Source organism: Filicampus tigris, chromosome 13, assembly GCF_054856515.1.
Source record: "Filicampus tigris isolate MCC_2025a chromosome 13, RoL_Ftig_1.0, whole genome shotgun sequence".
Classification (NCBI taxonomy): domain Eukaryota; kingdom Metazoa; phylum Chordata; class Actinopteri; order Syngnathiformes; family Syngnathidae; genus Filicampus; species Filicampus tigris.
The window spans coordinates 16154167-16226255 of NC_141229.1; the positions used below are offsets into that span (position 1 = coordinate 16154167).

Consider the following 72089-nt stretch of genomic DNA (forward strand, 5'->3'; position numbering starts at 1 on the left):
GTCCAGTTCTTAGTAATGTTACTATTGTGCCAAGTTTTGTAACGTGAAGTGTATTTTTTTATTTAACTCCTTGAAAATTCTTTTATAACCTTAATCTGACTAATACCTTTGAACAATGACAGCCCTCTGATGCTGCGGAAGCAGACACGATTTGTGCTACAGATTCGAGTGACTGCAAAAATGTCAGAAAAAGACTACCAGAACAGCTGCTATTTATTTGGGGTCCATAAAATGCACTTTAAAAGGTGTCAGGTGTGTTCTGACTATCTATCTATCTATCTATCTATCTATCTATCTATCTATCTATCTATCTATCTATCTATCTATCTATCTATCTATCTATCTATCTATCTATCTATCTATCTATCTATCTATCTATCTATCTATCTGTCTATGTGCATCCGAGGCAAAAGGTATAGAAGCTGACAAGCGGACGGGGCTAATTGTTGAGGAAGAAAGCAATACAAGGCAAACACCAGGCGAGCTATTATGACACCTTTGGGGGGTGTCAAAGCTAAATCACGACAATGATTTTATTGTGGGGAGCCTGGAATTCGTGCATGATAATAACAGCGTTGCCTGGTGTTGCAGGAGTGACCATCAATCAATAGTGAATACATGGCTGATGCGGTTTTGTGCAGTGCCACTTTGTTGATGAAAGCGTGAGATTATCCTCCCTGCCATCGCTGTGTTCAAGGGTGCCGCGAAGACCCGAAGAATACAAATAAATAAATTGGCCTCATACCACGTTTGAAATTCCACATTAAGGCCAAGTAGTTAGTTAGAAATGGAATGTATTCATGAGGTTCACACCAATGAGAAAGAAGCTTTGCACTCAGCCGCTCTGAGAATACTCTTGTGTTGTTTGAGATTCACCACAAGTGCTCTGGGTGCTAAATGCAAGACCTCCTGAAAAGGGATGGGTAAGATAGGCCCTGTCGGTCAAGCTATTATCAATTCCCGGCCTTAAGCTCGCTTGATGACCATACTTCAGATGTTGTTAATGGCTGTGTGAGGACACCGGTGGCACGGCTTTCTGAAATCAATCAGTTCAAGTTTTAATGTATCGACCACTCGAGAGGAAAGTCGGAGAGCTTCTCAAGGAAATGGGCACGGGTTTCACGCTTGGTACACTTTTTTAAAAAGTTTCATTAAACCTGAGGGCTCACTTGTTTGCTGGAAACTCGCACGCTGATGGCCGGGGCTATCCGTTTGAAAGCTTTAGCCATTTTTCTCCCCAAATGCGTGCGCTTGGAGAGGTTTAGCGGGAGATGGCACAGCCCTCACTGTTAAGGTTTGAATGAATGGCTGTTTTGAGTCCTTCAAGAGCAATGAGCCAAAGTAGAGGAGATGAGCTGTTGTCCAAGAAATGCTTCACATCAGTTAAGTATTTGCATATCTTACATGACAACATGCACGCTGTGAATGCAAAGTGCTCTGGAGTATGAAGGTCTTAACATTTTCGAACCGACGTTACGAGCTCGAGAGATGTAAAAGGATAGAATGAGCTGTTTGAAAGCGGTGTGAACTGTAGCACTGAGTTGGTTCAGTGGGCACTCAGGAAATGTCAGCTATTGCCATTAAATGATTATATTTATGCTTTTTTTTTTTATACTTGACATGCTGATCTTTTAACTCAAATTCCTCTTTTTGAGTGCAAGGCATGCAGTCTCAAGACGAATGTATGACCTCAAGGCAACATCTTTACATGCTTTGAGTTGGAATTACAAGCTATATGACTATATATGGACAGTAACGGTTGAGGTACAGCTGTTCATCCATTAATGAACCAGAAAGGCACTCTGCAGGCTTCTGCCAAAATGAAAATATTGTGATCGGCAAAAAAAAGAATAGAGAAACAGTCTACAATTTTCCCGTTTTTTATTTCATTCCAATAATTGACTGCATATCACTAGAAAAAATGTGCTTGAAAATCAATATAAAAGTTCTAAAATGTCGAGTGCATTTGATCACTCACAATTAGTACCACCCGAAGAACATCATCTTCACAGTCAAGCAAGGTGGAAAATGTTTGGGGTGTATTTTTTTTTTTTTCCATAACGGTTACAGGTCAACCTCCATGCATTGAAGTACCAATTTATGGAGGCATAGACTGTAAAATTTCCAATGAAAACCTCCTTTGTTCAGCAAGAACACTGAAGACGGGTTATGGATGGGACTTCATTCAGTGTCAATGACAATGAGGGCAAAAAAGGAGCGGCTCGAGAAGAAGCGTAATAAGGACACAGCGTAGCCGCGTCAGTCTGCAGACATCAACTTAAGCGAAAACCTGTGGAGGCAGATGACGCTTTTAAGTTTCTGATCCGCAGCCAAGAAAGTTTCTGTTAAAAGGAGTGCCCCGAAATTACTGCGGAGCATTTTGTAAACATGGTGACCAATTGCAAGAAACGACTCTTTGCTGTGCTTGCCAACAAGGGTTTCTTTAACCTCTGTTTTGCTTCATATTCTAAAAAAAACAAAAGCGCAATATTCCGTAACTTTTATAGTGTGTGCTTTTTATGTGTTTTGGACTGCTTTTCAAATTATTACCATAAATGGTTAACAATGGCACAAATTGAATGTTGACTTCTTTGCAAATGAGCAAATTTACCGGTATAAATCTATCAGCCACAGATTAAATCATTATCTTCCCCACAGAGTATAAAACGATGCAACATCAAATAAATAATAATGAAGTCACAAACTTTCTAATAAGATGCAATTAATTACAAGTTTGACAAGACCAGGGCTCACCACCCTTTTTTGAAACCGAGAGCTACTTCTTGTGCACTGAGTGGTGTGAAGTGCTACCAATTTGATACACACTTCCGAAATAATACATTTGCTCAAATTATCTTTAATGCGTCAGTATTATATGTTATTAATAATGAATCATAATCATTTATGTGCAGACACTGATCATGTTAATGATTTCTCACAATAATTAGGGAACAGATACATTAATCCATATGAACACTTTATTTCGATAAATGTCTCTCAGCGTTAACATTTTCAAATGATCATGATCACAATGTCCCGTCACCGGTGAGCTACTTTTAGAACTGGCTTGCTGGCTACTCATGTGGTCCTTGGGGGATATTTAGCGACTGCGAGCAAAGCACCACGTTGGTGACCCCAGGACTAGACCATTTATCTTTGACTTGGATCTTTTCCTGCTCCATTACGGCTGTGCCGCAGTTTACAGCACATAGCAGCAAGTCCATAAAGGAACTAGGGTAGTTACTAGGGTAACTAGGATGATGCATTTCCAGTATTAAGGCCAAAACGATCCACAGCTAAAATACGATTTATTTCAGATATGCAAGGCAATACAATCAATTTCAATTGAGATGAGTTACGATTTGACAGAATTATGTATTTTTTTGTTTTGTTTACACTTGCAATAACAAGCGATAAAACAATTCAGTCATTAATGGATCAAAGTATTAGCCCTTTTTTATACACCGGTAATAAGCCAGAGGGTCTAGTACACACCATGGTTTGGTTTTCCTGATTCATAACACGAGATGCAGCGTTTCCCAATCGCGTTTCTCATACAATTCTCACAACGCATCAACACATATTGGTTATATTGTTTAGTCCGCTCCCTATTGGGTGGGTTTGGTGTAGAAGCACTTAAGAGCCTTGACCTCAACCCCATCAAACACCATTGGGATTGACTACAATCAAGAGTGTGAGCCAGGCACTCTCTCAGTGACCTCTGCCCTGAAAACAGTTCTTCTGGAGCACTGGACAAAAAATTCACAGAAGAGTGGAAGCAGTTATTGCTGCAAATGCGAAGCGACTCCATAACTGATGTGTTCAATTCCTGTTTACATTTTGTCCATATAGTCAGTCACTCAATCACGACTTGACTATTATTTCATTAGTATTCTATGACTTCTATGACTCTCTGTATTGATACAAATCAATAACTTCAGGTAAGGTCAGATGTTCAATATCCAAAGACCCTGAAGAAAGTCAATCATTAATACAGACAGACTGAGACTGTATGTGAAGTTCGAGACATACTGTAACTAAGGAAAGAAGGAAACTGGGCACGTTTCTCATATAAAAGCTGCAAATTAACTGCGAGACAGCGACTATCCACGTAGCGGTGAGGCAACGTTCTTGTTTAATAGCTATGGAAGGGGCATTAAAATCAATCAAGAAGGTAACCTCGCAGGGTCATCTTCAACACAGTGGACAATAGCCATCTCCCAAGGTGAAAGTAGAGGAGCAGTATCAAATCACAGCTGCGACCTCCTCAACAATCTCAATTGGAGAGGTTTTTAAAACAGGTGGAGAAGCAAATCATGTGGTAAATAAGAGATGGAAGTGAAGAGAGGCACGTCTACAATGGAGACGCAGCGGCGGTCTCTCAAGGTAGCCGGAAGATGTCAACGTGCCGACTTGAATTCATTTGACAGCGAGTCTATGAAAAGAGAACTTCAGAAATACAGGTTGCAACAGTTAGCTTGCTTTAGTCACCCAAGATTTCTTCCGTCTTTTAAAACAATACATCCTAGCAGGATGTCAAGGACGGGTAATTGCAAGATGGGCAGAGCTTGTCCTTGTCTTCTCTTCGACGAGCATCTTCAGGCAACGATTTGAAAGCTTGACTAAGATATCGACTTTAACCTTCAGCACAGGTCCAAAGTAAAGTATGGCAAGAAATTATATGATACATTTGAATAGCACTACATGGACTATTCTAAAAAGAAAAGAAGAGAAACATAACATTTTACTGAAAAATACAGGCTGCATTTAAAACCCTAGAATAATACGACCATACAAACAAGCTTATTTTGTTTCAACATTCCTTTGTAGTCGCTAGTGGTTGCAATTTTAACATCTGTGCTCTTCAAAGCCGCAAAAACCACCAACATAAATATCAAAAAGATATATTTGGTGTTAAAAATAGGGACAAATAGTAAAAATAATAACATACCTGCCCAGTTTGAAAACAGCATAGACCGGAGTGTTTTTGTTTTGTTTTCGTGCTGGTCTCATCAGCTACTAACGGGCCAACTTGCAAGACCAACACGAACACACTACACCACAGGACAGTCCGATTTTTTAATGTTTTTTTTTCTTTTTTAGCAGGGTAGTCTAACTAATGAGATAAAATTACTATCGCTGAAGAATAGAACAACGAGTGATCCATTTCAGCAGAGAATATTTTACCTGTGACAAAGTGATGCGAGCAAATTCGAACATAGTCGGAGTTTGGTAGGTTGGCTCTGTTTATTGCAGCCAGCTACAGTGGTCTTCGTCTTTCTCTTTTTTTCCAGGCGTGAAATCCCTGATTTGTGATCACTTTCAGGAGTCTGTAAAAATGTTTTTTTCACCCCTTGATTTGTACAGCCAACAACAACGGACATAGTACACATGGCAAACGTCCTTCTTGCTTCGCTGAACAGTAACAAATGAAGCGGTAGCGGAGCATGACATTCAAAATGGACGCAGGGCAGTGCATTCTGGGTAATCCTGAGACCTGGTCTATAAGGCAAATTTGAACTGAAGCAACATCAACAGAACATACATGCTGAGGTGTTCTCTAAGGTAAATTTGTTGCCGTTGCTAACATTGTTGTAGCATTAAACTGTGAAGAAGTGAAAATAATTATGTGCATATTACGCAGTGGTAAATGACAGCAGTTTAACATCTTAGCATTGGATCTGTTGACACTACCAAGCTGTTTTTTTTAAACATTTATTTAGTCGAAAACTCATTTTTAAGATGCCATAAGATTGTCATTTCAACATTTTTCATTGAAACAAAGTTTAATAATGACACCGTTGTGTTAAATGAGTGTCTTGCGTGTTGAACTACATTTTTGTTTAGGTGTGTTATACTTTCTGTATAAAAATTGAAATGAAGGAAAACATTGACAAAAATAATTACTAATATAGTCGACTAAAATTGCCCTTTAATTTCGTCGACTAACATTGGACTAAAACTAGAATACAACCAGATGACTCATTTATGACTAAAATTTAAATTAATTTTTGTCAAAAGACTATAACAAAAGCTAAATTAAAATATCTTGTCAAAATTAACACTGTGCCCAAGGCCTTCAACTTTTGGATCTTAAAAACAGATCTTCATACACTACTTGGAAATTCCTTTAATGAAAAAGTGCTATTTAATATCATCATTCAGGCAAGCAATTAGGTCTTGGACTATACATTAAACACTTTGACAGACGTGACAACAATGGACTTGTCACTGACCGCAAAGTTTGTGTGTGTTTTGGACCTCAAACCCTAAAAAGTGATGGCCTCTAATTGCCTTGATTTGTTTGAAGAGAAAAGTTTAACAACTAACATTATTGTTGACAGAGTGTGTTATTCTTCAAAAAATGTTTGTTTGCATTTGCAAGATCAGACTGATGGCCAAGATTTCCTATCAATATATGTGTTAGGATAGTTGCTTATGTCTGCGCGTTCCAGAAAAGTCCCCATTTGGGCGCGGCGAGCAACCCATGAGGATATGAACCAAAACCACACAATGGAGCAAAACACGAGGGCTTAGGGGTGTGAAACATTCACCTTGAACCAGGCTGCTCCTTGCAGACACAAGGATTACCCATCTGCACATTTCTGAAGCCTTTTGATTAAGAATGCATTCAAATTGAAAGACGACAAGGGGAATACACAATTTAGTAATTTCAATGGCTTCCTGCAGATGGGTTGCCGACATATTTAGATAATCAACGTGGAGATATTTTCTTTATACTAGGCCCACGTTGGCAATTAACATGTTTTGTGCTGAGGTGAAAACTTTTTTCCAGGCAGTGACGATGGATGAGAATACATTAGAGGAGGTCATGAAAATAGGCTTCTATTCTTTGCGTTAAAAGGGAGCTTTTATAAGGTGATAGCAGCGGAGGCGTAAAACCCTCAAGGGCAAAAAAATAAAGACTCATCTTTAATTGGCACCCATTTTGGATTTGATAAATAACACTCCAAATGTCCTATGCACATTTCAATTGATTGTATGGAAAGTGCTCTTAAACTACAACTACGTGGCAGAAAAGAAGCCACAATGCTGTCGGAAAAGAACACCGAAGCAAGCTGAAGTTTTACACATTTCATACTTTGCATTATTATTTGGTGAATTCCTGATGGTAGTAATGAGGTGATTGCCTTAAAGCTGTAATTGTAACACAATAACACTGCCATTGTTGGAAATCTGTTTATCCTATTTGACAGTGCTGGACTTGAATGTACCATAAAATGAAGTTTTCCAAACACTGTGTGCAGTAAACGTTTGAGAGTGTGACGGCTGGGCTTCCCTTCCGCAACCGCTCTCTGTCGCCACCTAATGGTGGAAGTATGTGCCAATTCTGAGGGAAAAGGGTGTACAAACACATCCTCCCTCTTTCAGATAATTATGTCTTTTATCTAAGAGACACATACGGCTACTTTAACGTCGGACATCCAGCCGTCCTAATGGCCCATTATTCAAATAAAAGGGGGAAACACTGTGGGGTTGGTGACCTCCTCCGTACGGCGGGGCCCTCCATCCAGGCACACCTGCTGAGACAAGGTAACGTTTATCGGTGACACCTTCACAGGACCGAAACAAAATGGCAGGCGGGGTCAGCAGTAAGGAGCACGGCAGGCCTGGCATATTGCAAACATATCCATTTGCCGCAGCCCGACTCTTGTGGTTGCCAGGCTACTGCCTAATATATGGTGACTGAGTGTGCGTCAGGAAAACAGAAGTAAGATGTTGACTTTGAGATAAGCACCTCTTCAAATTAAACAGCGCCATCGCATTGCATTCAAAATAACATTTCCAAAGGTCAACTTTAAATGGCCCCCATTTGGCGTTCAAAAAAAAAGTGTTCTTCAACTCACTGGATCCTCAAATTTGCATACCAGTTACTTTCGTTAGCGGCATTTCATTATTTATGTTTTAATTACATGGAATGGAGGGGATAATATCACAGCGCAGGAGTTTTGTAGTGTGTGTGCCCTTGTCATCCGAACACTCGGATGTCTCCTTATTAAAGTACACAAAAAGATAATTATGTCCTGCTCTGACTAAACATTGCCATGGTGGCGCACTAGAGAATCATCGCTGAATTGGACACAGGAGTGGGAGCTCTTATGATGAATGTGCTTGCGCTCTCACACGCACACGCGAGCGGTGGACGCATGTCAACTCGCTCTCTCCCATGCTCATCTCCAGTGTCGGAGGTCAGCAAAATTGTTTTGCTGACACTGATTGCCGCATCAAGCAGACTTCACCGTCATTTCCACTGCTGAGTGAGTCCACGGGAAGGCGCACCCTCTGTTGAAAAACACAACAGAATACGCGCATCATTTGATAAGCGGACGGGTAGGTGGACGGATGGAAGGGTATTTTGACAAATGAGGGATTTAATGACAAGGTACAGAAGGTAGCATTTTGCCCAATCATCGCTAACGCTGATTCTTGATGAAAGGGGCCTGACTCACAGTCTCCCAAAGTTCTTTCATATGAAACTCCTCCAACTAAGCCTTTTGATTCGGACACGGGGCTATGGGCGTGCTCACAACACCAACGGCTGTTTCACAATTGTTGCTACTAAGTACACAAACATCCAAAATGTATAGCTTTGTGCTAGCGTTAAGACACCGGGAGAGACCAAATGTGTGATTAGTGTCTTGACAGAGAGTGTTCTGGCTCCTGTTACATGTATGTTTGTCGTGTTATCCATCAATAATTTACACGTTGTCGCTATTGGCAGTACCTGGTGAGCTCAGTGATGGGAGAAAAAAAGAGAGCTGTTAGTTTCTCCCACGAAGCAGCACCATCACCTGGCAAGGCCAAACAGGCTGAATAGAGGTGCTGATGTCATTGGAGAGATGGTATTGATTGACCAGAGGCCACCAAAGGCCAACGCAATTAAGGGAAAGAAAACATACAGCATTAAAGACTGTGTAAATAAAGAGACACTGCAGTAGGGCCACACAAAGGCCAGTCTTGGGCCATTCAGATGCCCCTTGTTCACCGCTGCCTGAGGTCTTGTACGAGAACCGAGGTTCTGGGTGGGAGGCCTGAGCGCGGAGGGTTTAACGCGGCTAAATAACAACAAGGGAAATACAATGCACATTGTTTGCGCATGTTTTATGTCCTCATTCACGTTGTCAGAATTGAAATTGAAATTGAAAAAAAAAAAAGGTCTTTAAGCAGAGAGTGTTCCATCCCACCTCCAACTTCACCAGGTTACACTCTAAAAACAGTTGGGTTAAAAAGAACACAATTTAGGGTCAAAAATAGGCTGATCCACTACTTGGGTCAATTTGACCCACTTTCTTGCATTGTTTTGTACAAAACAGCCCAATTTTTGATGTTGTCAGCAAGAAGGTGCTCTAGATCGCCAACAGACAGGTAATAGGAAATGCTGCTTGTGAAAATAAACAACAAAACAGCGTTCATACCATAATGTATCATTTTGATTTGATCAAAATGTCTATCGTCAATGCACGTTAGCCTTCCCAAGATGGACAGAAACGATGTTCATGGGGTTATTCTTTCGATTGTTTTTGTTCTTTCATATCCTATTAATGGTGGGTGGCAGAGGGATGAGGTCATAGTGTGTTGCTAGGCTGTAAATGGGAGGTCGAAGCTCAGCCCTCTCTGTGTCCGGAACTATCCAGCAATCACGGATGAGCTCCATCTCGAGGATCGGTTGAGAGAAACAACCTGTGTTTTTAGAAGCCTCTCATGGTTTTGCTTAGCCATCCGTGCTACTCTCTTCCCACCTCTCCCAGTAACTGACTTGCAGGAGATTCCTTGAACAAAAAAGAAATCAATGGAATGTATGTGATTTAGTTTGCTAAACCACAGTTTTGCACACATACCATGGATGGTTTAGAATGGTGTTTCAATGGGCAAAATTGAGACAATGGAAGCAGGGTTTTCTTCTTTCTTTTTTCTTTTTTTTTAACTTCTTGACTGAGATGTTGGGAAAACATTCATCAAATGGATGGAGCGTAATGGGCAAGAGAGAGGCAATAGCTTCAAATGTTTTCTATCTTTTCTATTTTTAGATAAATGACAATATTGGGATGGGGCGGATGGAATTAATTTAAAATATTGATGAATTTGCATTGCTTTATTATATTTTTGGATGGTTAATTACTCAGTAGGTCACATTAACATATGGATATTGTTGGAAAGAAACAAACACAACAAGAGGTTTAAGGACAACAAAGTGATGGGATGGATTGAATGCTAGACTGTCAGATGGATGACAGGATGGAGGCAGAAGAATGGCTCACACAGGAAAACATGGAGGCAACTGCTGCAGATGGCCTTCTTCCATTTTGGTTTTGTTTATATAATATTGGTGAGATAGATAAATGGGCAGATTGTGGACAGGCGATTAGCTCCATGAATGCTTTCAAAAATATTACTCTGGAAATAAATCATCCTCAAAATGCGAGCTCAACATACAGTATTTTAAATTGAAATTGCACACATGATGTCACAATGAGTATGTGTAGCAACAATAGCTTATCATGCAATGTCAAAAGAGAGTTTACCTTTTCACTCAAGCAATATTATCACTGTGAAAAAAAAAAAAGCACAGAAACCTTAGCATATAATAAACTCACTCGCCTTACCAGTGAACCAGGTATGAATAGCAATGGTGGTAAATGTATTAGCATGGTCCTAAGTGGTACTTTAAGCAATATGCCTTCATAAATGTGAGGTCTATGTCAATCTGTGTTAAAGGACGTGCTCATATAGAACAACAGCCTGTTCAAGTCCCTTTTTGATGCAGCTCTCCTAAACAGACATCGGGGTCACTTATTCTAATGAGCATCGTCGCACCATCCTCTGACCCTTCTGTATCTACATTAAAGCAAAAACAATAGTCTCGGTTTCATGTGTGCCCCAGGCATCAACATGAACCTCAAATAATTCACCTCCCTCCCCATGCACTCGTGACCGTTGAAAGAAGGCCATATTATCTCTCCTCATTTACATTTCCTCATCAGCGATGCACTTTTATCATTGTAATTTGAGCTTGAAAACTAGGATGGATGCAGGGTTGGCTGAGGATGCTGACCTTGCACTCCAGGCACATCTCCCTGAAGTACAAAGAGGATGTGTGCAGTTCTCAAGTGCTCCCTATACAGTATGTCCGTCTTAGAAGCCACCAGAGGATCGAGGCAGCCATTGTTTTTCAGTCACTGCAAATACACAATTGTGATTAAAAACACTGCATGTACAACACGGGGGGAAAGTCATTTTATTGTTTTATCAATGCTGTAATGATCATACATAATACATAGGCTACTTTTCATGCTGTAGAATGAAAACAATCCACACCAACATAAAAGTGTGACCTCCCCTTACACCGCTCTTTTAATTGTTGCGTATATAGTTGCATGCGCACGATAGCATGCAGTCACATAAAACACAGAGACAGGATTTCCCAAACTTTGGATCAGTACCCAATACAGTTCCCAAATCTGTTTTAATTGGTTTGTAAATTGTCATTATAAAAGACAGTGGTCATTTATTAAGCAATAAATAAATACAAATTAAAATAAATACATGATTATAAATTCATTTTCAAGGCAGACTTTTCATGAAAAAGTGGACATATAGTGAGAATAGGTTATCCAACAACACAGCTGGGTGGATTATTTCACCCAAGAAAATGATTTATTTAGCACTTCCAGGGCAGGACAACTACGCTGAAAAAAAGATGGTTGAATTTACTCGATTTTATTTTGTCAGGTGGTTGCAAAATATAAAATAACCTGGATCAAGATCATTTTTTAAGTAGAAGTTTAGTTTGAATTCAGATGATTATATTTTGTGCAACCACTTGACGAAATAAAAGTGATTAAATTCGACACACCCTTTTTTTTCAGTTTAGCTAGCTCCGACTACACAGTTCGGTAACTAGCTAGCTTTAGAACAACTTGTAATAATTGTATCCATCCTGAATACGTGAAATGCCTCTCTCTCTCTGAAAGGTTTTTGCATCGTTAGTCTGCATTTTTGAACATTATTTTGTAACGCTGCAATGTGATAGTGTTGGTTTTAAAAGGTGGATTGGATCTGAAATGCACACCTGACCAATCATTTGTCAATTGTCTTTTATCAGTCGTGCATTTTTTATTTGAAGATGTAATGTCAATATCTTGGAGGTACCATATTTCTAATTTCGGTCTTGAATCGAAAACGGTAGACTTGTGCATCTAGCACGGTGTGAATCCTCATTTAACACAGAATGATGATCGCCCTTGGTTTGACCAGTGGTCAGTCTGAGGTTTAGTCCAAAATTAGCTCAGATTGGCAGGTATAGAAAATAGGAGGATGAAAATGTTGAAAATGGTGAAATGGAAATTGAATGCATTGACAGCAGGTATAACAAGGTTTCAATTTAAAGAAAAGTGTAGCATTTCAATTGTGGCTCGGCATGCAGAGATATCAGGCAACTGCAATAAATATATTTTTAATTTGTGCTCTTTTATTAACCAGCAAAATCACTTGAAAATGAATAGCACATTATCAAGTCTTCTAGTGGCTCTTACTATTCTTTATCACGAGTTTGTATCACTGTGCAATTCATCTCCAGCAATTCTTCACACTAAATATGTTTTATATGAGGCTTCATTTATCATGGCCTGTCAGCTCTTAGCCGTATCATTATTCAGTCTAGAGTTATAAATTGGAATCATTAAACGTTTTTTCATATAATCTGATGCAATAACTGCTCACCCTTTATTGGCTTGTGAAAAGAAAATAGTAAATACAATTGTCTGTCAAGATCTTTGGAGATAGCCGTCTCTCTCGGGCTGGAATGAAATTAGGCCGGGCGCCGAGACGGCATCAATGTCAGCACATTTGTTCGACTTTCATGGTGGAGGGGACCGGGTGGAGCGGATGAAGGATGGGAAGAAAAGGGAGCCGACACTGCTGAACCCCATGAGCAATGTGGCCCTTGCTGTCAAAGACGTTTTTTTTTTTTTTATAGTGTCACATTAATCAGAGGTGTCTTTTCAACTTCTTGGTGCAGCTCTGTGCAGATGTGTAATGGTGATATCCCTGCTCAGCTAAACTCAGCTAAATACACTGGCTGTAGGAGTTATTACAGGACAAACAACAAAGTTTCTTTTCATTTGCAAAACTACAATCCCATTGAACGCTTAATTAGATACGTCCACACTAAGAAAGAGACACAATACAAGATCTGCATGAACTAGACCTTTATAAATATAGAGACTTAAAGATTTATTGCTCTGTTTTTTTGTCCTTGGTGTAGAACTATGCTGTATCATACTGACAAACGTTTCCAATATTTGAACCGTCTCGTGTTGCAAAAAAAAAAAAAAAAAAAAGGAAATCAACAACAGACAGGAAGAAACCTTTCCCTATTGGCTATATGATGCAAACTGCAACAATAACACACATACCTTTAAAGAAAACCTCTCTGGGCTGTGTTAAACTGGTGATTAAAAAAAAGTTCTCGTGTAAAATCTCACAAGCAGGTGCAGGTATATCTATTGTTGTGACTAGTCACTAGTGATTTGCACCGCTTACATTAATGGCCATTGAAAAAAGCTTGAAACTGAGAAATGTCACAATGAATAAACTAAAAATGAACCGATCAAAATCAGATATTGATTAATTTTGTGGTCCAATGGAATAAACATTAAAGAAGAAAAGAAAATAAATATGGCTGGACCAATAACTTTAAACGTATAGAAAATGACTAGCAATAAAGCAGTAACACGTATTTTAGTAAATACTAATAATTTGGTAGTCAGGAATTAGCTTGTACAAACCAAATGACAATACAAACTGTGTAAAGAATTGAAAACTGCCTAAGTTACCACATAATGACAATAATAGTAATATTAATAAACGATTAGAAAATGCCTACAGAGTTCAGTCAACATATTCCCAACAGCCTGATCGCTGTGAGGGCCACGATGTGTCACTGGTATAGACTGACACCTACTGGCCTTTTTCAGAAGCCATATAGAGCAGAATAAATGTAATTTTAAAATGCAGTATAACCCCATGAGGACATTTAGTTCTGCGAGCCTATACTGCCATCTGCTGGATAACTTTGTGTGTTTTGCACACACTCGTCACTGCTTTATTGCAGAGTATTTGAGTAATTGTTTCATTCGTTACCATGCTCAATCTAATTTCATCCAATACAATACAAGAGTTCTACCAAAAAACAGCTTGTAACTAAAACAATGTTGCAAAAGTTACATCGACAATGTCATCGAGTTTTGATAAATTTATTGTTGTGCTAGTATTTTGCACTGCATCATACCGAAGTGTGTTTCTGATATTTTGGCCCAACAACAATGTAACCAAAATATTAGAGGCTCCCAAAATGCAGTGAAGTTCTACATCACTGCAAAGTACTCAGCTGTACAACCATCAAAACAAAGACAAAATAATATTTTGAATAGCAACACTCTGACAGCGTTAAATAAAACCAATTGTTACTGTGTTTTATCTGTAAAGGCTAATATGAAGACTCATATTAGTTACATTTATATTATTTTTCTTCCCTCTCACGATGACTCTTCATCACTGCTTTTTAGGTGAAAAATAAAATTGTGTCTCCCATATCAAGCCTGTTGGTGGTGTGTTTGTACCAGACATTGAGAAGCATTAGTGACATTGCGTGTCCTTAAAATAATTATCCTTTATGTCAACATCACAGTTTGCTTAGTGCTATGCCTTGTTTTTTCCTTCAGTGTTTGAGTGTAATTTTTGTAGTGCAAAACACCACGCTGCTGCATCACGTTGTGCCCAAAACAATTAAGTTGAATTATTGCCTTTTCCCTATCAGGAACAATAGGACTTGTCCCTTGTTTGCATCATACTTTTGATCCACTTCTATTGTACTTTGAAGTGGTGTAGAACTGCACCACATTAGAGTTGTTTCTAATATGATTCCTTCTCACACAGGAAAACAAATGAAAAAAAATTAATAAAGATACAAACCATTATACCATAATCCAAAAAATAAACATACAAACAAATGTTCATCAAATCTGAGCATTGATCTTTGTAAAGACATTCTTTTTAAATTCCTTGATTCACAAAACATTCTTTGGAAGTACTGCACATCCTCATCATATTCGTGGTTTGGATTTCCCAAATTTGCAGATTCCCTGAATTTTTGGGGGAACCGAGCTGCTGTTAATTCACCAATGTTGGATCTCAGGCCAAAGCAATGTCTAATCTAAAAATATTGCTTTGGCACCAAGATACAGCAATATGGTGCCAAAACAAGTTTATATTAGCAATATTTGACTATGTTGCGGTGATAGGGAAAAGCTTCATTTCTTCAGGCCACAGCTTTAGCTAATAATAAAAGTGCGTTGCTGCCATCTTCTGGCATCTATAGAAAAATTCCAATAATTGGGGGAGTAAATCAATTACTTGTGAATTTTCACTGTTCAGAGGGCTCAGACCGTATTTCACTGGATCTAATACTGTGTGTGCAAAAAGACTATGCTCCATAAGTATTGAACAGTAAGGCCATGGCCTTTATTTTTTCTGTGGAACGAAAACTTTGGATTTGACATAACAATAGAGGAATATGAGACAAAAGATCAACATTTCAGCTTTTATTTAGAAAGGTTTACATTTGAATCTGATACACATCTTAAAAGACCACAATGTTTTGAATCAAAAACTAAATTCTGGAGAAGTATTGGAATGGATGGGACATTTATGTACCGGTAATTTAGAGGTGTAATCAATTGCCGCATCATTATTTAAAGGTGTAACCAACATGGAAACTACACCCAAAAACATATTTTTTTCCCTAAAACTTTAAGTTGGAAAATCTTCAATATATAAAGGGTTTATGGCAACAATGTAAGTTAGCTCAACAAAGCAAGCAAGTTGTTTGCTACTAATCAATTTGTCGAGTTGTTTTAACTTTTATCTTTAAGATAGGGTTGAGTACATTTTTATTTCTTTTCGTGGCTTTGAAATTTGGAGTTCATCCAACTTCTTTTTTTATTTTTAATACAGTGCTGAGTACTTTCTATCGGTGTAAAAAACATTTAATTATGATGAGAGAAGAGGGAACAATAGTCAGACCCTGTGCTCAATCATTGACTATAGACAATACGTTACACTGAAAAAAAAAATAGTAAGTTGGATTTCATATTCATGTTGGTCAAACATGATTTTAATGCATGCAGCCAATGCCCATACTTTTTTAAAAATGTAAATCCAAATGACTATTTTTTAGAATAAGGAAAAAAGCAGCACTTGATGACACAATCGTTATGAGAGCTGGAAAAAAAATAACCCTAAAACCACTTTGAAATCAACATCAATATCGAAAAGACAGGAGTGAAAGTATCACTTACTGGCAGACACTTCATGAATTCATGTACAGATCTTACACTAGCAAATCATTGATTAGCAGCAAGAATTAGAAAGTCAGGCTGGAATTTGCACACAAAAAAACAAACAAAAAAAAACACAGAGGTGAGCATAAGAATCGCTGTAACAATATTTTATGTACAAATGAGAGGCTGAAAAGATTCCACTGGGAAAGCCTTTAAAGTCAATCTTATCTTAAGTCAATAATAGTATCTTCTGCTCACCTAAAATGGTGATCATGTTTTGTTAAAATATTGTGTATTATAGCAAAAGTAATTAAGTGGAAATGAAAGCTGAAATGTTGGTCTCATCCCATATTTGTTTTTTTAAAATCAGAAATAAAGGTGGTTGTCCTCACTGACCTATGACTTTTGGAGAGTGGTGTATGCACAAAAAGTTTAAATTGTATGGCAGTTAAACTGATATGCTGAAAGAAATCGACATGGCCGGCAATTGATATATTGGCATTTTTAAAATGTGTGAAAACATTTGTGAGAAGGAAGGACTCTCATGCGCCCAAGTAAGATTTAATTCTGATGTTCCTTTTTTTTTATGAGAGGAATGGTCTAGTCCAAGTTTATCATTTGCCAAATGACCCCCAGTATACAGGTTATGAATATTTATTTACCAAAGGCCCATATTTCCACCTGCATACTTACCATGTTTACATGTAAATGTCTGCAAAAGAGAGTTCGCTCAGGTACCCACCTTGTTCGGATAGTCAGGCTGCAGAGTGCACTCATGCTCCCTCCTGTTGTCTTCGCACTAACATAAAGAGTATTTCAAAATTGGCTTGTCGATGTAGATGTCAAGAGGCTGGGAAGTACTAAAACTTGAAAAAAAAAATAATGCTTACACTCTTAAAACTGCTTGGTCAACAATAACTGAAATTTGGTAAAAAAAAAAAAAAGTTTCAATACTAATAAACAAACAAGTTACTAAATATACATTTATATATACTGTAGAAAATAAATGTATTTGCAACTTGTATGGAAGAACTTCATTTGAGGATCTGAGCATGAGCTGCAAAGGTGACTAATATTTGTGTGTAATCCAAGGAAAGAGATAAAAAAACATTTGATTTCTACTTTATGAGTACCTATTTAAATGTTATACTACACCACATGCTGTCGTTATGATCACTGTATGTAACGTTCTGTATGAGTTTTTATGGTTTATACAAAAACAATAAAACTAATCAATATAAATGACACATCGCACTCATTCAAAACAAATCCCTAAACCAAATCAGGCATATGTAGGACTAAAGTGAATACATCATTTATGTCAGCAAATGTTGTGAAAATCATCCAGTCATTGTCTAAACCGGTGGCTGAGGTAACTAATCCTCGGCTCATTTCTTAATGATGATGGCATGACTAACAAACGACGTGTTCTCAATCACCCGTGACCTCTCGCCTTGTCAGGCAGGCTGATTCTGCAGACTTGTCATCACTTTGCACCATCTTGTTGATGCTATCACGGTGTCAGCATTCTCGCTGCTGAGAACTTGATATGACCCACAGTGCTAAAAGGTGAAGAACAAAAAATGATCCACATCCAGAAGATAAATGCGAAATTCTCACAAAAAGTGACATGTCACCATTTTTAGATCACAGTATGGAGCCTTCTCCTCATTTCAATCAAACATGATATTCAATTTAAAAACCTGTCCAAACATTTTTTGGGGTTATCGTCTCCAATCTCTAAGCCAGCTGGATGTGTGAGTACAGAAAAGAAAACTATTAACAGTAGCCCATCAAACCTGTCCTCCAGGACTTGCTGGTACTTGTTTGGGTTCAAGTTCAGTAAAGGAGAAAGAGACTAGAGCAGCTTAGTATGAGTCATCTCAAGGCAAACAGACCGTCATACATCCACTCTTAACTTTAACTCACACTTTTTAGCAATGGAATGCTGATAAAGTCTTGCTTTCTTTCATCTACCTCAATATTTCCAGTTAGACATTTTACATCAAGAGTCACCGAACGTTTTTAGAGTGAGAGTTACTTCTTGGATAGGCCTACTGATTAATGCGTAGAGGCTAACAAACTTCAAAAATAACAAATTTGCACTGTCAATGTGAAGACACCGATCATGCTAATGATTTCTCGTGTGTGTATCAACAATGATTTAACATGCTAGGGACCAGATAAATATCAACATGTAACACTTTCTTTGCCTAAATCTCTGCAAGTGTTTACATTTTCAAATGGTCATTTCTACAACATTCCTAGGAAATCACAATGTACCATCACAGGTGAGCTATTTTTACAACAGGCCTGCGGGCTACCCATGTGGTCCTTGGGCAGCATGTTGGGTGACCTCTGGTTTACACAGTGCTGCTGAAAGAATACAAGCACAGACATCAGTCCTTATGCTAACACTCAGCATGCTACTGCAGTGACAATGCAGCTAATTGATAAGCATTATTCAAATCATAACCATCAGATAATACCCTCATAGGTCATATTTAATCTTTTTGCTCCAAAAATAAATATACATTTCACACAAATAAAACGTTAGGATGAGACACTTTGCATTCCTAACTATTGAAATCCTTAAACTGGTAACACAACAATTGAATATTACCTCTGAAGAAGTATTCACAACTCTTTTCTAAATGTTTCCTGGCCTGGCTAAAGTTACAAAGACATTTGGCAAATGACACACCGTGGCTTGGTTGTCATAGACACCACAATAACATGAACTCCAAACACACAGAGAGCTCAGTTATGCTGAAAGAAAAAAGAACAACAATATGTGCCAATTTGTAACTCCGACATGTTGAGGGGCTTTTAATGTGAAATGCATACTTGATGAATCCTGTCATATTTTCTGTAAATCATTGCAGGTCATGTATTGTTCATATGACAACCCACTTAACTGGTTTTGGACACATGCTGTTGGACACAAAGGTGAGCTCCTTCTGGGGTTGTAGAATCTTGCATTCATTAAAAAAAAAAAAAAAAAAAAATCATCCGATTTTTTTTGTAAAGTCAATGAAACCAATTCAATAGGAACATCCATTACTCCCAATGTTAATTTTGACATATGTGCATCCTTGTTTTACTGTGCAGGTTTCAAATACCGGTATGTCTCATTTGTCAATTGTTCTTTGACATGAACACAATCTTTTCATAAAGGTAAAGGTGAAAAAAATTTAAAAAATGACCATGCCTGTAGGAATCTTTCCTTGAAATATTTCCAAATGAACCCATTTCAAGCTATTCAAAATAAGACATCATGAAGGGCAAAACAGTACCAAAGGAAGGGGCCCATATTTGGATTGCACTAGTTTTATAACTTGTCGATAATCAAAATTTTGACAAGCTTATCCTGAACATCGACATTTTCTCAATCATATTCCTTTGAATTTAGAATATTGTGGTGTGTAGTGATTATCTTGAGTGCTTATTTTATAGCTCCCTCTCAATTTTCTTATCAGTTGAGGTTTCAATCGTGTCATTGTCTAGGGCAGGAGGTCTAGGCTATGATTTTGTGACTTGTATTTCTATACTCACTTATGGCTAGTGGCATGGCATCACTTTGGGATTTCCAAGTAACTCACATCAACACCCATGTAGAATAATCCATGATATGGATTAGTGGCGGGCAGCTGGCGGCCCACGATTAATATTTATATTAATAATAGTAATAATAATAAAGATATTAGTTTATGACCATTGGATGTTTTGAATCTGATTGGATGGCCATGTCATCTGGGGTCCTTCAAGGGTCAGTCCTTGAACCCCTTTTGTTCAGCCTGTATATGTTACTTTTGGGTCAAATTCTTCAGAACGGCAATGTTGGCTATTATTGTTATGCAGATGACTCACAGCTACATCTACCAATGTCCCCAAATGATAGCAATTCAATAAAGATTTGTGTCACTGTCTAAAACAAATTAATAACTGGATAAACTAACATTTTCTTCAATTACACCAAAACAAAACTGAGATAATTATTTTTGGCAACAAACAAAATAGGACTGCTTTTAGTAAACATTTGGGGCCTTATTTTTGTGCCCAGTACAAGTCTAGCCCAAAATGCAGTCTAACTGTGCGCGTGGATGGATTTTCTTTATTTTGGAATTTTTGTAGTCAGGTACAGTTAGGAATAGGCTTTTGCACAGTTGTGGGAGTGAACACAGCAGACTGTATTCCCGGCCACTGTAAGTGGCTCCTTTCATTCCCTTTAAATTCAGTGCAGGTGAGGCACACAGTCTACATGCAGGAGATCGACATGCGCAAAGTACATTTATAAAGTGCTTCAAGAAGATCTCCACTCGCAGATGATGTAAAGTTGGCTGCTGTAAAGTGCACACTTGGGGACCGCTTTCCACCCATGATTGTGCATCCGTGTGTGATGAAAATGTGTGTGACTAATATAAAGATGTGACCGTTTTTACGCCTAGTGCATGTGCCCCTGTCTACAGAAATAGAGCCCCTGGAGTCACAATCTTTAAAAACCAAAGACCAAGTCCCAAACCTTGGTGTGTTGATAGGTTCGGTTCTGACTTTCAGCAGTCATATCAAATCAATCACTGAAACAGCTGAAAATCTGAAAAACATATCCAGACTGCAGGACTGCATGCTCCAAGCAGACCAGGAGAAGCCTATCCATGCTTTTATCTCCAGTAGAAATTATTATTGTAATGGTGTGGACTGGACTCTTTCAAAAGAGCATCAAACAGCTGCAGCTCATTCAGAACCCTGCAGCTCGGGTTCTGACCACAACAAAGAGATCAGATGATGTTACTCCAATCCTAAAGTCTTTACACTGGCTCCCAGTAAGCTGTAGACTTCAAAGTTCCACTATAGTTCTATTAATCACTGAATGGTTTAGGTCCATTAAAGAAATGCTAATTGAATATAAACCCAGTAGAGCTCTTTGGTCTGCAGACTTAATTAATCAATTAGTGGAGCCCAGAGTTCAAAGCAAACATGGTGAAGCAGCATTTAGCTGCAATGCTGCACACAAATAGAATACGCTGCAAACAGAAGTGAAGTCAGCAAGTGTAAATGCTATTAAATCCAGGTTAAAAATTACTGTAGCCACCCCCCTCCCCAGCCCACATATCTATGATTAAAGGTATTTTAATCATTTTTTAATTCACATTTTCGAAATCTTTGTCTTGCGCTGTACCTTGTTTTAATAATATTTTAAGGATTTTAGTTAGCTACGTTGTATTTCTTCACTTTGCTTTCAAATGTATTTTACTCTTTTGTTTGTAATCTACAAATAAAACAGAAAATGTTGAACTTTTAAATTATGTGATTGGACTTACTTTGAGTATGAAATGTTCTGCAGTATAAAAGGAAAGCTGCTTTTCCTTGCCCTGAGGTTGTTATGACGGATGGCGCACTCGCCACACAGAGGGGACTCATCAGGGAGGGATGAACTCAACTGCCCTATACTGCACTGTGTTATACAGGCGAGTGATTAGGCCTATTGATTTTGGGATTTTGAATGACATGCAGGACAACCATAGTATAATATTAAATAATATTGAGATTTTTAAGTGAGGTAATTTTTGTGAATATGTAAAATGAGCACAAAATGAGCCCTTGCACTTAATGTTGGTTTGCTGTGAGAGTCTCTCCTTGACATTTTATAACACTCCCAGCCTTGAAGGAAGTTGACGGGACCCATATTTACCTGTAGACTTTATATGGGCCTTCAGGGAAATCAGTCAATGGCATTGAGATGTCTTAGTTTGTTTGTTCGGAAAAATAACATCATCACACTGGTTTATCTTCAATTATGATCGCAACGCTCACAAAGGACATGGGCTTTCGATCTTACCAGTAAATTATATTATCGTGTGTGTTTTTGGCACCTTTCAGTTGAAAAGAGGAATTGCTATGTAGTTTTTGGCACGTGTTCATGACCCTCATCTGCCAGTCTACTGTGAACGTCTTTCTTGGCAATACTGTACAGACAGGCAGTCGCATTCACTCCTTGGCCACTAGAGGGCATTTACCACCTAATTTTAATTTTATAAATCAGGTTACTGAGTTTGATCAGAATGCTACAGCAGGTAGAATTTATACAACCAGTGGGAGTTAAGAATGATTGACGAAAGAAGAAGAAGATGAAAGAAGAACTCCATCTCTTTGAGACAATATCTGTTTTTTATAAACATTAATGTGCTTTCAGGTCAAATCAAATCAAAATACATTTCACATGAAATTGCTAAATGGAAAATAATAATGCAAAAAGAAATCCATATCTACAATTTCTACAATAATAACAATTATTACAAAAAAATTCAAAATGAAATTCATACCTACAATTTCTACAACAGATTACACTTGTCAACAGCTGTCACCGATTTAAAAAATGGTGTTGAGATATTTTTTGTTTTTAAATTTGACCTGTAAAAGCCAGCTCGATATGGATATTATCATGCATTGTAATTCATGGATATGGTGTTTTAGGAAAAAAAAAAATTTTGCTGACCCTAACCCTTAGTTCATAAATATTACTAAATATATTACTATATTACATATTAAATTATTATTATAGTCATATTCTAATTCTTATGAAAACTTGATGTCATGGAGAAAAAACGAGGGCAGATTAGAAATCAAGAGTCTACAAAGGTTTACTTAGATATTTTTCTAATCACGGACCTTGCACAATAAGTGCGGGAAAACACTCAATTCTAGAGTCATTAATTTTTCATCTCATTGTGTGTTAAAGCTTTCTGTTTGACCTTATCATACTTCCCCTCTTCTCGTTTTTGCGATGACACACAATGTATTGTATTTCACCGAGCTTCTTCCTTGTGCATTGATTTAAATAATCTATAGTTGCTGTAAAAACAATAGACAACGGATGTGAATTAACACTACACGGGTGATGGCTGCACGAACCAAGGAAGCCGTCACCCTAGGGAGGGGTCTCACCTGCCTGGGAAAACGGGGGCGCACTGAGGGGCTTTTTCTTGGCCTGCAAGTCCGGGCTTGGTTGCAGACCTGTCTGTCCCAACTCAGTGCAAACATGTCAGACATTTCACCACCAGGATGAGTGAGCTCAGCTCCCCCTATAGTAGAGTGAACTGATCTTTACCTCGCACTGACTGTCAGCTTGAAATGTGCCCAACATATCAAATGTATTCAAGCTGCTTCATTAACTGTTAAAAGGCATGAACTTATTCTTGCTACATGCCGGCATGCTGATGAGAGAAATGAGGGATTCCTGAAATATGTGCTAACCGTAAAATAAATAGTGATTTTTCATGAGCTGAAAGGCAATGTGTCCACATTTGACCAAAAAATAACCATGCGGGTTGAGGTTCTGACATCAGTCAGCTGCACATGTTCACTTAAAGGTCCATTTACAGGTGTGGCCCTGTTGAATGTGGACTTCAGAACAACATTACAATTCACAGAGGACAGACACACAGAGTTAATTAAACCATCAGCAGCAGGACAAACAAGTGTCCATTATGCAGACGCTAGACTCGGGTTATGCAGCTTTCAGCAGAATACCTCCATGACAGGTGACCGCAGGCGGCAATACATAGTGTATGTGATTCAGGACGTCCTGAAAGCATGGCTATTGCGGGAATATACACAGGACACCCAAAACAAACCCACTTCTTGGCCTAACTAGCAAGCACACAAGGGTAGAAATAAGGGAGCGTATTTATGACCATGTGGTTCAGTGAGGTCAGAGTACAAGGCCAGATCTCTGTGGGCCACCAGGAGAGAAGACATGATGACTATTATTTAGCTGTCAGACTTCGGAAATACATTACAAGGACAAACGTACTGGGACACCTGGCTGCTTACATCCATACTGGAAGCAGAAATGACAAGGGAAAAAAATCGGGAGCTGGTCTCAGATGAGTGTGAGGATTTTTGTCCCGTCATACAGATGCACAATCTCTGTTTCGGGTCAGCTCAATGGTGTTTGGTGGGTCAAGTTTGTCCACACCAACCACACCCAAATGCTCTCTTGGACGTTGCTTTGTGTCTTGTGGCACTGTCAACTTGATACAGAAAAGGGTCCTCGCCTTATTCCCGCCAAGTTGGAGGCAAAGAATTGTCAAAAATGTCTCATCATACTGCAAAAAGAGGATTCTATGGAAATTTGTGGAAGGGCTCTTGTCCAAAAACCTGATCACTTGATTCTTGGGTGACCTCCACTGACACCGATTCCAAGATCAATTTTGACAAATACTGCATGACTTGAAAAAGTAAAATGTCTAAAACTGACTATCAGACAGCAGGATTGAGTTCATTCAGTTTTCATGAAAAAAACAAAACAAATGATGTTTGGCAACCAACATGAGGTCTGCACGCACACACGCAGACACACGCAGACACACAGTTCTCCTGTGTTGTGACATTCATTTTCTTTCCTAGATTTCTTCTGTGAGGAGGTCTCACTGAATGATAGGCCTGGTTTTGGGAAGAAGACACACGGTTTTCATAAGGCTATTAATCTTAAAAGGAGCAGCTGTCAGAGCAAATACATTACCCCTATTCCTGACATAAAGAAGGCTTGTCCAAGTCCTTGATTTTGGGTTTGGCGGAAAACAATATCACACTGCCTCTGATAGAAGGCCTTGAATAGCCTTTTCCAGACTTCTCCATAATGGATCCAGCATTCTTACGCTTAAAGGCGCAGCATTACATTAGACTTGCAACAATTCATGACACACGATTTGGCTTTTCAGTTTAAAGAGGATAAGTGAAGGCAAGACTGCTATTAGACATGTCAAAGCTGCATGGGAGTAGCGAAACAAACTGGAGGTGGAGTAAGATTTCACCTGAAGGACGGCACGGTGCGCCAATAAGGAAAAAAGGTACTGAGCCGAAACCCAGAAGATAATGTTAAACATCAGAGCAAGACCTGAAATGAAGATTGTGTACAAGGCTTGTGTCAACAACCATGTGTGACCCACAGTTTTTCAGTTTTTTTGTGGCGGATATCCAAGCAGAGCAAGCATGAATCTGCGGCAGCTGGAGATGAAGTCTGAAGTGCTCCCAAACTAATTATGTTCCTCCGTTAATTGACAACAGACTAGCACAGCAAAGTCGCACAAACTGCAGAGGTTTTCAAACGTGCACGCGAGCATCACAAGCTTTTGACTTCAACCAACTGACGACAACATTGCATGAATGGCCACAGACGGCAAAAACTCGATGTTGACAGCAGGGGTAACGCAAGGGCCTGTTCTCGTGAGAATGAAATAAGATGACAACCAAAATGTAACGCATTTTGCAAGGAACAGAAAGCAGGCAAAATTTAGAGTTATTGGAAAAATATTTGTTAGATTTGTTTACAATCTTACGAATGCATGGTTGTAGATGACCACAACATTTCCCACTGTGCAACCACAATTTTTTTTTCCTCCTGATTGTTGTTCAAAAAAACAATCTGGTTTCAATCACAAAATCAAAAACGGTCGACAAAGATTAGATTGTTATCTGGTTCAGGTAAAACAACCTACGGTGCAATAACTGTTTGTGCTTCTCATTTGAGTAAGTCTTAAAGAGGAAGACAACACAAAACATTTCTTTACAAGAATATGTTCTATGCAAACCCACTACTTGAAACATCCATCCATCCATTATTGATACCGCTTATCCTCACAAGGGTCTACTTGAAACATTCTGATAAATATTGCATTTGTGGAATAAGAGTTAATCCACCCGTTTTTAGCCATCTCAGGGGTCGGCCATTTTGTAACTAAATTACATCACAGTTGCTCAAGGCTCAGGTAACGACCAATCACAGCTCACCTGTTTTCTGAAGTTGAGCCATGATTGGTCGTTACCTGAGCCCTGAGCAACTTTGATGTCATCTTCAGTCGACAGAAGTGACAAAATGGACACCCCCTGAGATCACTTAAAAAGGATCAATTTTGCTGCTTAACTCATATTCACATATCGAAATGCCATGTTAAAACTAGTGAAGGCGCATAGAACATATTATTGCATTATTCTGCTTTAAGCGAACCCTAAATTGAACAAATGTGGGAGACAAAACTAGTCCAATTTGTGGAACTGAAATTGAATTGAAATTCTGATGAGAACATGAGATGGATTGTTAACTGTAGTTTTAAAATCAAGTTTGGGCATTTTTCCTTTGCCATGTTTGGACAAGAGGCTTGAGCTGCAAAAAAAAAAAAAAAAAAAGACGAATGCCATTATCTTGATCTACCATGGAGCTGCTCGCCACACCCTGAAACCACCCTGCTTAATTTAATTGTCAAGTCCACTTTAAATACAACCATGTTTTACTAAATAAATACCTGAAAGGACTTCAATGTATGGGAGCCTGTTAGCTGTCATTACACAGACAGTTGGATTACTGACGACAATATTAATAAATAAAAAGTGGACTGAAATAGCACAGGGTAGCTTGTGGAGTCTAAATTAAAAATAACCACATAATAGAAACGGAACGGGAATCATTTTTAACTCATCTGAATCTAGATAGTTTGGCTTGGATACACTGGTATGTGTAAATCTAAATAATTTTAGCAAAGCCTTGAAAGTCAATTGGCCAAGAAATGGAACAATTCAGAATTTGACCAAAAGTTGGTTGAAGAATATGCCTCAAAAGTCACACAAAAATCCAGTGATCGATCAAATTTTGAAGTTGAAAAAAATAACTAAAAAGTAAAGCAAATAAATTAAAGTATGTGCTGAATACTGACAAAACACACGTGCAACATCATGTCTTGAACACTTGAACACTACCTTTCTTACACTGAAAAAGGATCCAACAAACACTTCACTCAACTATGAATGATTGGTAAGTTATAACAGACCCTAAACCACACCATTATAATATAATATATTAGAACTCTTAATTAAACACCATTGACACGGTAAGTATTCTCTAGTAAGGAATCATATTTGCATTGTCCAATATTTCCTTATAACGGAATTTCCTTAACGTGGGAAACGACTATGGTACATGTCCATGTTAACAAAATACATGTGTAACAAGTTAGCAACACAAGCAATATAATAATAATAAAAATTTTGTAATGATACGTTTTTTTTTCCGAGTGAGGGAATTCCCGTTTGATCCGATGATGGCGGAGCGGTCAAAGTTTTTCCGTAGTATAGAGTGGGGACTGCTTGTGTTTGCGCTACTGCGGGCTTCGCTATCGAAATTCCGGAATCAATCGTTAATGTAATATAGTAGAAGACTATATGCATTAATGCATATGTTTTTTTTCCGGGTCAGGGAATTTCCTTTTGACAGAGGTCCTTACTTTCTTATGATCAGCATTGCTATTTTCAAATCATGACTCTCTCATGAAAAGCACATTCATATTAATAACATTAAATATAGGAGGCCTACAAGAGATTTGTGCAATAAATATGAAATGAATTATGAATTATGAAAGTAATACAGCTTGTTCATTTAAAAACAATGGATTTTTTTAAGCACATACATCTTTGTTAGTATTTTAGCAATAGTCATAGCCGTACTCATGTTGTGATTGAAAAGGAAAAGTCCGTTTTTAACTATTTTAGACAAAATTCTTTATTTATTCTTCTGTCTCTTGGCTGCTATCTTTGTTTTCAGCAAACAAACACACAGAACGGTGTGTTCTGGACCACTGTCACAATTACTGCCCTAACCTGATTGGAACTATAAGTATTGTGGTAGTGCAAGTTCTCCTTTATCTGTTCAGGATAACACATCTAAAAACAAATAGGGAAACCACACCTGTTCTTCCAGCAGTTTTGCAGAGCAAGTTAACAACATCACTTTAGATCCTAAGGCCATTATGCAGCGCAGCATGTAAATGCTAAGAAAAAGAAACAGGGGAAAAAATAGTATTGTTGTAGTACATTTTCACTTAAATCAAAACCAGATTTGTCCCCATAGCATTTTAAGTAGCACATGTTATGTAACACAAGTAACCTCCTATAAGGGAGAGCAACTGAAGGCTAAACAGGATGAAATTGTCCTTGAGTTCATTTTATGCCGACAGAGGAAAAGCAAGCTGGACAGTAAAAAAAAAAAAAGTTGTGGCATTAACAGGAAACACTCAAAAATAACACATAGCCTTCAGTAAATTGTGTTCAGGTAGATGTCATTCTCTTCAATGGGAGCAAATAGAGACAAGTCTATCTCTGAAACAAACGACTCCCTTAAAACTACAACAAAAAAAGTCCAACATTATGTCAAAAGACATGAGGCATCTGCCTTACTGTAACAATTAGACTTCTATGCTGAGAACATAAAGACATATGAGACGTGTTTATTGAAGGTCACAAGCAATTACCCAGCCTGGTAAAAGCTGGCATGTCTCACATGGCACCACTGCACGCCCTCATTAGGTGTGTTCGACTGCCCAGAGTGGCTCTTGGGCCTATAAAAGAAGTCAGCTTGCTGTCCTCCAGCCTCCATTTTAGCACAAGCTCACCAACAGGCGCACAACAAAAGCAGATATTACCACCTGCATAGTACATGAGGGTCAAACTGCACTAGAGGAAGCTTGGGCCTGCTTAATAGCAGCGATGTGTAGCTAGCTACATTTACAGCTAATGGGCTGGGTGGCCACAATATGAGCAATAATAATTGTATGCTTTGTTTTGAAATGTTCTGAGGTTTGGAGTGGCATTTGGGAAAATAAAATTCGGGGGCAAATGTCATTTGAAGAGTCAGTGTTTGAATGTATATAAAGCACATCGTTCAGCTAATGTTTATGCTAATGTAACCCTACAGTGTTACACTAATTATTAAAAAAAGAACACACACTTTCAATCGTACTCACACACGCACACACACACACAAAACACAACTTAAAGAGTATTTCAAGACAAAGTACACTCGAGGAAGGGACTCCTTAGATGACACTCTAAACCAAAACCAATATTTACTAAGGGGAGTTTGGGGGGCTGGGGGTATTGCACCTTGTTGGTGTCAGGTGTTGACCTCAAGTTTGTTCGACCAACATCTATTTTTTTTTGTATTAAAATACGCTAATAATATTCTCACGTACGAAACGAAAATTTGAAATAAAACAGAATAATTTGGAATATGCAAAACAACACGTCTGAAAGCTTGGTCGCGCAAAAAAAGTGTTGTTGTTTTGTTTTTTTTAACGAAAGGGAGCCGTTTAAATAAACGACCAGTTTTTATTTTATGTTGTTTTTGTCTTATTTAAATATTATTCACACAACTCAAGGTTGCAAAATACGACATTTCTATAATGATTTGAATTCGGTTTTGTTACGTTTTGTTTTCTAAACTGTTGTGGACATAAAAAAAAAACAACAACATTTTCGTGGTTGTGAGAAAAGAAAGGTTTTTTTTTTTTTAATGAGAGATTTCTCTCAGCGCAACACCACAATTTAAAATTATTAAGGTGTTTTGGGAACCGGAGTGGAGGAAGGTTCGGCTCCTTTTATGTGTCAAGCGGAACCGTTCACTATTGTTGTGGAGTTTCGAATATTATATTAGAATTTGCATTTGTATTTTGAAAGTTCATCTGTCTTTAAAGTGAATATTGTTTTCACTCGATATAAGTGAATTGTCTAAAGTCGGTAAAATTGATGACGTTGAATAAAAATCTGAGTTTATGGCACAGTATAGTTTTCTTTCTTTCTTATTATTCTGTAGGTAACCAACAATATTCGTATTATGCGTTAAAAAAAAACTGAAAGCACGCGGAACCACATACAGTAACAAAAACAAAACTAGCTCCGCCGCGCCACATGATTTGGATGTTCCTTTTTCATCTATTAAAAATCAGTTGCCAGAATTAAAGAAATAAAAACAAGGCAAATAAAATGGAAATATAGGCAATAGTCTACATAATTAAAATATATCATTTGAAGACCAATTTGTATTTGAAAATGTGAAAAAATTATACTGATGTAAATATTGCATTTTATGCATGAACATTGCCATAAAATAGTGGTAATTAATTATACAAGACGTTTCTAAAATCGTTTGATGTTTACTTATATTTTTAATCATAATAAATGTGTAGATATATTTCTATATTTAAAAAAAATCCACTCACGCACTCTCATTTTAATAACGGAGAATATATAGCTCTATATATGCTTAAAAAAAAAATGCAAGCAAGATACCAACCTTAACACAGCCACGCAAAACCATGCAATTCTTATGATGTCCAGCTGGGGGAGTCCTGCATGACAACGAGATCAAAAGACACAACTTCAGATGGTTAATGATGTTTGGTAATGGTTACTTCAGTTCATTTTGGGAATATTTCCAAGTTTATAAAGATATAACATGTGTTGTCTTGCGTGTTTAGTGTCACCAGAAATTGGTGCACAACCATATGCAGCTTCCATGTGTTCCAATATGAATACGACGACGACTACGACGATGACGACGATGACGATGATGATGATGATGATGATGATGATGATGATGATGATGATGATGATGGTGGTGGTGGTGTAGCTTCGGTGGTATGGAGGGTATAAGGGCGCTGCACCTTGTTACCTTTAGGTCGACTGTTTTACAAGGTTTTACAAGAGCCATTTTGCGAGCATATAAACGATTACCTTGCATAGAAGGTCTGCAACATGCTGTGATAATTCACGTCTGTGGAATCCGCACTGATATCCCCTAGTCTGGAAAAATGGGAAATGTACAAAGCTATCGATTACACGAGGCTACTCAGGTTTGATGCTCTGGCTCTTTCCTCTTGTAAAATTCTGCAGTCCCGCGCTTCTCTGCACAGTCACTCTGTACAGTCAGCATGTAGTCGACTAATTATCTGAAGAATAAAGCAAAAATAACAAGAAACAAATGAAAATTATTTGTATCTGATTATCAAGTTCATGAAAACATCCAAGAATAATTATGTGCATCCCTGCAAGGGGGGTCAAATTTATTGGAGAATAACAACAACAAAAAAAGCGGTTTTGCAATCTAGACATATATTGCATTTATTTCGATCCTTTAAAAAAATTGCAATAGCAAGTCACCAATTGCACCAAATATATTAATATCGCAATCAAATACAAGCGGCGCAAAGTAAACTTACACATGTGTATTTACAACAAGCATGCTTAATAAATTGTGTTATTGATGACACTTTAACAATTGAAGACTTTTTAATCCGCTTTATATGTCTAGATTGCAAATCCTCTTTTTTTGTTGTTGTTATTCTCCAATACATTTGATCCCCCTTGCCATTTCTGCGCATATGTGTGCATGTATGCTTGAAGTTCTTACCAGCTGAGGCTGCATGTTGGATGAAACGTTTCCCCTTTCTGCCACTTCCCCTATGCAAAATACTCCAGGAGGCTGCACGGCTCCAACCGGATGAGGTTTGTATTGGCTGACATCTTCGCACAGCTCTGGTCAGCCAATGAAACCCAAGCACAACCCCTGCGTAGAGCAGCTACGATTGACGTGGAGAGGACGCGTCAAATTAATTCCAGCAAAGTCCGGACTCCCCGGGATAACTTCAATTTGCTTTTATCGGATGAAGATCACTTTTGGTCGCCACCTTGTTGCGTGCGTCTGAAAGACGAGAGACGAACATCGCGCGCTGCAGCTCAGGGACATTTCAGTGGACTATTTTTTCCCCCCGTTCCACTTCATTGTGTGCGTTCGCTGCCGCCATCTAAGGGCTCGTGTGTTTCCAAACATTACGGAACGTAAAGAGGCAAATGGGTAAGGCTGCATCTTATTTACTGTACGCTTCGTTGCTTTGGAGCTTATGGAAGCGTGTCCACGCTCACCACGCCTGCGTAAAAAGTCACAGTTCCCTCCCATTGCCCACCATGCGCTTAATGTATGTGCACTTATTTTGTTAATAAAGTTAATAAAGCAGCAACTATAACAGCACTGCATAAAATGCATGGATGTCTTTGTAAAATTACACAATAACAACAATGGTGATGTTTTATTTTAATCTGCAATGATTTGTAGCGCGTAAACATTTTTTTTTCCTGGGAACGCCATTTTTTCCCCTGAACAAGACAGTTGGAAGTGGTTTAAAAACATGCAAAAAAAAAAATCCACTCACTGCACTGTTAGATTGCTGCAAGCGTACAGTATTTTATGACGTTAAAATAGTCTGTGTGGAGAAGATGATTCGAATGTTTTGTTTAAATTCCTTGTGCGTGTGTGGCGCAGAGCAAACCTATGGAGAGGTGAATCAACTGGGCGGTGTGTTCGTAAATGGAAGACCCCTTCCCAACGCCATTCGTCTGAGAATAGTGGAGCTGGCCCAGCTGGGCATCAGACCCTGCGACATAAGCCGGCAGCTGCGCGTCTCGCACGGCTGCGTGAGCAAGATTCTGGCGCGGTACAACGAGACGGGCTCCATTTTACCGGGCGCAATCGGCGGGAGCAAACCTCGCGTCACGACGCCCAACGTGGTGAAAAACATCAGGGAATACAAACAGAACGACCCCGGGATCTTTGCGTGGGAGATCCGAGACAGACTGTTGGCGGACGGCGTTTGCGATAAATACAACGTGCCCTCGGTGAGCTCCATCAGTAGGATTTTACGCAACAAGATTGGGAATCTGTCCCAGCCCAGCCAGTACGAAGGCGGCAAGCAAGCCTCACCGCAGGGCGGCCTCCCTTACAACCACATTTATCCGTACTCCTACTCCAACACCATGTCGCCGGCTGCCACCAAGATGGGCTCCCCTCCCGGGGTGCCCGTAACGGCGGGACACGTGAGCATCTCCAGGGCCTGGCCCTCTGCGCATACGGTCAGCAACATCCTCGGGATCCGAGCCTTCATGGACCCCGCAGGTGAGCACAACACGGCCCGCGGTGCGACTAACTGCCTTTCTTCTGCACTACCTGTTCGGCGGCAGGACAATATGTCCATTAGGCCACTTTCAATAGGCCTTTTCACGCATGACATGTGTGCAAACACCTTCCTCACCGGCCCTAATCCCCCAACTGCTCATTATAGACTTTTTCTCTTGACCTTTAAAGTCAGTGAATAAAGACATTCGTTCTTACATTACAATACATGTTGGACTGGATAATGAAACATTAATCACGTGTGTTTTAAGATTTCATTTTACCATTATTAATCCTCACTTATTAATAAAAATGTTGTTTTTTTCCAACAAAAATATTTAAAAACAAAAAGAAGAACAAAACAAATTTAGAATCTATTTCCAGATTTATCGAATTTAAGTATGCGTCGTTGGTATTCGTGATGCACGTGATCCGAATGATAATTCATGGAAATGTATCCTTTCTAAACATCGTTTTAACTGACTTTATTTATTTACTTTTTTAATCAGCCATTGCTGGGACAGAGGGGTATCCGACCAAAATGGAGGAGTGGAGCAGCGTCAATCGAGCAGCTTTCCCTGCAGCTCACTCAGTCAACGGCATCGACAAATCAGCCATTGATGCTGACATAAAATACGCACAGGTAACAATTTATTATAAGCAACATTTTACTAACAGTTTCTTGTAATATTTCAATGCATATATTGCAGTGCTATTCGAACAGCTCCGTTCCCATGGGCCTACAGGGAATAATTATTTTCCCCCTTGTGTGCATGTTCCCCAGCCGTCCTCCACACTGTCCAGCTATGTCTCGGCGTGTGCGTACTCCCCCACGAACCAGTACGGGGTATACAGCGGCCCAGCGGGCGGCTACGTGGCCCCGGGTCACCACCACTGGCAGCCGCAGAGCCCGGCCCTCTCTCACCCGGGAACCGGCATGAGCATGCACGCGGGGGAGATCCACTCTCCGATGGCCTTCAAGCACCACGCCCGAGAAGGTACATTCACGTGGAGCCTACTTTAGTGTGAAAATGTCCAACTTCTGCTCAGCCATCAGCTCCTAATGCTCAATCACGTAGTAATTAACCAGTCAGAATTAGTGCATTCTTCTGCCACTTTTTTTTAAGTTGAGCTATACAATTTTATCAAATTGTGACTTTACAGAGATTCAAATTCTCAATTTTGACTGACACCACCAGAGAGGTCTATTTGCGCAATGTTTATTAATATGTTTGTAGTTTGCATTGTTGTAGAACCTAATTACATATTACTAAGGCCTTAGTATGATTTACTATCACACACACACACACACACACACACACACACACATATATATATATATATATATATATATATATATATACAACAAAACATATAGATATAATATACATATATATATATATATATATATATATATATATATATATATATATATATATATATATATATATATATATATATATATATATATATATATATATATATATACTCATGACTGTATCAGTAAATTTATGTAATTATTGTTATTGATTGGTATTTATCTTACAGTACACTTTTAAATGTAATGTATATGATATCCTTACTGGAGCCACTAGGTACACTAACCTAGAGAAGAATATGTGGATCCACAAAACAAGTAGTGCGCATTTTATATATTTATACTCAGTATAATTTGTGTTATTATTTCAGGAGAAAGAAAACCCCCCAGTCCACTGAGCAAGCAGCAGCACCATGAAGACTTGAACATTGTGCATGGACTCAGTCTCCCTACCTCATCATCATAACCGGGACTTTTACCAGCTTCATAATCAGATTTAACTGAACTCATTTCAACTCCAGTAAGTCTGAACCCAAACAAACAGGGCCTCACTTCATGTTGTGGATGCAGCAAAGCCTAAACAGGCTTTGTGGCCTTATGAATGTAAGCTTGCATGGATGCATTGGTGCTCCACAAAACACAACTATTTTGTCATTAAAAAAAAAAAGTTCTGCATGTCCAGTTTGTCATTGATAAAAAAAAAAGGAAGCTGTTAAATGTGTTGTCATTTGTGCCCTCAATCCCATTCTGCAGTAAAGAACAAATATTGACTATTTGCCAAACCTTTAATTACAAATATATTTTTATAATTTCGTTTTAATATGAAAAATTACCCTCAAAATAAATAAAGGCGTTTCAAATTGCTTTTTCACAGCTGTTAATTGTGTTTTCACAGCTTTTTGTATAATCAATTAAATATACAAAGATAGTTCCAAAATTCTCATAAAACAAAAAATCTGGTAATTACTTTTAGAATTCAGACTCTGAAGCATTTTCTGGCGGCAGCCATTAATTGTTTTTGTTGGACTGTTTTCCAGCTGGTCTTGCACTTCTCTGCTTCTAATGGCCTGCAGATTTTATTTAGGCCTAGTCTAAGTGTAGGCACTAATTTGAGAGTTTCCTGGAATTATAATATTTGTTGCTTATTATATGGTTGCTTAGCTGGGGGGGGCACTCAGGTGTAACCACTCCACCTTTCCAGAGAGTTGTGCAGGCTCGGCGCCTCCACTGATCTTATCTGACTTGTAATGAAAGCTGCCATGATGGGAAACGAAGGGGTGATGGGCAAGCTGGCTACTGGTGTATAGCTGCAGCAAATACAACAAATCGACTTACATGAAGCCTCTCGAAGTTCCAGAATACAATTTATAAGCATTTCTCCCATAACTCCTTCCTCCTAAACACCTCTGCTTGCTCTGTGGTCTTCTCTGAACCTTTTAATAGACTCCTTCACCATTTATGAGGGCTTGTTGTGTGATGACACAGTTTAAGTTATGCTCGTTTCTATATGCCAGTGTTATTTCTAGTGAACAGAGTCTCTTTTCAGAGCATTTCAAATGTTTATGAAAAGGCTGAAAATACTTGATGGAAGGCAGCTCACGTGTTTTTTTCCCCCCACCCAAAGCATTATTAGTGTGTAATGAGCAATGTTGTTATAGTTAACGAAAAGTAATAGTAAAACTACAACTAACATTTTGAAAGCATTTTTGTTAACGAAATAAAATAAAAGGAAAAAGCTTTCGAAAAAAAAGAAAACTAACTGAAACTACATCTTAAGTTTGTAGAACGTACTAAAAATAACTATAAAACATAGCAAAATGTCCTTATTTGTTCTATCCGTACTGAAGAAAGATGTTCAACCAGTCATTTGAGAAATTTAGTTTACTTTACTTTGCAACACAATAATTAGTGACCCTTTTTTTTCCAATTTTGCAGTCGACAAATACTCCACAATAAACTAAAACTAATATTTAAACTAATAAAATCAAACTAAAAAGAAGCATTTTGGAAAAATAAAAACGAACAAACCGGCTCTAAAAACTAATTAAAACGAACTAAATTCAAAAACCAAAAGTCAAAATAAAATAAAAGCTGTTATGAAAAATCCAAAAGTAGTATAGCCCTGGTACTGAGACCAACGGTTCAGTTTAATTGTCATCTGCCAAACGGCTACAAATACACTTGTGTACCTGCCCTTAACTTGTAGCCATTATTGCACTTTTGACATTCAGGTGACCCTTAGATCTCAATTGAGGTGTTGGCCTTCTCTACTGGAAACAAACATGCATGATTGTGAATTAAAGAAGGACTGTGTGGTCAGGAAAGAATGTGGTTGATCAACTCATCATCACTGTCGTCATTTTTCTTGTGAAATAAATCAGGGTGTTACATAATAATGTTAGAGGTAATGCAGAAGCATTTTTGAAGCAGTGAAGAGTCTGTCTGATAGTGGTTTTATTTAATAGTTGCCCTTTGGTCTATCGTGGAAATATTGTAGGAATTATTATTCATATATAATTCTAATATATTTGGAGTATAAAAGTGGTGGCAGCACAGTGAAATAGTGGATTGCATGTCCGTCTCTCAGGTCCTCCTGCATAGAATTGGGATGTCCTCGCAATGCTCGCATAGGTTCTGTTAAAACACACAAAAAAAGCATGCATATTAGATTCAATGAAGATTTTAAATTAAGGAGGCGTGAATGTGAGTGTGAATGGGCATTTGTCTTTGTGTGTCTTGAAAGTGACTTGCAACCAGTCCTCTGGTTTAAAGTCAGACTGGATAGGCTCCAGATGACCCTAATGAGTACAAGAGCGGTAGAAAATAAATGGATCACTACGCCTTCAGTTACCTCCTAAAAAAACATGATACATGTTTGCAATTTAACAAAAAAAACATCACTGAAAAGTAACAAAACATACTCATCAATTCCTGTTTCTTGTTCTGTAACATATGTTTGTGAAAATGAAATGAAATATGAATGAAATAATATATTTGTAAAAACAATATGCTATATGAAGCTACTGGGCTGTGCTAATCCCAAAATGATTTTCATAGTTATTGATTTCACATGGGCAGCATACTGGATATGTGAATAGTATTACTATTCATTACAATATGTGACTCTGCATGACTATAATATATTACAATTAATGTGTGTGCGTGTATGTGCATGCAATGTAATGATTGGAAATGAAATGACCAGCACAGTAGTTAGAGTAGGCATAATGTTAGGTCATAAGATTACTATCTGGTACCATACAATATGAGCTCTGAATGATGAGGATTTATATTTGAATCATATTCCTCTCCGATTATTGTTTGTATGAATAGTTCTGGTCGGGACGCTCAAGGAAATGTCCCACTGTTCCAATTTTATGGCAGGTTGTAGGTTTTGGGGATCCTCTCTATGCTGTGTTTTGTTGCCCCCGATTCCTTTCCTCCCCTTTCTGCAGCAAAGCCCCACGAGACTCACTAAGTCCAAACATTAGCACGGCTGATGAGCATGCACATGCTCCCTGACTGAAGTCGCTCATGTTTTCCCGGATACCACTTGGGGTTCAGAAAACACTCCTTCATGGTGGCGGGGTTACTTCCTGCGGGACCTATGATCATCAATCAGGGGCGCTTGTGATACCCCCCACTGTGTTCTCTGTGCTGGGTGGACAGCAGGTGGGCCGTTTGGATGGATGTTTCCTACTCAATTCAGAGCAAAGGGACATTGTGCCTCTGTAATATTGTGTGAGCCCTCATATTAGTGCAAAAGAAATTTAACTATGAGTGAAATTATATTTATAATTAGAAGATTGCCTAGCAAACACTTCAGGGTGTACCCCATCTATACCACCTGAAGACAGCTGGGATATAGGCTCCAGAATGCCCGCGACCATTGTAAGGATAAGCAGTCTGAAGAATGGATGGATGAATAGATTATATGATCAAATATAAATTGTATTATAAATAATTAGGCATAAATTATTCTGGCCATAATATTAGGTACATCTGCACAATCTAATTGTATTCAATATGTAAGAACTGTATGTCTCCCTTTACAAAGATAATGCTCAGGCTTTATTGATTCTGAAAAAAAAATGTATTAATTTAACAAACTGTTATATTGGGTTTTAGCATGCAGTATAAAACTGCACTGCATTACACCAAGAACTGTTTATAAAATGTTGTATTATATATACACCGTATATACAGTATATGTACAGTGGTGCACATAAAAATGTTGACGTGGTTCTAATGAGCAACAATTTTTTTTTTCCCGACCCACCAACCTCATGGATGAACTTAAATCTTAAAGACTTATGGCAAATCTGGACAAGGTTTATTGTTAATATGTATAGATATGTGATTATAATAAAAACCTAACTGAAGAATTTATTTTCTGTATGTTTTTGTCCAGTTTTTATTTACTAATCACGACAACAAATGCAGGGGCTACAAAATGGTGGCTTCTTAAAATAATATCATGTGCTGTTTTATAGAAAGACATTAAATTCATATTTAACGCAATTGAGTTGCATGGCCTATTCGAAAAATGAATTGCCCACCTCTGACTTGCAGTATGGGACCCTGTGAACAGCTGGCTTAGTTCTCTCAGGCAGCCATCCTCTGTCCACCATTTTTATCCATATCATTTTTATCTAAATATGTCCTTACGCTTTAGCGTACATTGCATGTGGATGCAGGAGATCAGTGCGCACAAAGTACAGTTAAGGAACTGCAAGATCTCCACTTGCGGATGATGTAAAGTTGACTGTTGTGGATGGGCTCTTGTGGACCACCTTCCGCTAACGATTGTGTGTCTGTTTGACCGAATCACAGGGCAACAATAAATCGTAATAATTAAAATTGTTTATATAATATAAATCATACAAACGGTTAGCACGTCTGCCTCATACTCCTGAGGAACTTTCCTGTGTGCAGTTTGCATGTTCTCCCCGTGTTTGTGTGGGTTTCCTGTGGGTCCTCCGGCTTCCTCCCACATTCTAAAAACGTGCATGTTAGGTTCATTGAGCACCCTTGCTCATTGGCAGGGCAAGAGTGGGACTCCTTTCAGCTCTTGAGTTTCATGGTTCAGACCAGCGCTTTACTTCACAGCATTGTAACGTAGATATACTAGTTTTAGTATATCATGTCTAAAATAGCTCACCGTTCCACCCAACATCAATATTATCCATCCATCCATTATCTATACCGCTTATCCTCACAAGGGTCGCTGGCGTGCTGGAGCCTGTCCCAGCTGTCTTCGGGCAGTAGGCGGGGGACACCCTGAATCGGTTGCCAGCCAATCGCAGGGCACAAACAGACAAACATCCGCACTCACAATCACACCTAGGGGCAATTTAGAGAGTCCAATCAACTTACCATGCATGTTTTTTTTGGAATGTGGGAGGAAACCGGAGTACCCGGAGAAAACTCACGCAGGCACAGGGAGAACATGCAAACTCCGCACAGGGAGGCCGGAGCCGGGATCGAACCCACGACCTCTGAACTGTGAGGCGGACGTGCTAACCAGTCGATCACCGTGCCGCCACATCAATATTAATAGTTTTTAATCAAAAATCAAATTACCAAATGAACGCCTTAGTAGATCACAATTAGTGTTTATTCGAACGATTATGAGATTATAAATAGTTCAAGTGAATAGTGCTAAACACATTTATTTGACCGCCTGTCATATTCTCTGAAAAGTCTAGAAACTCTTAAATGTCATGGATATAAAATACAAATCACATTTAAAAACAACATTTTTTTTTTATAAAAGCAGGTCATGCTATGTATCTCTTCCTCCTCAATTTCACTGCCAGACTTGGGGAGCCACATGGCTTTTAATTTCTGTTTTTTTTTTTTATTTATTTTTTTTTAAATGTATGCGTCAATGTAACTTACTATTCACAGCAACTACAACAACAAACAACATTAAAGCGGAAGTCAAGTCAAACATTTTCATTACAATGTTATGTTCTATGCGGACTCACTAGTCACAAGCTTAGCCGTGATTGGTCGTTAGAATGGCTGTCTGTAAAATCGGTGGTATTTGTTGTTTCATTTATATTCCACAGCGCAATATTAATCAGAATGCCATGTTTAGACAAGCGGGGGGCACATAGAACGTAATATTGTAAAGACAACTTTTGACTTGGCTTCTTCATTAAATTACTGGTAGTAAAAACATCAGGCAAAAATATGATATTGATATGATAAAATATGACCATTGCACATAATTTACTATCAGTTTAGGGTTGCACTTCTTTGTGTCTTGACATTGCACTAGCTTACCTGTGCCATCTCCATCAGGCACATGCACTTCAGGCCTCTTTGATGAGTTCACGAACCATTTGAGTTTGGCGTATTGGCCGCATCAGCTGTACAAATGCTCTCTTTTCCTTTATTCTTGCCTTTTCTGCTCCACCCCTGCGCTTTCTATTATCCATCTTCCCTTTTGAATGCACCTACATTTTCTGTGTGAAACTAAGCGAATTAATTTACATTTAAGTACAGAATGCTGAGGCTCTGGCGAGAGAGAAGCATAGAGAGAGATTGAGAGTGAGAGAGAGAGACAAGGAGAGATGCTTACTTCGCGAATGCTTGTATAATCCATTCATCGACAATGTGCATAAAATGGCAGCCCCAACAGTCCATTAACCAGGTCGACCAAGCGGGAAAATTCATACCGCTCCTGGTTAGTCACTCTGGGCCTGTCTAGGTCTACCAAAAGCACTGTCTTAGCTGATTTTGAAACAAACCAGCAGGCCGGAAAAGTGGCCCCTGGTGGCCCACCGGGAATTTACCTGGTGCTCCAGATGGGCCAATCCAGGCCTGTTCATAAGTGTAAATGTTTGTGATCCTAATAAGGACCAGCCCTTTTGAAAAATTCTCAGATATCTTCAAATAAAAACAAAGCAAAAGTTTAATCTCAGAACACATTGCGTTCAACACTGAAGGTTCCCTCTGTTGTTTGACCAAAGGATAGTTGCCTGTAATTGCAAGGGATTTTAAAACTGACCGCATAGAAATTCTCCAAGCAGCCATCAAAAGATGATAAGGGTTCTCCAAAAAAAGCAAGAACGGGCCTTCAAATCAAATTCAAATGATCCATCACATGTCCAGTTCAGATCATATAGTTCAAACGTTCCTGCTTTCAATGCATTTGACGTGATCGTGTACTGTGGGGTGTAGAAACTTCCCTTTGCATCGTTTAAAGCAGAGCAGAGATCATCTCAGGACAGCTAAACGTCAGGTGAGACACATCTCGGAAAAAGAGAAAGAGTTGGCCTAGCGTCACAATGTCTTACAAAGACGGCGCGTGTCAGCACTTCTCTCTCATGTCTAAAGTTTCAAATAAATGGATTTGCCATGGTAACAGTGCATGCAAACATGTACAGTCTACTTATGTCAAGCAGAGTCTAGCAATTGACAAGTTCACTTCTGCTCATTGCTGCCGGCTTTAAGTTGTGACAGACTGCGTGGAGTTTGAGGAACACTTTACATTAATATATATTGTATTAATATGCAAGCGCATAAAACAGTGCAGCTACAAATAAGTTAACGCATTATTATCACCCCCATTCATAACGTCTTGTGCATGATCAATAATAATGTCAGGTGACTTTGGAAGTGATAAATTGTTAATTTTCCCTGATTTATTTCATGTCCTTTCATGTAAATGTCTGACATGCAATTCATCTGCTGTTTACTTTTCCTTTCTTTTCTTTTTTTTACCGACTGACTATCCCCAATATTTCCAAGCAGGCAGTGTTACAGCTCTGGAGTCTGCAGGATGATAAATGTGTCTTCGCCATGTTCCTACTTGCACCGCCAGCTCACCACATCAACCGGATGCTTGAGTGGGCCAAAACGGGCAGAGACGCGACATGATGACAGTTGACTTTTCAAATGGAAACGTGTCATTTCACTTTTGATCTCAAGGGGTTCCGGCACTGTTTTCGGTCTTCGGTAGAGCCAGCAAAATGGTCTTATAGAGAAAAGTGCTCTGAAATGTAGAGTATGGTAAAGACTGAAGTAATTTAACGACAATCTAGCACAGACCGTGTTTTGAGCATTTTTAGCGCTGGCAAGAAGAACCTAGGCAGACACTATTACATGTTACATTATTGTTCTGCCAAAATGCTCATCTGTAACCCATTTAAAGTTTTCTGAAACACATTCGGTGTTACTTCATGTTAGTGCTAGCAAGATTCTCTGTGGCTCCACAGCCAAGGGTTGCCTCCATATACATTTCTGGCTCAAATTATTATTAGGTGATAATAAGATTATGACGACTCTCACAAATATGCAAGTGGTTAACCAACTATGTCTTACGAGATAGGAAGTAAAGTTCTGTGTGAAACATGGTTGGAACCTAACAAATGAGTACGGTAAATACATGTTCCTGGTATACGGAAGACGGATTAATCAAACTGATCTGCTCAAAATATCATCCAAAATAGTACTTGAAATACAAGCACTATGAGGGTCAATGTTTTCCATTCATATTATAATAAACATGTGAATTAAACTTAAACAATAATAGGCGGTTTATAGATTTTTATTTTCAGTCACATACTGGGAAAAGTATGTGATTTTTTATTATTATTATTATTTTACTTTTTTTACAAGGCCCGGATGGTTCATTGAATGTCAAAAGTATTTTGTAACTGTTGACATGTTGATGTCAAACATGAAATTCACAATAAAAAAAAACAAACACCCATCTAAATAAAGTCTCGTTAATGAAAATGAATAGATTGCCTACTTTCCCACAAAGGAGATTTGGATCTAACTTATTAAGAATTTTTCAAGCTTCATAATCAGCCGAAAGGATGCTTGCAAAACCTGTTTTTGGTCTTGTTCAATACTTCATGTACTCAGTGGGATCAGCGGTGAATTGTACCACTATGTCGTGAGTTGAAGAGATAATGCAACAAAAGGTAAAAGGTAAACAACGGTGTAGGTCATTAATCAAGCTTTCCACTGTGCCCTGCTGCCGCCACACCTTAGCTGGTTGTGACAACAGTGCCAGACGGAGCAGCCAGCCCACATCAACTCTCATATTTTAAGGTACGTTGGACAAGCTCAAGTCTAAATAAACACTAACTTACATGACCTATTGACTTTAGAAACATCCGGGATGCAGTAAAACATGTATAAAACCGTCTGACTGTCCCCACATTGACAGTATAATCAGAGTCAAACAGCCAATATTTTTGTTTGGCCTCTTCATGAGCAGCCAGGATCTGCCAGCCACAGAGCGAGAAAAAGGCCACGCTTTGAAGACGACAGTGTGCAGCCAGTTGTGGAGAAGCATGCATGCCGCTCCTATCGGTGCTTTTCGCTCGGACGCGCGCTCCCATCTCAGCGCTCGCGCGCAGCATTGGCCCAAAGGCTGACTGCTAATTTGGCATGGCCAAAACATGACTTGAAAGTGAATGGAGGGTCTAATATAGCCACCGCACTGGAAGGGAGCACAGCTGCACTCATGACATCACAACTACATGAAAATACTCGACAGCTTAACACTGACAGACGAACACTCCTGAGGGAACCAATTTAAAAATACGCCTTGAAGGAAGCCCGTTTGTTAGAAACACAGCCATGCATGATGTCATGAGATCTCGGGAGACTTAAGCTCAGTGAGCGTCTAAACATCACTAGCATGCTTTGATTTTTCTTTTTTGCGTTCTTCTGTGATGCCATTGATTGCCAGTCAAAGAGGATAAAAATTACAATGACTACAGAGATGGCAAAGGAACTTATCTAGTACGAAGTACGGTATACTTGTTATTATTATCATCATTTTTTTAGTATTCAAACCATCCCACTGGCTGGCATGCAGCTATGGGGTCGGGGTGAGGGTGGTCGGGGGGGCACATGCATAATCAGGGCCGGGGGATAGGTACATGAGTCTCATTGTTATGAAATGCGCTATATAAATTGTATTGTATTGTATTGTATTGTATTGTCATATTTAAGCCACCAGCTGATTTCATGAGGGTACCGCTGAAGTTGTCTGTTGCCACAACGGCCAAGTGGAGCGACAATGCTCCAGTCACGCAATGATCGCAAAATCATTGAGTTTACGTGTCATTTTTTCACTCATTTACATAGTACAGTAGAATCAAATATGATTATTTGGAATGTATGACAATGTCAGCCTTCTAAAAAAACACAATGGCTGGGAACATCCAATTTTCCAAAAATGGATGGCTACTCCAACAAATAGTGTGGGTGGTGAGTGTAAATACCACTAATAAAATATACATCTTATAAAAGTTAGTTCTTAAAAAACATTTGAAATACTTTTGTGATTCTGAGGCGACATGGGAAATGACAATGAAAAGCTTTGCCCACTGACAGCATCGGTTGCTCACACAGACAAAAGGTGAGTGTCAGGATGAAAGAGGAAGTGCTTTTCGTGTCTTCCTGCTCTCAGTGGCTCAATAATGAGGAGGATGTATCCGTATCCATTACTAAGAGGTTTCAGCTACCTCATAAGTGAAACCCAACGTCCTCTGCATGACACATGCAAAAAAACCCAAACAAACACACTCAGGGTTTCCGTTTCATTCAGGGTGAAAAGCAAAAATCTGCACACAGATATAACCCGGTGCTAAGATAGCGAAAGCAATTCGATAAACCAAATCAAATGTTCATGTAATTTTATCTTGTCAACAAGATAAAATGTATATGCATTATATTTGCAAATTCAGCACAATCCATTCGTTAAAGGTGTAAAACCAATAATATTTGTTTGGTCAAATTTTGTCAGTACAACAAAAATCAATCCTGTTTTACATCAGACTCGGTGATGTAGCAGCTCACTAAATGATTATAAGCACAAACTGTACAGACTAATTCAACATTTTTTAATCTCAGGTGGGAATATTAGCAACTTCATTTTAGAGCAATTGGATACAAAATGAAAAAAATTGTGTGTTGAATTTACTCAATTTTATTTCATCAAGTGACTGCACTCAGTAGAATGATCTGGATTTAGATCATTTTTTAAGTAGATGTATAGTCTACTTAAAAAATGCATCCGGATCCAAACTATTTCGTGCAAGTACTTGATGAAATAAAATTGAGTAAATTCAACACACCAGTTTTGTCCAATCTATTTAGGAATAAAAATGCTACATCAATTCAATTCTCTGTAGTCTTTTTGAATGACATCTGCTTCTCTGTTACTGCATTTTAAATTCATACCGGAGGATTTTCTAGTCTTACGTTCTCCCCAAATGTAGAGCAGCAATATGGTTTGTCTACTTTCATCCTTGAACTGCATGTCAGAGGAATCTAATTTGTCAATTGGGTGTTGATAGGGAGCTTAAAGGGAGCTGAAGGAAGTCCCTCTGTCGCATCATTGCAGGTGTTTGCCTTCCTGCCCGGCCCCTTGGACAAGACGTTTCTCATTACACACTGGTGAGAAGGAGGACCTTTAGGACTTGTGCATTCCTACAATGTTCTTAAAAGTGTGTAATTTTGGAGACTAAATTTAGTGGGGAAGGCAAATCAGTTTTTATTCAAAGCAGACCTGACCCAAACACAGATTCACCACACTGTGGTCACACTTTAAGCCAACTCGTTATTTTGCCTTTTTCATGTTCAAACTGCAGCAAATCTCTTATTCCTCTGAACATGGCTTTAAAAAAGGAGAAACAGGCGCTTGTTGATTTTTTCCATCCTTGTGGGAGGTTTGCGATCATGATAATGTGTGCAATGACAGTGTAGCAGCTGATCAGTGAGTGCAACTCTTGCTTCATTCTCATTCCTGGGGTCAACACATGAGTTCATGTTGTTTGCCTCCAACTTTGCAGTAATTCCTTTTTAAGTGACCGATGCCCTCTCCAAAGGGAATCCTTTAGATCAAACTGAGATGAAGATTTGAAGTTAGATTTCAACATTTGAGTTAATCCATCAACAATGCCATAGCACTGAATAAAGCCCTGGTCAATGAGTGTGTTTGCTCTGTCCTGGGGTAAATATTAGTTTGTCCAGATAATGCTACAGACTACTGAAGGTTTCCACAATGCTTAGGTTACACACGTCTTGCTTTTTCCATCAGAAGAATTGTTGCTTCCTCTTTCTTCTTCTTGAAAGCCTAAACATCAGTAGCCACCTCAAGTGGCTGAAAGTTTTAGTTGATAATCCATCGTGTCACTCAGAGCCACGATAAGATTAATGACAGGGGAACTCCGAGGCAGCAAACATCCCAAACAATCAAAATACATAACTCACGTCAAAAGCATGTAATTCAAAATGTAACGATTTAATTTATTCAATGAATACAATTTGCTGGCAAAAGAAACACCTAGGGCAATGCGTAGACCTGATGATTAGTACGACTGTTTGGGGCTGAAATCTTGGCTTCCTCCTACATTCCAAAAACATGTTAAGATGAAATTTAATTGAAGATTCAAAATAGTCCGTGAATGGGAGTGTGAATAGTGACTTGTCTATATGTGCCCTTGAATTGGCAAGCGATCAGTTGAGGGTGTGTCCTGCCTCCCTCCCAAAGTCAGCTGGGATTGGCTACAGCTCATCTGCTAACCTTATGAGGACAAGCGACTTCAAAAATTGATGGATCATCCACTGCACATAGGAGGTTGATGATGTTGTTTTTTATTACTTATGAAATCTGCTTTCAGCTTGCTTTCAGAAGTTTAGTGCAACACAATTTCACATCCTTAAGCCAGGATTCACAAGCTTAATGGCGTACACTATGGGCTCTATTTTCATGGCCAATGCATAGTGAGCTGTCAAACTCTGCGTGGATGTGGGCCCGACAATATGTTGGTAATTTCGCTGTTGGGAACGGGCATTTTGTGCTGTTGTAGACGTGAACACAGAGAATGGATTCGCTGCCAATCAAAGCAGCTCCTTAAAATAGGCACAGCCCTTGGCAGTGTGGAAGAGGAAACTGATGAGATAAAGTACGTTTATAAGAAACTGCAAGTAGACCTCCACGGGCGGATGATTTAAAGTTAGCCAGTGCAATCACAGATCAGTGAGATCACCACTGTTGAAATGGCCACCTTCCACCTCGACTGATCGTGAAGCACCCCGATTACAAAAAGTAATAATAATAACAATGTATTGATTTCTACAATGATTGAGAGGATTCGATGCATTTTCCGATTGATAAATGAAATACGTTCACATTCATCCACCACATATCTTTTTACCTGTCTGTCCTGATCAAACTCATCAAAATCGTATTACACTACCTACTCCAATAGGTAGACGTGGTTCCAGCAGGTGTAAAATTTAGGCATCTTTCAGCTACCAACTTGTTAGCGCCGCCGGGCTCATGTCAAAGGAAATGCCCTCGGTACACCAGAACGCCCAGCATGGTGCAGAGCAGTCTGTCAATTTCAAAACAGGCAAAATGAGGTTGGCACTGACTCGAAAATGAAGACACTTAAGCGCAGCTTCAGGTTATCCAAATATAGAGCCTAATATACAAGTCACACTCTATGCTGTTCCCTGGGCAACAAACCATACGATGGAAAGAAAGAGGCAATGGGAAAAGAAGTTTAAAAAAAACCCATTAATACCTTCACTTCATTGTCATTTTCTATGCTGCTTGTCCTGGTCATCATGGTCGAGCTGTAGCCTATAACTTTTACAAATATGGACAATTTAGTCTTCTAGCGAGCTGGTGTACGCAAGCAAGCATGCAGAACGTACAAATTCCTCACAGGCCCACGATTCAAGTTCAATTTTTTATCATTTTTGCTATGTGCAAGATGACGGCTATCATGATCGTCCGAGCTAGGATGAAGGAGTGCATTGTTGATTGGACACGTCCACTTTAGGCACTCGTGCAAAGAAATCATGCTGGACCGAGGTAGAAAAGACATGCAGGTCAGGGAAATGTTCAGCGCTCCGGTATCAATTGAAAGGCTTACACTTGTTAAATGAATCACACTTATAGCAGAAATCCACCCAAACATATTTTTTCCAGAATATGTTCTATGCAGGCCCACTAGTCTAAACACGGCATTCTGATTAATATTGCATTTGCGGAATATGAGAAATTCACCATTTTTAGCTCGCTCGGGGGGCGGCCATTTTGTCACTTCTGTCAACTGACGATGACATCGAAGTTGCTCAGCGCCCAGATAACGACCAATCATGGCTCAGCTTCAGAAAACAGGTGTGCCGTGATTGGTCGTTATCTGAACCCTGAGCAACCGTGATGGCATTTTCAGTCGACAGAAGTGACAAAATGGCCGCCCCCTGAGATGGCTAAAAATGGGTGGATTTTGCTGCTAAACTCATATTTCATATTAATCATGTTGCCTTGTTTCAACTAATGGGCCGGCATAGAACATATTCTGGAAAAAAATATGTTTGGTTGACTCCCGCTTTCTGGCATAAAAAAAAATTGCCTTGTGTGATGCAAATATAAATCTGTTTATTTGGGTGTCAAAGCAGTTGCTCCGTGGGAAAAGGGAGCCCTCTGCTGCTGAGTCCTGCCAACAAATATGTAACTAAAGGACACCGCTAACCCACGAATATAAGTGACCAACCAAGACAATATTCAACAAACACACACTGACAAATGCAGACTTAAACCTGAAAGCTGCCAATCAGCTTTCATATTAAAGAAAATACGAGATGACATTCACAGACAAAATAGCTGCCTCATGCTACACTTAATTCCAATGGTAGTTGAACGTGTCTAATTCTAGCAGTGTTGCCCTGATCTCCTGTTGCATGCCGCGGTATTTAGTTTTGTGTTAAGAAACTTGTTTCTGTATTCTTGTGTGCATGCTAAAATATGCGACACGGGCCCTGCATTCTCCTCCAACTGCAGTGAAAAGCCGAAAGGATGCCTGCGACTATTGTTTGAAGTCTCTTTAATTGCGTAGATTGATGTCGACCTGGCCTACCTTAGATGCAACCAAGTGATTTGCCCTCGGAAACCTTTCTCTCACCTCAGCCTTGTGCGATAAGCATCTTTAATGAATAGCTGTGTGCTTCAAGGAGCGCCGGTTGATAGTGATCACTTCAGGACCGGTTGGGTTCAGCTCTCAATAACAATCAGGGAATTCCATCTTAACCATCTGGATGTCCTCCACAATGCCACACACTCAGAGATTGCGCTTGCAATGGACCTACAACATAATAAAACTTGGCACTGATGAGGCATTCTGGCCTGACTCGACAACTCCAGCTTGAACACTCCCCCCACCGCTATACCCCCCGTTGACCTCGGGATCTATTTGTCGATGTGAACGCTGACTCTCTGTTGGCGCGTTCTGATCTCAGGCTGAGATAAAAACGGGAGCACCAAAGGCACAAGCACAGCTCACTATGAGTGAACCTGAAAAGGCCAAATTAAGCCATTTGGCCCAATCTCCAAGGAGGGTCCTTATCATCTGCATGATCCTCAGCAGAATGTGCATAATTTGTCAAATACTGTTGATACTGCAAATGAGCTTTAATAGCTGTAGAGGTCTAATTGTGCTTCATACTGTAGGTTTGTAGGCTTTGATAAGCAATAGCAGATACTTTTTTTTAGGACAATAAAAAAGAAAAAACAAAAGTCAAGGCATCAGTTTGGCGGGTGACTGCTTTCACACATGACTGATATTTTGAGAGACTTGGCAACAGGATGCCTCATCCTGTCACGTCAGAGTGATTAAATGTGAGCATCACAAGGTCGGACTTTCTTGCTCCCCCGGGGAAGACAAGGCTGTAATTAGTCTTGTCTCACTGCTTTGACAAGCTGTCAAACATGAATATTATGTTTTTAGCACCCAGGAATCTCTTCGCTAATACATAAAGCAACCTAACCTCCAAAAAATGAATGTAATGACTTGAGATAAAATGAGTTATTGCTGTAATCTTGGCAGATGTTGTCAGCACAGCAATCAATCTTGTCAGCGCACATCCTTTTGATTGAAATGAAAAGATGTGTTTTCGCTGCCTTGGAAAACAAAACCACTTTTTTTGCAGTTGGTTTTAAAGATAGTTTGAACCAATTAGAGTACGACCTCCAATGTACTTTAAGCAGCATTAGTCAAAAAGATAAATTCACGGTAAAATGCAATTAGCCACTGAACCCCTTCACACTCAATTTATTTAAATTTGTAAAAGGATGTGTAATAATTACTCCTCCATGAGCCGTCACCATACCGTGGTGGAGGGGTTTGCGCGTCCGAATGATCCTAGGAGCTTAATTGTCCAGGGCTTTATGCCCCTGGCAGGGTCACCCATGGCAAACAGGTCCTAGGTGAGGGACCAGACCAAGCACGGCTCAGAAGACCCTAACGATGAATAAAATCCCCTTGGGTACCCCTTTCCTCATATGGTTTCTCTGTGCCAAGTCATGTCTTTTTAACACATTTTATCAGGTTGTGCACTTTGTGTGGGTGTGTGTGAATGATTGCTGATGTACTAATGGATATCTGTCTTGGGTTTGTTGGGAGGGAGGGCATGAACGGATTTTTTATTTTTTTTGTCTAATTATCTATGTTTTGCTTTGAATGTTTTAAAGCACTTTGAGTTGCATTTTTATGTATGAAAAGTGCTATATAAATAAAATGTGATTAATTGATTAAAATATATGGACCGAGTTTTCCCTCGCCGGGACGCCGGTCACCGGGGCCCAACTCTGAGCCAGGCCTGGAGGTGGGGCTCGTGGGCGAGCTCCTGGTGGCCGGGCCAGCACCCATGGGACCCGGCCGTGCTCAGCCCGAAAAGGAAATGTGGGTCCCCCTTCCCATAGGCTCACCACCTGTGGGAGCGGCCAAAGGGGTCGGGTGACTTGTGATCTGGGCGGCGGCAGAAGGCAGGGACACTCTTCCAGTCTGGAGTTGCCCTAGGTGAGAGGCTCCGAGCAGGTGTAGGTATACGTATTGCCCCCCAGCTTGGCGCCTGTACATTGGGGTTTAACCCAGTGGATGAGAGGGTAGCCTCCCTCTGCCTTAGGGTAGGGTCCTGACTGTTGTTTGTGCCTATGCACCAAACAGCAGTGCAGAGTACCCACCCTTTTTGCCATCCTTGGAGGGTGTGCTGGAGAGCGCTCCACCTGGGGACTCCATCGTTCTGCTGGGGGACTTCAATGCTCGGGGGAGAAATGACAGTGAGACCTGGAAGGGTGTGATTGGGAGGAACGGAAATGTCCGCCCCCTGAGATGGCTGAAAACGGGTGGATTTTGCTATATTCCGCAAATGCAATATTAATCAGAACGCCTTGTTTCAACTAATGGGCCTGCATAAAACATATTCTTGGAAAAAATATGTTTGGGTTGACTCCCTCTTTAAGTAGGTTATGCAAGGGGGTCCAATGTATGATAGAAAAACTATTCTTCTTATTGCAAGCCAATAATAGAATCAGTTTTCTCTCATCATGAAATCAATGACTTATTTTTAGGTACAAAGTATGGAACATTTTCTATCTGTTTGACTACAAAAAACAGTTTTGGTTCTGGCCAATTCAGTATTCTAATGAAAACTCCTTTTTTTGGCCCATCTCATTTGAAGTGTCTCACATGCCCATTTAAGAAGGGCTTATCCAAATAAAGAAGAGGCAAAGCAAGAGATGAGACACTGCTGAGAGAAAAGCTTTGCCATGTGTGACAGGTGCTAACCTGCCTTCACCAGGTAACTTCACTGATCAGTTTAGTTGAGCTGTTTTCTTCCAGGTGAAACAATTTTTGTATTATGCAAATTAAATACTATATTCAAAATACAGTCAGCAGATTTTACAAAGTTTTCTGCAAAGATATGTGGAGGATCAATGAGCGTATCAGTCAATCGGGATGAAGCGCTGAGACCTGAGATAGGCTAAGCAAACACATTCCCATCCGCTAGTGAAAATGGATACGCTGTTGACCTGTCCACTGACACAAAAGCCATTCCCAAAGCTCAGGTGGCTAACCTTCCTCTTACCTGAATCACTTAGCTAAATATTGTGAGTGTCCCTCTTTTATATCTTGGAATCTGTCTGTTTACCCTGAGAGTCGAAGGATGAGAAGATCAACACTACTGCCAGGTGGGAATGAGGGACTTCCATTTCAAGTCAAGTTATCATGCAAAGTCACTTATGGTCATTTTAAATGTAAACATGAATTCCATGTCAAACGTATTTGACTTAGTTGTTATCCCATAAATGAAAAAAAAGGTTCATCTAAATCCAAGGAAACAGGACAGAACTAGTTTGTGTGTTTGTGTAAATTGCTGGTTTGTATGCTTTACTTTATGTTAAAATTTTGTCTAATGAACATTTCAGGTGCATTACCGTCTGGGATATGCAGTCAACTAACATATAAACACTCAATTCTCATGGCAGGGGAAGGCGCTTTTATTTATATAGCCCATTTCATACACAGAGCAACTCACTGTGCTTCACACAAGCAAATACACAACACCTACCACCATTTACAGACACGACAGTTAACAACATTCAAAAGCAAAGCAGGGAAAACAAAAGTGGTTTAGTCCATAATTTGCATACATTAATAATAATAATAATAATAATAATAATAATACAATAATTAATAAAGGATTTTTAAAAATTGGGGGGGGGGCACTAGTACCTTTACCAATAGAAGAGCTCATTAAATATTTCTCAAATAGCGGGGTGGGCACCCCTGAGGGGACGGGGGCGTCAATGGTATGATGCAGTGGGGTGCGTGTGACCACAGGAAACTTCTTTTTTTTGCCATACTGGAATATAATGTAATTGCTCATCCACTACATTAGGTGGCAGTGTCTATCTCATTGACAGAGTGTGTCAGGAGTATAAGCTGCTCTATAGACGCGTACTTACGACAATTTTATAGACAAATGATACTAGTCAAAGAGCCAGGCATTTTACAAAAAATTCCCAGTCCGTTTATCGCCTTACGCCTGCAGCCGGGGTACCCTTCCGCCGTCTATCTGCCTTTTTGTCTGGCCGGACCAAATCGTAGTCACCTGTAGGCCGGTCTGCCTAGCATTTTAAACGGGCTTCCGTTGGCGTTTCCGTCTACCAACGTCGACCAACGAAAATAGATGATAGACGTTTACATAGACAAAAAAAATGGGCTTCCGACAATGATTTGTCCGTTTATTTTTTTTAGGTTCCCGTCTTTTGTTTATCACCAACAAATGAGCGACCGTCATAGACAGATAGGCAGACCGGTCCGTCACATAGGCGTCACATATTTTCTTCTCCCTGGAGGGCATAGCAAAACTAATTGATAAGCACTGGATAAAACGCAATATAATATTATTGCAAACAGTGCTTTATATACAGAAAATACATACATACATACATACATACATACTTGTAGAACATACTTGCACATACATGCAACTATGCTATTAAAAGTGTGTGTTTTGAGTTTACCACAGATCAAACTAAATTCTCATACCTTTTTTTGCTGTACTGAGATGGAACAAAATAGAATTAGACTCCATTTGTTATCACATCATCATGACTTTTCCCCCCACTGGTTGGTATGAATGTGGCTAAAATATGTGGTGGTGTTTTAAGAAAAGGCCTTTGCACATCCCTGAAAGATCAAGTCACTTCTGCATCATCAGAAAAGTTATTGAAATTTTCTATTATTTTAGATTGTTAAGGCAAGTTGTTACTTCAAATAAAGCAAATCAATTGAATACTTAAGCTTGTCAATAAAAAAAAAAAAAACATGTCAGTCGTACAAGAGAAAACATGCATTTTATCCTAATTACTATCAACATACTTTACCTGAGGAGCTGCAAAAGTGCCAAAATGTGCTTTTTCCAATCTCATCTAATCTAACTGGGCTGTGGTCCAACTGATTGTGCAGGGTTTTTCCTACATGGGGGCACATTGACTATAAGCAGCGGAGGAAGGAATGTCAAAGTGGGAGACGTCCACTTGGGTGGTAGAAGAGGAATATTGGAACGCCTTCCACGCTCATGTTTCGAAAGAAGGTGAAAGCAAGAAAGCTACTAGAACATGTTTTTCCCATAACATAGAAACAATCAAATGTAATATTTTTCCCTGAATCTAATTCCATGTCCAAAGAATAATTTCATCAAAATATAATGTTGCCAAACTGATTTAGGATTCTTTGATGATGCAACAAAAACACTTAAAGTGGCCATGGTAATTCCTTATAATGGTTCAACAAGGTAATCTTTGTCATATCGTATTATGTGTTCTAAGATCTATGGTGTAGGGCTAAACACGGACTGACAAACTGACGATTACAATTTGGTTCGTCACGAAAAATGACGGACTGACGAATGACGGACGGGTACGCTGGCCGCCAATGGATGACGAATGACGGGCCAGCAAAATTTTGTCAAATGCCCACCTCTGCAAAATACAGAAATAAAAATACATTTTCTATAATTCAATTTTAGGCTCATATCAAAAGTACAAAATTATAATATTGGTCACACTACTGAGTTTGCTTTTAATCTCTAAGCGGTTGCGTCTATGTCACTGAGAAGTTTGTTAACGAGCATTAGTAAAGGTACTCTAATTTATTAGCTACAGCAATCAGTCAACCGTACAGGTATAAACCCAGTTTCCTCAGGGAGGCTTTACACAATGGTTGAAAGACTAATGAAAATAAAAACAATGGCATCAGACAAACTGCGGTGAAAGCAATTGTCATGTCTTCCTCCTTAAGTGTCACATATTTTAGTCATCTAAACAATACATACACTAATTACTGATGTTATAATATGGCTAATAGAATATTGTCAAATTCTGTACTGCTTGTAGTGGCTAACAAGCTAATATAGCTTTACTAATGCTTGTTAGCAAACTTCGAATCACGCTAACACTACCAGTTAAATATGATAATCAAACTCAGTGGCATGACACATTTTTCAACTTTGTAATTTATTCTGAGTCTAAAATTAAATTATCTAACGTGTCTCTTTTTTTGGTGTTAGATTAAAGAAAAATAACAAATCATCCAGTCACTTTTTCATTTTTTGTTTTTTAATTGCCAATTAAAAACGGAAAGAACAAATAATGCAAGGATTCTGAGCTATTACTGAGAAGCCAAGTTCAACTATTTAAAAAAAAAAAAAAAAGGCTTTTTGAGCTTCAACGACTAGTTTACGTCTTGGTCCCAGGCATACAGTGAAGCAAAATGATCCTAAAATTTTCCGGCAAACCTCTGTCTAATTTTAACAGACAAAATGCAGATAACAAACATACACACCAATGTGTTTTACAAATCCATATTCTGAACCACCAATTATGTAAGGGAGCAAATGAGTTCATGAAGTGATTCCATTCTGTATGCTCACTCAAAAGATTTGTTTAATTGATTGAATAGTTCACAAATGACTCAAGATTTCAGCACCATTGGATTTGCAAGCCAGGGTGGTGCTTCACTACCTTCATACCAGAGGGTGTTTTCGAACTCATGGGGAGCACACCACTTCGCCTCTTTCATAAGTTCTGTTAAGGTCCATCAAGAAGACAAACCTCAATTTCTGGAGGATCGGTATAAATTTTGTAATGGCCATGGAACAGTGGACCAGCACCTCAGCAAGGTCTTTAAGAGTGCATGGGAATTTGCTATATGTGATTTGTTAACTTGGAAAAGGTACCTGACCATTTCGCCTAAGCCGTGGGGAGTTCTGCTGTGGGTGTTTCAGGAGTATGGGATACCGCACCCCATGGTATCTGTTTGATATGTGCTTGTGCGTTTTATTTGTTTTTTTCATTGCTGTTAAAGGTGGTATATTCCACTGAGAATGTCCTATTCTGTCTGATCTCGGAATCTGAACATGGTCAGGCTTTATTCGTACTTGGATGGGAGACCATTTGGGAATAACTGGTCCTATAAACTTACCTAGTCTCTGGAGGGACAAACCAGCCCAAATCAGTCCCAATTCTGGATAAATATGGGAGTTGGAGTCAGGAAGGACACGCGGCAATAAAAACCTACTCCAACACTTATCCAAAAAAACGTGAACTAGGCATAAAATATATAAGTAGACACTAGTATGCTGTTAACAGAGCTGAGCAGTCCGTCCCTGGGCCGGACCGGTCAGACCCTCTGGCCCGACCGGATGCCCATTTTTTGGGCGGGGGGTAGGGGTTGACAAATTTTAAACAAGGGCTGGACTAAGCCTGGCTGGAAGTGGATGTTCGTCCGGCCCACTAATCGGCCCTCATGCGTGTGACGTGCTCGCGAGGCAGCCAAATTTCATCTCAGCCTATTCTGTGAAAGGCTTCTTTTTAGGCTTCTTTCTACTCCCGCGTCGGCGCGAGCGACAACTCATTGATTCACATGATCGACGCATTGTGCTGTTGGCGACAGGTCTGCAACACATGCCACGCACCCATCAGGAATTGTTGCTGCTTTGATTGTTCCATTGTGTCACATGTTGTGATGACATACAGTTTCCCACACGGAGGAGAGAATGCACCATGCAGCTCGTTGCTGCTGCAAAGCAAACTAGTTTGGCAGTATGTGTAAAAAGAAGCTACTCACCCGCGTTCCCCCTAAGGAGCCACCTTCCAGATCATTTTCGCAATAAAATTAAATGCATCGTCTAGTCATCTCGGTCCCTTTATGGTTGTAGCAGGCACGATATTCATTGTTGTCACTGTCTTTTTGAAACGACGCCCCCCGACTTGGAACGCAACTGTTTCAAAACAACTTGTGTCCACGAGTATAGTCAAGCTGCGCGTAGCACTCAAGGATGACGCCGGCACATCAAGGTGGAGTTCATGCACTTCTTCTGTCTCGTCTTCCGGAAATACGCCGTAGCAAACCTGCTGTGTATGGTGGTTGCTGGTATGCTTTTATTTTGAAGGCCGGGAAGTGTGAAGGAGTGGAAGTGTGGAAAATAAGTAACTTGTTGACTTCGACTTCTGGCCGTCTGTTGGACCCAAATAATTATACATACAATACGACAAATCCAACCCGGGGCTCGCAATGCAAGAAAGCACACACAGTTGGGTGAGTACTACTGGCCCATTTGAAGTGTGTCCACAGCGGGCTCGAATTGTAAATTAGCCAGCTAATGATCTTTAAAAAGCCTCCGCCGTTAGCATCTCTCCTGCGTCGTCGTCAATCACAGAGGTTTTTTTAGGGGGGGGGGGGCGAGAGGGGGCGGCACAACGGGGCGGGGGTCGACAATGTTTATGAATATGGCCGGATGGTCGCGGCTGGAACGGTACCCAGGTCAAGGGTGGAGGATCGTGGCCGGACCGGCAAAAAAGGGTCAAGTTAAACAGACAGCTGATAAACTGCTTTTCACATTCACTCAATCAATCACATTTTATTTATATAGCACTTTTCATACATAAAAATGCAACTCAAAGTGCTTTAAAACATTCAAAGCAAAACATAGAATTATCTTCAATCAAAAGAAAAGATAAATTATTTAAAAGTTGTTGAAAGCCAAACTAAAAAGGTGTGTCTTGAGCTTCCTCTTAAAAATATCAACAGTCTCTGCAGACCTGACATCCTCTGGCAGGCTATTCCAAAGGTGAGGACCAAAATGGCTGAATGCAGCCTCGCCATGCATTTTGGTCCTCACCCTTGGAATAAGTAAAAGGCCGGCGCCAGAGGACCTCAGGATCCGCGAGGGCTGGTATGATAAAAGCAAATCAGATAAATAAGATGGCCCAAGACCATTAACACATTTATAAACTAATAAAAGTACTTTAAAATCGATCCTGAAACACACAGGGAGCCAATGCAGCAATTTCAAAACTGGCGTAATGTGCTCCCGCCCTCTGGTTCTCGTCAGCACCCGAGCGGCTGAATTCTGCAGTAGTTGCAGTGGTTGCTTTTAGTTGTGTCTGCATCAATGACGATAAAATGTATTGTATATTTTCATGGTCGTATGAGAAATCATGTTTCTGTGCTCACTTTTCATTCATTATTTTCTTTCCTCTTTGCAAATATACTTATTTGCAGATTTTATTTTTTTTGGGGGGGGAGCTCGCCCCGGTTATTTGCAGAAACCTTGTTTCTTCACATGATCATGATCCCCCACTTACAGTATTTGCGTTTGTTCTTAACTTTCTTTTTCATGGCAATGAAAATTGTGTGTCTGTGTGTGTGTGTTGGGGGTTTATTCATGGGGGTTTATTCATAAACCTAGATTAGAAACTTATTCATAAACTTAAACATAGCTATTCACAGTCAGGGTTGGTCCCTTTCAACCACAAATAGTAGGGTTCAACTGCATTCAATTGTTACATATACTGTTTAATTGTCATGCAAGAAAATTAGTAACACAGGTTTTACACAGCTGTTGTCTACTATAGACGGATTCCCCCCAATATATGAGTATCACATATTGAATGTGAAAGTCACTTTATTGTATTGTGCATCATGCTTTGGTTGTTTCTCAGAGTTAGAAAATGAGGCTAATGTTGTCAAAACAACACTAACATGATGTTTTTCGTGATCACCTCACACTTCATTACAATTCCCTATACGATTTTGTCCCTTTCTGCTAGAGATCTTACAGACAACAAAAGATGATCTTCACATCTGTTGGGAACACAGAGTGGTCAGTTGTGTTGTAATATTTTCCTTAACTGTGTAGTGAGCTTCTTTTTTTTTCCAAGGGCATTTATCTTAATCCATTTCAGCTGTCTTCATTCATCGGGTAAAAGATGCCCAGCTTTGAGTTTTGTTGGTGAAACTGCAAAGCTGTTTTTCATAAGACTTAAATATCTGCTAAGAGTCTGGGCGTGTTCCCCCTTTAAAAAATGACGAGGAACACTTCCTGGTTGGTGGTGCTCAGTGAGAAGCGGCCGCTTTTATTATCTTCTCAGACAGAGGTTGTGCAGCAGCACAGTGCCGAGGAGAATAGCACACCATCATTACTTCCAGCATAGAAAAGGTTCCAGAGCATTCAAAAAAAAAGTAATAACCACAAACAGCAATTCAATCTGGATCACTTTAATAAATCATTCATTGGGTTATTTGTAACAAATCAAAATGAAGCTTGAGATTTTGGAAGAGGGGGTAACCACATATTTCTGGAACTTACAATTAAGTAATGTCAAATATTCTTGAGGAAAACAGATATTCAATGTAATGTTCGGCCACCACATTTAAGTGAAAAGACATGAGATTTGAGGTACGTGTTGAAAGCAAGACATGACATATATTCTCACTATTAATGTGAAAAACATTTGGGACAAATACATAGGGATGTTTTATAAGGAAAAGTTCCAGTCTTTACACGTGGCTTGTTTCACTCAGATTTTTCATTCTGATAGCGTTAACGATGCACATATTTGAGCCCCAACTTCCTTTTCAAAATAAGCCATTTATATGTCATCCTCATCATTTGGGGTTGGACTATTTGGACAGCTTTATTCCTTTGTGCTTCCCGCTCTCAACGAGCTGCAGAGTGCTAGGTACAACACTGCTGGGTATTCTCCTCTTGGAACACTCGCTATGAATCAGGGCTAAGTTTCAGCCAAGGCCCGAACTTGCGCATGTGTGCGTGTGTAGGCTATGTGTGTGTGCTGGACTGCACAGTGCATATCTGGAGACCACACAGGTTCCATAAGCATGTCTAAATCTCTCTGCTGCCCTCTATCTTTGTCTGAACATGTCCCTGAGCGATGAGGGTCATAAGTTCAATAACAGCGGGGAACCTACACAAGGACGAACATATCGTTGTGCTGCTAAGTTATCCTTCCAAAACTCCCCTGAAAATCATACTGTTACTGAAAAGTTGGAGTTTTTTTCATTTTTATTTTTTTTTTACTTCTTACCATGAAATGTGACAATGCAGCCTATTTGTTCTTGACAGATAAAGTGTATATCTTCGCAAATGTAAAACTGGCGCCAAATCAAGAGCTACTACAATACTGACAAACCACACCATATACCAAATTATAACTTAATGAGTACCAGTGTATTTATTGATTTGGAACATTTTTCAAACACACATTGTAAAATCACATTTTGGATTTAAGCATTTGGGCATACACATATTTTTACATATTGCGTTTGTTGGGGGAAAATTATAATAATTAAAAAATAAATCCATTCGGAAAACATAAAATGAAATAGTGCGACGAAAGTGATGCTTACTCTGCTGTCTTTGCAGACTAAAATATCTCCAAAATCTGCCCCAATTCCAGATCACTGGTCGACATTCAGTTTGTTTGGATTCGCAGCACTGTCCTTGATCCTTTCCAGGATCAAATAAGTCATCATCATGAAATCTTTATTTATTATCCAGGCAATGTTTTAACTTAACTTTCATACAACTGTGAAAATGAGCTAACATATTCCGATACTAAAATGTGTCTTTTCTTCTCCTCTCATGTTCCTAATATCCCATGAACAGAGTCTACTGATGTGCATTGAGTTCTACAGCATCTATCTATCTGTCTGTTCATCTGGTTGTCCGTCAGTCTATCACAAATATCAATAAACAATGTCATTGGAGTTTGGTGTTTTAGGACAGTGAGAGTGATGGAGGAAGGTACAAGTGATGTCATGAAAAGTGTTGAAGCTGGGCCTTTATAAATGACTGTCATCCCACCATGGTTGGCCATGAATGACCTCACCAGCCATGCTGCTATAATAAAATCAAGCAATAAGAATGTGTAGGAGAAAAAAACAGTGCCTGTAGAGAGCTACCAAGAAGCGCTGGGGAACAAAAAAAAAAAAACAACAGAATTTGTCGTGATAAATCTCAATGGATGCCTGTCGCTCTGCATGTGATGAAAGTGTGAGGCTGGTGTGTGTATGCTAACATGAACACACACACACAGACATTGGCCATCCGCAGTCTGCTGTGAAAAGAGACTTCCATATGTACTTGTACATTCTGCGGCCCTTTAACCTACACCAGATGTCATCAATAAATACCCCTGACCCATGGAGGCATTTCCAGCATGTGAGCAGTCCTGCGTATGTGTGTGCAGCATGGCTTGTCTAGCTGGCCGACACCTGATTAAACTGCAAGTCTTACAATACAGACACGCAACGCACAAGATGCCCAATGAACAGGGAGAGTCGAAAAGAAGTGAAATAACAGCTGAGCTTACGCAGAGCGTCGGGCCTCACGGGAGCAGTGTGTGAGCCGCTACAAGCGGCCTCCTGTTAAAAGGTCTGCTACTAAGTTATGACCTAGCGCCTTGCCATTCTAATCTTTCCACAAACATCTGTAATGGGAGACTTACATGCTCTCTCCTCATTTATTTTAACACATCCTCGGTTTTCCATCGGCTTTCAAAGCAGGACCAGTCTCATGGAATGTGGCATTTGCACGTTAGCGTGTGCTGGACTCACTTGGCGCTGCTTTATCCACTGTCAGTGATGCATTACTATCCTGATTCATCTTTTCTTGCCTGTGGCTTTGTGGGCAAATGTCACAGTCACTGGGGCCAATTTGAAATGTCTTTAAAGACTTGACGGCTTTCTACTACAATGTAGGCTACCTGTCAATCTTATAAATTGTTTTTTTCCTCTAATCCAGCATCTTGGAAGTAATTGTAACCAATAAAATGACTGATGAAGTCCCTTGAAGTCCTTGTCAATGTTTGCCTGATCCTTCACTCATCTGTATCTGATAACCATCACAGATGCGTGGTGCATTTCAAAGGACACAAACTTCCACAGGAAGAGACTTCCACATTTTTGAGCCTGTACAAAGCATGGTCCCACTTTTCTATTAGGGTGCCCTTATGAAAGATGCATCATCATTTATACACTAGTCATTGATTCATTTAGAACTCTTTACTAAGGCTCACAAAGCAGACGTTCAGATAAGATCAGTGAGAGTGACCTCCTGCTGGCCTAACAAAGCACCCACATTGAGCTCTACTCTTACCATTTTCCAGAGTTGGGCATTCCGCCTGGCCGACGGACCGGTCCGTCTATCCGCCTACGACGGAGGCCCATTTTGCAGGCGATAAACGTGAACCCAAATAAAAAATAAAAAAAAAGACGGATTAAGCATAAGCGGAAGTGGATTTTCGTCTGTCTGTGTAATCGTCTATAACCTGATATTGATTATTATTGTTTCGTTGGATGCAGGTAAGTTTGCTGCTTGATTCGTATGTTTTACATCAGGCATGTTTTTGGTCCGCTAATGGGTCCTAGTAGCATGCCGTGCTAGTGCTATTTTTACCGTGTGATGTCACATCATGAACCGGAAGAGCTTCAAGGGTCATTATAGAAGCATGCTTGCAGACAACTGCTGTTATTACTGATTGTTTTCTGCCCATTTATCTCAGAAGGAAACATGCCGGAAACACTATTGCTGTGTAGCTTGCAGAAACGACTACAGACACCAAGACTGTCCACATACGAAGGATGTATTCTTCATTCGTTTCCTGAAGCCAAAAACTCAGAGGGAGAAATGTGAACGGTGGGTCAACTTGTGCGGGCGTCCAAAAAGACAATTTAACGCCGGCGAGGTGAAGCCTTTTACCTTCGTGTAGTAAACATTTGGTTGGAGGCCACATGTTCATATGGCCATATGACAATCCCGATCCCACTGTTTGCATCGAAGAGGTAAGCAGTTTCAATCATTTTCTTTCTTTTTTGCTTTTCGTTTGGCCCTTCTCCTCCTGCCTGACGACAATGAATGACAAGGAAAAATGTAACGGCACACTGTTTTGTACTACTGAGGTGCTCCAGCGAACTCCCCAAAATTCTCATAGGGTCATAGCTCTCCACAACTGTGCACAATCTGTTCGACTTTGATGTGTTTTTATTTTTTTGGGGGGGGCCTTGGTCGATGGGAGAACTACCAGAAGCGTATTTAGAATAATAGACTCATCGGCTGATAGATTACTATTTGATCCGGCTTGACAAGAAGGTGCACCGACGGATGGCGGAAGGGTACCCAGGCTGCAGACGGATTGCAATAAATGGACTGGCAAATTTTAGTAAAATGCCCACCTCTGTCATTTACCTTTTGGTTATTCATGATATACACTTACATAAAATCTCCTTTTTGCTGTTCACAACTAGTAGCAGCTTATTGGACGAAAGAACAGAAACAACAACTACAGTGCTAGCTTCAAAGTCAAATACTCCAACGGAGTTTGCTGAAAAAAAAATTCCCCATATTTGAACATTGTTTTTTTTTCTTCTTATATTATGTAGGCCATCTGGGAGTTTTCCCCCCAAATGCAATCACTACCAGGACTACCAGGAACTACCATCCCCCCAAAAAGGTTTGATGATAACAACAGAGAGCAAGTAGCATGGTAGTTAACACTTCTGTCAGAGTCAGACTCTAAATCTCGGCTCAGGTCCTCCTCTGGTAAGTTTGCATTCCTCCCCTTGCTTGTGTGGGTTTTCTCCAGGTACTTTGGCTTCCTCCCATATTCCCCAAAACATACATTTGGTTAATTTAAGACCCTAAGTCCATGTCCACATGGAAGCATATATATATATATATATATATATTTTTTTAATCTTTTCTACCTTTCGACCCCAGAGAACCAGCGTTTTGGAAGCCAAAATATGACCATTTTTGAAACCAGGTCCCAGAGTGAATAAATCTTAAAACACTACCCTTCCGTTTCTGGTTTTCAACAGGTAGTTCCATTTCTCACCAATGTGCGCTAACAACGCCAACAACAACAACAACAACAACAACAATGGTGGCTCATCGTGTTCCTTTTGTGCTGCAAGAGTTCCTGAGCATGATATGGCTTTTATAGCTTTTATTATCTGAGTCAGGGGCAGAGTTACGTGGTGGCCAGGAGTGGCATTTGTCATTCATTGGCCACCTACACCCTTAGGGGAAAATTTTACTATCTGTATTTTTCTGCCATTTTGACATGCAGCATTCTTAGACCCCTTGATAGTCTGCCACAAGCTGAGAGATACAGAGCGATGGCCATCCAAAAAGGTTTACCACTTGCTTTTGATGTAAGGTAGCTCCATGGTATCGCAGAAGATAAGAGTGGTCTTTCTTTCAACACAACACGTCAGTCGGTACTTCTGCTTGATTTTGAGTGTGATGGGCATTGTTTTGGATACGTATGAATTTTATTTCATGAAACCCTGACTGCGGATGGTATGATAAAGAATTACAAACCTCATTGAGATGGTGTCATTCTGCTCACCTCACTGAAAATATTCTATCTGCGTTCTTTATCTGGGCCATGAGGAAAGGCTACGGAAAAATGCAAATGCCTTTGGTGTGCCGTGACGAAATTCTCTCGTATGGTGAGACATACAGAGCGATGGCCATCCAAAGGTTTACCTCTTGCTTACTTTGCATTCCTATTGTGAGCATGTTTACATTGCACGGGTATTATTCTCTGTTTTTGTGTGGTCCCAGATTTCTTGAGAGGATTCCGTGTTCATGGGAATCTTTTAATTGCAGAAGAGATATTGACTGGCTAAATAGACATCATTTCAGACAGCATCAAAGGATTGATCCTGTGCACGTTATGCTTTTCCTTTTGCTTTTTGTAAGAACAGTGACACGCGAAGAAGGATGATGATTCCAGAGGAGAAGAATGTACACTGAAATTTACTGGGAAGTAAGCAGACACATTCTGTGCGACAATGACAGCGTTTCAGTGAAATAAGAGCTGGAGAGTGGCATTTGAATGCCTGCGCAGATGTTATGCTTATGTTAAGTGGTGTTTATAGTGTTTTTAATTTTGTATTTTGCTACTTCCCTTTTTGTTGTTATTGGTTTTATAGAACTCTCAGCTGGTATTGAGCAGGTTTGTGGAGCTAGGTAGTGAACAACAGTATTTGATTTTGCTCTTCTGTCACTGGTGTCGTGGGTGAAAGTTGATCTGTTTGTGCTGTTTGCCAAAACAGAGCAGCCATCCAGATTAATGCAGAAACATCTACTTTTGAGATTTAAAAGTTGTCCAACTGAGATTTCAAAATCATTCACCATCACAATCTGTGCGCCGAATTTTCTGGAAAACAAGTCAGAATATCGAATGCATAGCAAAACAGAGGATGCTTCGGCCCGCTGTACTCCCCTGCAACACTGCCTGCGTGCATCTTTAATTGAAACTTGAAGGATGAATGGATGGACTACTATGGACATTCAGCTGACTGAAAAAGGCAAGCAGATTTTGTTGATCCCACCAGTGAAATCATCTATTAAGTGTAAACAATCCACTTCAGTGACCAGTTCGCTGAAATATTTGAAAGACTTCCTTGATCAATGTGTTGACTAATGATGAATCACAATGTTGAAAAAAAAGAAAAAGAAAGCACTGATTCATCCATCAGTCCAAATCAAACCACAGCCACTACATCTATCATTAGCTACATTTCTAGCTAATGAGGTGAATCCTGTGGAGAAGTTTGACAAATCTGGTGACTCACAACCTTTGCATGTTAAGAGTGAATCTTGGTGGTCTGTTCTCAGTCACTATTAAAGATGCATTATTTGTTTTCCTCTTGACCCATGGACATGTCCACAGCATCGAGATGCCCTCTGTTTGAAATTGCAACTGTGTGTGCTTGCACAAAAGGAAACAGCTGTCCGAGACAATCCGACAGTCTGAACTTCTGTACAGCTTTTGGGAGTTGTCTTGAGAACATGTTTGGTAGGAAATAGATAATATTAAGCATAAGGAAAAATTAACAATCAATACTCAATAAACTGAACTGTACCTTTTATTGGGGTTACATATATATTTTAGAAACCCACGTTTCTTTCTTTACATTTGCTTTGCTTTTTTAATGTTTGTAACTGTTTGTAAATGTTTGTAGGTGTTGTCTTTGCTTGTGTGAAGCACATTGAGTTGCCTTGTGTTTGAAATGTGCTATGTAAATAAAACTGCCTTGTCTTTACGATTGGATTATTATAGTTTAACTATCTTTATTGACATTGTGCAAGATATGGGCAAGCAGTCAATGAAATGTAGTTAACAGGTTTTTTAAAATTACAAATACTGTAGATGCAAATGTAGGACTATTACATTTGATTTGGTAAGTATGAAATCATTAATAGCAAATACAAGTATGGACTGAATGGATAATTGTGAAAAATGCAAATAATATATAGAGCAATTGTGAACTCATTAAATGGTGTTGTCTTTATAGTGGAGTTTTTAAGTCACTGCCTTAAAAAGAGGGGTTCAATCCTCCTTGGGGATGCAAGAGAGGTTTAAACCACAAAACATGGTCATAGTTCGATCAGTGTGGGCAAAAGAGCATGTAAAAAAAATGTACAGGTTATAGAGCAAAGTCTGCGCAAAAGAAAATTTGTCCCCATTTAGGTTGAAAGTAATCCACTAAAATAAAAAGGCATTCCTTATGAGATCTGGAGAATTCTTAGTGAGAGTTGAAAATCAAGCCATTGTGTAATTTTACACTGTACGTCCACCGTAAAGATTCTCCAAGTCATTTTACCACCAACAGCCTCAGCACCTGATCAAAAGTTTGCTGAAGGTCATAAAAATTCCTCACCTTCAGTTAAATTTATGGCAGGACTCATTAGTTGAAATAAAACCGATTAATGTTCATACAATTAAAGGTGACCTGTGGGTTTAATAATGAAGCCAAGTCGACTTAAGCATCTCTCCCACTCTCCCCTGCAATTCAAGACGTCTCATAAAAAGGTTGGCAAAGGGTACTATAGGAAATTAAAGCTTCCCTTGGCAACCCTTACATACAATGTAAATATACAGGATGTGTTCTACAATTATCAATGTTTTTCTTTGTTTTGTGGAATCATGTTTTGGGGGTTGTTTATGAATAAGCACATGTGTTAAATATTCTTGTAATCTAAGGTGTTGAGTAAAAAGAAAAACAACAGTGAATGTAACTCTGAGGTTTGCGTACATATCTCCACTGTGAGTCCACGTCATGCTCTCCCACAGGAATGGGGTATTAGTTTAGAGAAAAGGAAGCCACTACCTCATTATGTTGCTAATTTTAGCCAACAGGAAAAGATGTTTGGTCTTTTCTGGCCCAGAAACCAAATGCGTGAGTAGAATCTTACCCACTGCACTCGCCATTCCCATGGGTGAAGTAGGGGTACATTTGGGTTGTTCAACTGGCGCTAAGAAACAGCGTACAACATATACCGTAAACAGAAACTTCAAAAGTGTTTTATCAGAGCCGGGCATCCAATGTGAATGATTCCATATGAAATAGCAACTTTGTGTTTACTGTAAGTAGGGGATTTTTTTTTTTTCCATTAAGGAAGTAAAAACAAATTAACATTGCTTTGGTTGAGAAGCTGATGGAGAAAGAAGGATCAGTCATTGACTGCCACCAAAAAAAAAAAAAAAAAAAAGATTTCTTTGAAAAACCATGAACTTTTTCAACTTGATGCCCATCCCAGGCCAAAGCCCCTTCACTTCATATTGGGTATGCTACTTTAGAGACCCAAGGTTATGGCTTGGGTCTTATGGGGAAAACAATATTTTGTGGTTGATGGGGAAAAGGTGTGCTCAGGTAATATAGATACAGATGGATTGGGAATAGCAAGAGGCTAACATAATCGTATATTTTATCTAGTTTCTGCTATTTCCAGTTTGTCCAAATAAATGTGATGATCTACGTTTATAGCTCCAAATCTCAGGCAATTAGTGTTAAAACGGCTGTTCATTTGCTCAAAAACGCCATATACTGCAACTGTAACAGGTGCAATGTAAATCAACATCATCTCAGATTAGTTTATTTAGAAGACTGAAGACAACAAAAAATATATTTGGAGGCCACTGAATGAAAACAATGGGAAGAAAGACACCAAAATGCTCCACTGGCCAATAAGTGATGATTAATTGTGTACATGTAATCACACCATTGTTTTTCAGTGTATTCAAAAACCCTCAAGCTATTAAACGTCATTTCATATATAGATTTTTTAAAATTCTTTGCTCAGTCATCTACTGTATTTATAGAGTGTTAGGGGAGGGTCAAAACTTGAAAAGCCCATTGAGTGGCAGAAGTCTCTTAAAGCCTGGCGTCGGCTCTGTGTTTGACTATAAACCTGGCAGGAGCTATGGGGAGGAACGGAGGGGGGAAACCCAACAAACCTACGATGGTTGATTAATTGCAGATGAAACAAGTGACACTCGGACACCGGCTTCAGAGGCGGCCTTCTCAAACGCTACAGCTGAGCAGAGAGATGTGGCGCCGGGCCAGCTATAAAAGTCTGCAATGGTTATTAGGAGTGTGTCACTAAAACAGTACTGCAGTATCTTCAGAGGACTGTGGTTCAACTCCCCCTTTGGAAAAATGCATGCGTAGTCAATAAATCTGAAAAGTAAATCGGTAATTCTGACGCCGTCCAAATTTAAGGATACAAAGAGTTAACATACTGTACATGTATGCAGTATTGGGATTCTAAATATTATCTGTAGTAAATCACCGGACTCACCTCACCACAGCGATTTGGCATCAGTGTATAAATATACAATTTGACCTATTCTGGTGCCTCCAGGATGGCGAAAAGAAAAGTGTTTGTTGTTCTGTTGAAACATCCATTTAGGAGGCAGCACATGAGAGTGCTGTCCCTTCCCAGTCACGTCAGACCACCCACCCACTCAGTCAAGCAGCAGCCATTAAACCATTTCCCCAGGTCACTCCTAATCACACTTGTTAAAGCTGTGAACTCCTGGAAAGGGACCCTACTGCTACCCATGCAGCAGGCTAAGATCACTCTGATCCACATTCTTAATATTTCGCCTTGCTCCCTTCAAAGAACATACAGTGCAGTACAGACAATGCTCCCTGATGTCGTCTTGATTTGGTCATGGCAGAATACATTCTACATGTAGAATGAACGTGATACAAGGAAAGTTCATATTGATCAAAAGTGTCTCACTTTTGTGAAGACGAGAAGCCTTTTTATACAAGTATTTTGAAAAACAAGCACGGGGGAACCGCAGAATTGGCTTTCCACTGAACACACCCAGACAAAGTGTGAGTGAATGGCTGCCTCAACCATTTTAAGGCCAAGACAGCATCTGATGTGTAACCATATTGAACATTAAAAGTTCAATAGTCAGACTTTACCATTCTGAAAGGTATTATAAAATCAAATTGAAACCATTAATCAGACAATATTGCATCTACAACAGGTGCAGCAAATGGTTTGCTGCAAGGGGCCATTGAGTCTAGCACTGACACACGCGTGTGTGGGTATATAATTATCGCAATGGTCATTGCCATTTAGCAATGTTTGCCACCATCTTTAACAAGAGAAACAGAAGGAACAGAATTATGATACAAACCAACAACGTTGTGTAATAGTAATAATGTCATCAAGTGGAATAACAACAATTCTGTATGTATTTGCATTGCCTAAGTAGGTTTTTAATTTACCTTGTATATTTACAATATACACATTGTACCAATTATAATTTAATATCGTTATGTTCCTGGTATAGCTGTCGGTCCGGTGAGGTTTGGTTTCCCCAATCTAGAAATATTTAATCATATTTCATTAAAAAATGTGTTGGATGAATATTAGTGTGACTATGATTTAATGTAAGTTTTCAAGTGCAATACAATATATAAAGTATGACAGTTATGCAATCATGTCCCATTTAGGCTTTTATCATCCCTTTCTTCAGGATGGATTGTAAAGTCAAGAATAAAATTCTGTTCTTGATAGTTTTATCAGTCCACTCGTATTAATTATAGCAATAAAAAAGAACAATTCAAGAATTGTTTTTTTTTTTTACTGTAGAAGCTGCTGTGGAAGCTAAGATATTTGCTTATAATTAATCAAATACATAAATACATAATAAAGTGCATAATCCTCAATTAATTTCATGGACCTGACTAAGTTCATATTTTTGTGTGCAGAGGAAAAACAAGTTTTTTCTGTTTTGGCTCCATTGCAGATAAAATGCCGATAAGAGGAATTGTTCACCGTTGGAATTACAAGTGTTCCTGCTACCCCAGAATGCAAATGATAACATCAGTCTGATCCTAATGTCTTATGTCAATCTCCACAAACCCAAAAGTAACCTTTAACTAACTGACAGAAAATTTGGTTGCAGGAATTTACTTTCTCTTTTTGACATTTGAGTCACACTGGAAAATTACCCCTGCCCAGAATAAAAAATAAATAAAAATAGGTTTGGTCCTGTGGTCTTATTTCACCTTCAGTAAACAAGAGCCTGCTAACACAGACACAAATGAACACGACATTGCAAATCATTTTTAATTGAAATGGTATCAAACAGCTACTTTATTTGTTGTTGTTGTTTTTTTTTTTAAGAGGGCAATTTAATTGTCTGTATTTATTCCTGTATGTGTTCATGATCATTATGGCACAGTATCACTGCATATTTGCAGTCAGACAGCTTTAATGTACCATGCTTGCCACATGGCTGAAATACTGTATGAGCATTTCCACAGAACTTTTATCTCTCTGCAACTTTGACATGAATAACAACTGTCTGCTTTGTCCCGCTGTCTCAGTGGCTGTCAGTGGTCACTGGTCCCTTTTTTTAAACTCTTGGAAAGTTCAGAAGAATAGTGCAATGAGCACTCATTGTGTGCCAAACCTCCTGTGTGTGCATGTTGTTACCCGCACATTTCAAGGACTGTGCACAGCTTCCGTGGTCGGAATGCTAGTCTTCAAAGTTTTTTTATCAAAAGTGAGCAGTGACTGCACGAGTTGCCCTCTGCCAGAATTAAGACACATACAGATCCTTTGACAAGTTTATTTACTTCAGCATCAACAGCTGATCTTTTCTCAACATGACACAGCCTCATCTAGATAGCTGTTACAATTTCTTAATAAACAATAAATGGCTCTGAACGCTACACTAATTTTACTTAGGGATTTGTCAGAGCGGCATATTCAACCCGCTTCCAGCTAACATTAGTTAACCTTACCACCTCACAAAACCAATTGAGTCTGCAACAATAGCCTTACGATTAGGCTGTTTCGGATTGATGTAACGCTCGGTATTTCCGCCATTATGCTTTTTTTTGTCTATAGTTCAAAATGAGGATTAAAAAAAAGAACACTACGTCCCATTTCTTCACCATCAAGACAAATATCAATGAGGCAGACACTAAGACAAGGCCAAATGAAGGGTTGAGAGACCAGAGAAGAAGGAAGTCGAGAGTGCCACAGAGAGAGAGTCAGAGGATTTAGGAGACACTCGTTTTCAGTGATATGGCATTAAGCAGGAAAGAGAAACGTTAAGGATCCTGTGAGTGGCATTCAAGCAGAGAGTGAAACACAGACAGAATAAAAAGGTACAACATTTCTTGGCCACAGGACTTCCCTTGTAACAATGCGATATTGTTTGTGGCTTTTTTTTTTTTCTTGCTAGTTCTGAATGCCTCTTGTCTGGTGGACAGTAACGTCTTGCTTGTAGCATACATCAACAAAATGTATTCTTGAGTTTTCAGTTTTTAGTGCTGCAGCCAGGGGCAAAGCCAGAACATGGCGAATGGGTCCGCCTGGAAAAATCAGGGTGGGCCTGGATATTTCTCTCACTGAGCACAGTCCTCCTGTCCCGACACATCGTATATTCAAATAAAATGACAAACTGAATATGAAGTTCAGATCTTCCTTAGACAACCACAATTATGCCATTCTTAATATTCAATAACCTAAAAACACACACAAGGGACCACAAATTAAAAAATAATTTAACCTCCTAAGGCTTAGTGGCCACATACGTGGACAACACTTTCTAGCTCTTGTGTCCACAAGCGTGTGGGCACCTACATGCCATCTTATGGTCTCGTCT

The 72089-nt window shown here is 39.4% G+C and overlaps 2 protein-coding genes and 1 long non-coding RNA gene across 8 annotated transcripts; 2 read left to right on the plus strand and 1 right to left on the minus strand.

Annotated features, from left to right (window-relative positions):
• Positions 1–15608: 15608 nt before the first annotated feature.
• LOC147137757 (uncharacterized) lies at positions 15609–32000 on the minus strand. Of its 6 annotated transcripts, none has more exons than XM_086049007.1 (5): positions 31600–32000; positions 30692–31138; positions 30484–30538; positions 18645–18737; positions 15609–17923 (listed from the first exon to the last, which is right to left on the minus strand). In XM_086049007.1, exons 2-5 carry the CDS (start codon positions 30928–30930, stop codon positions 17819–17821), a joined length of 492 nt encoding a protein of 163 aa, XP_085905133.1. In that variant the 5' UTR covers positions 30931–31138; positions 31600–32000; the 3' UTR covers positions 15609–17818. The 6 variants fall into 6 exon arrangements, 2 of the variants coding, with proteins under 2 accessions (XP_085905133.1, XP_085905132.1); XM_086049006.1 differs by having other exon boundaries at positions 30674–31138; XR_015089262.1 differs by having other exon boundaries at positions 15609–18734.
• Positions 31782–35170, plus strand: pax1a (paired box 1a). Its single transcript, XM_086049004.1, has 5 exons — positions 31782–32043; positions 32509–33138; positions 33645–33778; positions 33920–34133; positions 34825–35170. Exons 1-5 carry the CDS (start codon positions 32040–32042, stop codon positions 34917–34919), a joined length of 1077 nt encoding a protein of 358 aa, XP_085905130.1. The 5' UTR covers positions 31782–32039; the 3' UTR covers positions 34920–35170.
• A 27443-nt stretch (positions 35171–62613) lies between these two features.
• On the plus strand, positions 62614–65646 carry LOC147137759 (uncharacterized). The gene is made up of 3 exons (XR_015089386.1): positions 62614–62934; positions 63532–63691; positions 63970–65646. It is a non-coding gene; the product is annotated as an uncharacterized LOC147137759 (long non-coding RNA).
• The last annotated feature ends 6443 nt before the right edge of the window (positions 65647–72089 follow it).

Coding starts and splice junctions, on each gene's coding strand:
- LOC147137757 (XM_086049006.1), bottom strand. CDS start 30,930: ATGCAAGGTAATCGTTTATATGCTCGCAAAATGGCTCTTGTAAAACCT. Junction 18,738..30,483: donor TTTTGCGTGGCTGTGTTAAG/GTTGGTATCTTG, acceptor GTATTCTTTCAG/CAGCACTGTGTAAACCAGAG. Junction 17,924..18,644: donor AAAATAGCTCACCTGTGATG/GTACATTGTGAT, acceptor TTCACCTTTTAG/CACTGTGGGTCATATCAAGT.
- pax1a (XM_086049004.1), top strand. Junction 33,139..33,644: donor AGCCTTCATGGACCCCGCAG/GTGAGCACAACA, acceptor TTTTTTAATCAG/CCATTGCTGGGACAGAGGGG. Junction 34,134..34,824: donor CAAGCACCACGCCCGAGAAG/GTACATTCACGT, acceptor TTATTATTTCAG/GAGAAAGAAAACCCCCCAGT.